Source organism: Lissotriton vulgaris, chromosome 4_1, assembly GCF_964263255.1.
Source record: "Lissotriton vulgaris chromosome 4_1, aLisVul1.2, whole genome shotgun sequence".
NCBI classification, from domain to species: domain Eukaryota; kingdom Metazoa; phylum Chordata; class Amphibia; order Caudata; family Salamandridae; genus Lissotriton; species Lissotriton vulgaris.
This window is the reverse complement of record NC_141691.1, coordinates 304,435,694-304,507,782: the sequence shown is the minus strand read 5'-3', so window position 1 is coordinate 304,507,782 and position 72,089 is coordinate 304,435,694. Positions and strand designations below refer to the sequence as shown.

The 72,089-nt window shown below is 43.6% G+C and overlaps 1 pseudogene; it reads left to right on the top strand.

Annotated features, from left to right (window-relative positions):
- The first annotated feature begins 26,265 nt into the window (after positions 1-26,265).
- LOC147718677 (ATP synthase peripheral stalk subunit b, mitochondrial pseudogene) lies at positions 26,266-60,138 on the top strand (annotated as a pseudogene).
- The last annotated feature ends 11,951 nt before the right edge of the window (positions 60,139-72,089 follow it).

Sequence of the window (72,089 nt, the reverse complement as noted above, 5' to 3'; positions counted from 1 at the left end):
TAGACTGAACCATGTAACCTAACCAGTTTACTTTGTACATCAATGACATGTCTACAGTTTTGCGCATGCTACCTCACAGCTTGTTGCGCAGTACGAGGAGACGCCTTTGAGGCCACATGATAGTTCAAAGCATACACCTGAAGAGTTTGGAAAATAGAGGCCCGTATTTACTTTTTGAATGTGGATTGTGGAGTCCAGTTTCCTTACAGCCTCAGGTTACACCTTCTTTTTTGCATGACAGCTAAAAAGTTGAATAAATGTATGTAATGTTTTCATACTGTCTAACGTGCACCACTTTTGTCATTATCTTTCGGCAGATGAGAAGATTTACTTCTACGAAGCAAAGATTTGCAGAGCTTACCAACAAGAGGCATATGCAACCAGTATACGTTCAATGGTGAGGGGTCTCGGACATTTCCCACATTTCCCTATCGTGCACTGGTAGCTGTACAAATGTAGGATACTTTTTATTGAGCCTTTTTTAACTCTGGATTTCTTCTGGTGGCCCTGCCCTTGACGTATTTGACAGAACAACTTAAAAACATTGATGTTACTTACTTAGTTACTTCTAACAAAATAAAGGTTTTGAAGTACCACATTGACTCGGGAGTATATTTTCAGTGTCTGTTGTCTTGTAGACTTACACGAGAGAGTGAGAAAAAGGGGGTTACTTAGGTTATGGATTGTGTAATAAAAAAAGCATTTGGCATCTTCATATTGGGGTTCAGGAAAGGGGTAATTGAATAATTGACCAATGACTGAGCCCATATAGGTTGTCGTTCATTGAATTGTGGGTTCCTCTGAGTTCTGTGACTGAGGTGTAAGACTGTAAGTAAGTAAGGTCCAACCTGCCTATCAACAACAACATCCAATTTTGGGGTGCATACATAGTTATGTATGTCACTGCATAGAAGAATACCCGCAAGAGTAGTAGTGGTATTCTTACTAACGCTTACAAAATAGTAGACCATTATCTGCATGCATACTTGGTTGGTGTCAATTGCCAAAGAAGAGACATTATAGAGGAAAAAGCATAAGACAGGAGTGGACCCTGTGCCTTCCGCTATTCGATCACACATTTTTTGAAAAGATTGATACCTTAACTAAACAGTTAGGTGAAATGTCATTAATCGGTTGGAAAAAAAGCTCCGTTAGAAAGTTAGGGAAATATCATTGTTCCAAAAGAAAACACTGTTGGACTTACTAGGGACAGCAGCAGGATCCTCAGTAGAGGAGCTCTGTGCCTGTGGTTCACAATCACGTTCACCCGCCGACTCGGTCCCAGCCTTCTGCTTGCCCCTGGGTTCTGTGGTTCATGTAAGAAATAATAAAGAAAGAGAAAACATTGAGTGCTGTGAAACATAGACAGCAAGCATTTCAAAAACCACTGCTACAACATTAAAAGAAACAAACATTGGTCTACCAAATGACTACTGCCTTGCATGATTCACTGACTAGTGTACTTGGTGAAAACAAATCAAATGTTCCATAAACATTCTGATTGCAGATTACTAAGTAACACAGAGGCAGTAAGACCTGAACAACACCACAGATTCAAGAATGTAAGTAGCCATTTCTTTTTCATTTTTTGCCAGCAAAATACATAGATCGCAAGGAGGAGACAAGCTTAACTTTGTGCATACTAACTAACACGAAATTGTACGTTCATGGCATCATATTTTGTTTTGCTACTGACTGAATGCTACTGCTGCCCTACCCACTCAATAAACAAACTACATCAGTTCTATGGAGGGCTGAGGCAGGGGCAGCTATAGGCTCATGGTGGTCCTGGACTCCTGGCCAGGGAGCGTAGGTGGGGGGCCCGGAAGAGGAGGTCGGGGCGGAGCACGGAGGCCAGTGAAGAGGGGGGAGTCAGGGTGTTTGGAAGTGGAACAGAGCCGGAGGCACCAAATCCCTGCCAGGGGCCGCCACGCAAATATGTATCCATCCTCTGAGGATTATTAAATTAAGGATATATATTGGTGGGGTGGCCCCTGGCGTTTGGTGGCCCTGTGCAGTTGCACAGCTTGAACATGCCTAAATCCGGCCCTGGCTGAGGTAAGAAGAACAAAGTAACTTTTGCATTCATTGCCAGAGGAGTATTATTCATGCAGAAGAGAAGGCCGTGAAAAAAAGATACAATATGCATTGCAAACACGTACAATTATCCATCAACGGCTATTTCACTGACGGACAAAGGAAGGACAAGACTCTATTAATAGCATTAACTAACTTCAGTTCTCTACAATAAAGAAAATCTCACACCAATAAACAGCAAAAGCTAGCGCCAAATTGAACACGCAAGAGTCAGTGAAGATGAAGAAGCGCAGCATAGACCAGTGTCATACAATTACAGTAGATATAATAACGGAATACATCGGAAATGTAACTAGGAGCACCAGTCATTGCGTTACTTATTCAGCCAAGATTTACAAAGATACAACAACAATACTTATACTACTATAGAGATATAGTACACACACTTTTTTTTTTGGGTAGCCACTCACCAAGACCCACGACCTCGACGCCAAGCAGGTCCAACAGGTCCTGCTCCCGGTCCAAAATGTCTGCCCAACGGTGGGTCAGCTGGTGGTGGGTACGCCGGATACCGGAGCAGCGGAAGACTGCCCGGCGCACCTTCACCCACCGCCGGAGACGCTCCTCAATATGCTGGTAGCCGGAGCCGGGCCTGCCACCTGCTGCCAACATCAAGGGGAGGTGGCGCTGGATAAAAAAAACAAGGGCAGCCACCTCCTCCTCCCCAAAAAGTTGGCGGGGCCTCACCCCTTGGGGGCGCATTCTGCCGCAAGGCAGCCTAGTTTTTTGGGGCACTGGCGCCTTGCCCTTTGAGCCGCCGCTGCTGCTGGCGCCCTTGACCATGGTTCTGGGTGGAGGGTAGAAGAAAACTAAAAGTTCAAGACAAAAAGGTAGGGGAAAGAAGAAGCAAGGTAAAAGAACAAGAAGGAAGTAAAAAGCAATAGAAAAGTTGTAAAAGTAGAAATAAAATGAAAAATATAAACCTAGGCACAGAGAGAAATAGGTAATAACTAAAGAAAGTTAGAAAAAGTGGGTAAAAAGACAAGGATTAAAGAGATTTTAACAGGATGCAAAAGTAGGCCCAAAACCATAGCCAGAGTGTGTGATCCACAAGATGGCTGCGCCCATCGCGACCGCATGGGTAGGTTCGCGCGATATTTAGCGCGATCACGCACTTTTGTAGTGCGAACGAGAAGATGAGTTCCCGAACATGTCTTGCACAACGCGACCACGTTAATTGTGACCCGGAACAGGAAATAAGGGAACGCAAGCAGGCGGGACAAACCTCTGTGGTAATTTAGCGCGCTAGCCATCCCGAGCATGCAGGCAACGCCCCGAACACGCGCACCGCGCTCCCGAAGACGAAAAACGGCGCGCGAACGGGCCCAGCAAGCAACTCCGCATGCTTGCGGAGCTACGCGTAGTTCGCGGAGTGCAACTACGTCTTCGCGGAGCTCCGCGGAGTCCGACTCCGCGAACTACGCCCAGGGTTAAATAACTCTAGGTATACTGATAAATGTAAGATATGTCAAAATGGACACAGCAAGTAAGAGCAACAACTTAGTTCTCATACCACACAAATCATCTCATCGTGAACAAAGAGACTTGTCAACAGTGAACACCACAGCCATTCCTATACCTGATGGTATAGCTTGGGACTGAGCAGAATATGACATTTTTGGCCCGTCGGAGCTGTTGAAGATTCTACACCAGTTCAATATTTCATTAAGTGACTTTGTTTCATCTAGTACCTTTGCTGATGATTGTCTTCGAGACAGTTAATAATATGATGTCAGACCTATAAATGTCTGCAGTGTTCACTAATCATGAATATTTAGAAGGTTCTTCAGACTATGAACAAATGTATTGTTATAATCACTCTGGTCAACATTTCTAGCACAAATCAACAATGCCTAGAAATGTATATATGTATGACGAATGGGAACATTGTCCTACGCCACCAAAGGGTAGCTCAAAAACTTTTGCTAATAAGTTTCCATACTTTTCAGGGTTTAATGTATCAAATCCAGAATCATTTTATTTTAAAAATGTAAACAAGACAGGAACGAAAATTATGTTGACCAATAACAAAACAGATTTATTCTGCAGCCTTTTATACTCAACTGTCTGGACTAGGTTTCGGCTTTTGCAAAGACAACATTGAGACAAAAACTGAGGTACAAAAGATTGGCAATTGTAGGGTGTAGAAGCTTTATTTAGAGCCTGTATAATTCCTGGGCAAATTATGTTTTTGAATGACACTGCCCAACAGACGTCTTGCCTTGGGTAAACCAAGATCAAAGACATGAACAGAGGTGGAGGTCGATGTACATACCATTTTGCATCACAACAAAAACAGATCCAGATTGAAAAAAAGGTTGATCTGGCCCACAGACAGAAACAACTGTCAAGATAGATTCCTGAACAAAACAAAAGGGTTTAAATTCAATAGGTCATACCCAAGATATGTTCAAAGACAGCATCCTGGAATAGTAACAACATATCGTGTAGGGAACCTCTGCCTTGATTGACTACAAAGATCTACAGTTAAGGATGTAAAGCAACACTTATCTTTACTTAAAGATGGCGCAGATCTTAAGGAATTGCTGCTAGGACCAAGAAAACCGCGTCATAAACGTTTTATATATGCCGGTATATATGCTGCGTATAATGAAGTATGGAAGATTACGCAAGCAGAGACTGCAGAACGAATACGAGAAATTGATTGTATTAATGTAGAGAAAACTCTCTCTGTAGTTGAAAATGGGTTAACGACTCTGTCGTCCAGGATATATTCATTGGACTGCATAGTATCTTTTGCAATAGACATCATGGAACAGGACTTGATCATGCTGCAACATGGTCAGTCGCAATTACGTTCTATCATACTATTAGTCTGGACGTTGCAAAACCTTCGTTCAGGCTATGTGCCTTAGCGTTTAATCAATACCACATCACTGTTTTCAGAATTTAATCTCACTAATAAACAGATCGAATTGGCACAAAGGGGAGCAGACTATATGGTGCTGAACACTGAAAAACTGGAAATATTGCCATTTACGGTAGCAGAGAAACCAGCTACTGAATGGATTATACATGGAACAATCACTCTGCCTGTCACAATTTTCCTTTTTCACTATTTCCTAAAACACATACCAGCAGGCACATATGAAAAGTTAGATAAAGAATACATCAAGACATCCTGTGATTTACCCTACACAGGCAGATGTTGGAGTGGGGGACGTGAAGTGTTTCTAAGCGGTACAAACTGTGAAAATGCACTAAGCGATTCTCTCCTTTGTCAGGGTATCAATTTACACAGGCCTGCGATGGTTCCTCTACCAACTTATCCTGTCCCCTGCAAGGTTCTCTAGCTGGAGTGATTGACCCAATACTTGGAAAACTTTCAAATAGGAGTTACTTCATGTTGAATGATCACAGCTGATGTGGCATGTTGCCAGGCATACAATATCTTGTAACTGTGTCAGCCAGGGTCACTTGCTGTATGCAAGCATTGTGTCCTAAAACGAAGACAGCAAGGGAGTTACCTTTATGGCCTTCAATGAACATCTCTTCTATAGGAATTGATACTCTAAGCAGAATGAAAGCCTTTCTTTTGCAAAAAACTGTGCCACTGACCTCGGCCAAGAAACCTATGATCTGCAAGTCGCAAGGACTTCTGCCGAGATACATGCCTTTTTAACTACACACTGCCCTATACATTTCTCGGAAATGTTAAGTCGTATCTTAAACATGTCTGATACTAGCGGTATTGTACATCTATTTAAGAGCGTATGCTCCGGACTTTTAGCACCTTTTCAAGCAGTCCTCTGAATATTTCCAAACTTCGTGCACTCTGTGTTTGGCGGACTGCCCCTCCTTTTGGGACTCATTGCAGGGATACTATTTTTGCTCCTTACTACTATGATGTGGCAAGCCAAACCACCAGCGTCACTCCCAGCACCATAGAGAGACTTCTATTGGAGATGAAGTGTTGTGAGCGCATTGTTCAAATTTTGGGATTAACTTGTCTACGAGAATTAAATACCACATGGGTTCTGTTATTCAGACCAATCTGGCAAGATTGCATCTTACCTGTTCTACGCTGCCTGCTATGCAGAGAAGAATGCGTGCTAGACATCTGTCTAACACTCTCATCAGTCATGCCAACGGATGTTGATACTTTGCTGGACTCCGTCACGGCCCGTGCTCTGTTTTGTCCCCAGCGGCTGCCAATTATGATGATGGCATTCATTGAGATCTCACAGAAGCAAAATTCCTATGCTGAGGTAGGAGAGGAATCTTCAGGCATGCAGGTGACATCCGATTCGAACATTTCTAACGCGACCAATGCTGAGAGCGATGCTTCACATCTATGTGCGGTTAATCTTCTAAACGAGGTAATCCAACTGTCACCTACAATGATAGACAATTTTTTTACAGACATAAAAGATTTCATGTTTTCTTCAAGCTCTAACGCTGACTTTTGAATTTGGCACACAGTGTTCTGAGAAACCATGAATTTGACCTTAATTTTTTGAAAACAAATGAACTTTTTCCTATGATTAATTTTTTTTTTTTAATTATTTTTTGGCACAAGTAATCTGCTTATAGTAGAATTATTCATAGAGTACAACAATTCTTTGAATGCTTCCAGAGACAATATATTACCTTGTCCACATTCAAACAGTTTCTGTTATCTGACATAAAATGGTTTCAGCCTTCTTTCTTCTGTTTTTACGAGCCATTTCATAAATGTATATTTTCGTGCTTAATTCATTTAGCATTCAAATGTAAATATATGCTTAGAATGAAACATTGAGTTAATGTGTACAGCACCAATGCATTTTTTATGCTTACAACCTATTCTAATGCACTTTTTATGTATTTTGGAGGAGTTTTAGCACTTAATGTGTAGATATGTTTTAGATATGTTTAAACATGTTTAGAAACCTCGTGCATAAGAAAGAGGAGTGGGTGTATCGATTTAGATTCCGTATGGATTTTCCCGATTCATGCCCTTATATAGATATAATTCACATTCCCCTATATAGGCATAGAAAACCAGTCCTTATTTAGGCATAGCCCATGCTACCCAAATACAGGCATGGCTACTTCCATCCGTTTATCTAGGTCACAATAATTTCTTGGTAAACCAGACTCTTAAGCATAAGGGAATTCCCCTAGACTGGATAATGATTTTTCCAAGAACTCATTTATTATGCATGAACATCTATTCTTTAGGGGTTCATTCATGACGTTCACTAAGTATGGGCTGAAAATCCGTTCCGCTCCCGGAATTTGCCGATTTTTGGCTTCAAAAATCCAACTTACTGTGATTCTGAGTTCGCCGAGTGGGTTTTCCTGACGGTTTGCTTGCGATGCGCAATTTTTGATCTTGCTGCGTGATCGCGCAAGCCTTTTTGACCGCGAGTACGTCATAGCGTCCCGCGATCTTGCACTGCGAGAGTTTGAGAACGCGACTACATCATAAGGGCCCGCGATCACGCAAAAACAATTGCGAACAGTCTGCCCTAAATGGACGGTTCCTAGCCGGTCCTCTTTTGCCAGATTTGCGGTTCCAGCACTACCTCAAGATGTGCTTGAGGTGATTAGGGCAGCTTTGCCGAAGAGTGCTGTTCACACTATCCACCTGACAACAGACATGTGGACCAGTTGCCAAGCCCTTGATTACATGTGCACCACTGCACACTGGGTCTCTTTTGCAGGGGTTGGAGACAAGTTATATGCAGGTGTTGACACAGACACAGTTTTTCAAGCTACTTGGAAACATGCAACAGTAGCCATGTTTACCATGGAGAAATCTCATATTGCAGTAAACCTTTTGGATGAGTTACAGAGTAAGGTATATGAATGGCTGCATCCAAGAAAGCGCATGATTGGTTATGTTTCCAGGGATAATGGCAGTAATATAGTTTGGGCCATGAATAATGGTGGCTATTTCAGAGTGCCGTGTTTGGCGCACAGTATTAACATTGTTGTTCAAGATTTCTTGAAAAAAGAAAACACAGTCAGCAAGTTACTGACCACCTGCCGAAGATCTGCACACATTTCAGCCATTCTTTTAAGGCCCGGAAGCAGTTGAGTAAACTTCAACATGACCGCAGACTGCCAGTCAGAGGACTCACCCAGGAGGTGGTAACACTTTGAAACTCAACCTTCTACACGCTTGAGCGTCTGTCTGAGCAGTGCTTGGTAATCAATGAGTATGTCATTGCACTGGGTTCTACTATGAAAGACATGAGGCTAGAGTTGGAGGAATGGAAGCTAGTTAAAAGCCTGACGGACATGCTTCATCCTTTTCAGGACTTCACGCGTGAAGTCAGCAGGGATGACTGTACTTTAGGCAAAGCTATCCCATTGTTGCGCATGCTAGAGCACCAACTGAAGGCGGTGTCTTCAACGTTCAAAGGTGATGTTGACAAGCAAAACGCATATCAGTTGGCTGTGAGCTTATTAACCCGCCTAGTTGACAATGAAAGGCTTAAAAAAATACATACAGAACAACATTACATTTGTGCCACCATTCTGGATCCATGGTACAAAAGGGTAGTGGTCAGAAAAGCATTCATTCCTTTTAATGAAGCAGATGTTTCAAAGTACAAACATTGGCTAGCTCTGTCAGCCACTCGGTTCGAAAAAGAGCGACAGGAAATTGAAGGAAGCGGCAGAAGTACTACTGAATCAGCAGGCCATCCGGTGTCAAGGTCCACTTCTGTGGCCTAAAGCAGTCACTTTCCCTCACAGCCGTTACCAACACCACCAACCGTATCATCATCCTCACCTGCAACAGGCCCAGCCATAATATTGTCAGAAGCGGATTGGCTAACTCATCAAGGGTTTGCTTGTTCCAGTGATGCAAAGTCCACAGATGGTATGCAAAGTGGAGCACCCCTGGATAACCTTGAGTGGATGGTGCAGGCCTATCTGGATGACCCAACAGAGGTCTTCTTTAATCAGAACCCATTGGGGTATTGGTATGGGAAAAGTGGTCAATGGCCACTGATCACCAACCTGGCTCTAAATTGTCTTCTGAACGTGTTTTCAGTGCTGCTGGTGCCATCGTAACTTCAAAAAGGACTCGTCTCTCGCCCAAGAATGTGGCGAGGTTAACAATGATCAAGATGAATCAGCACTTCATACCACCAGATTTCAAAATACGTGAATGCACGCAGGAAGAAGAGGACACCGACTTAAGTGACGGAGGTTCTTCTCTGTTAGCTGACCTACTCCCATCTCAATTCACAGAGTTTGAGGACGAGCTCTACTTCCCTGACACCGAGGCCTGAAAATTACTTCCTTTTTTTCGTCCTTATTCACTTTTATTCCTGTGTGTCTTTCTTTGTTTTGCAAATATTACCACAACAAAACTCTAATCACCTAATCACAACAAATCCATCAGCAGCACTGTCTTCATCTAATTTCCTTATTGATTCGAAGGTGCCGCTGTCTGCATTCCTGAGGTTCACAAGTTCACAACTCAGTCATGCTCCTCTACCCTCCTCCTCCAGACTCCCCCGAACCATTTCCCTGAAGGCAGATGGCTGGATTATGCAGAATCAAGAAACTTTGGCTTCGTAGACGAGTCCCCTCAAGTGGGACTGGAATTACTGACTACATGCTGATTGCTGACAGTTACTTCTGAAATTGACATGAGAGGCTGCCCTGTGGTCCTTCACTTTCAGAACAAGATGCGGACAAAAAGTGGAACAGGTAATGAATAATGAGAAGATGGCATGCAATTGCTGTTCGTTTTTTGTGCATGAAATGAATCATATGTCTTCTGTTATTATTTAATCTTTTATACACTAAATGTAACTCAAGTCTACTCTGCTTTTTTTTACCTTGTTTAATTCAAATTGTACTTCAACTGCAGGGGCCACTAGGTTGCATTTTCCAATATGCAAAATGTCCTTGGACTCACTGTTTGCCAATATATCATGATGATGATGAGTGTTGATGATCAAAGTTAAATAATATATATTTTTTCTTTACAGTCTCTCACTGGGATGGATGGATCATCATCGTCGGTTTACGGAAGAACTATGGCCAATTCGTGAGTGGCAAACAGGTAAACCAGTCAACAAGAACTACTACAGCAGAACTACATGTTTGTCTAGTCGTGGTATGGGGTGGTCGAGCCAGTGTAGTGTTGTTATGCCAGAGTCCAGACAGCAGTTCATGTAAAATTGTGGCTATGTGGCTTGCTGCATATAATTATATATGTATGTCTGTCTGTGTCAAAGAGGTATGCTACATCAGGTTGCTTCACTCAGTGGTGCCTGCCTTGACCGTCTGCATCTCCCTGGCCTGCTGTGTGCTAATTACTATCCTTGAAAAGGAGACTCGGAGTACGCACTTTAGAAATGATGCTTGTATGTCATACTATAACACAATACAACTGTCCCTAAAGGAATTATTTTAACTATCTTGTAGTTTTGAAAATTACTCACAATCGTGAACATCACTAAACAAGTAGGAGGAGGTACCTGAAATTAAATCAAATACCCCAATGTATCAAAACATTATATATTTATTTGTATTTTCATTAAAAAAATTTGATTCGATACACAATCTTTGGCAACCATCACAAAGCTGATAATTCAGATTCTCATTAGCAGCAATGTCAAACACCTTTTGCTGAGATAATGGATAATTAGATCACCATTACAGATGACAGTTCATCAGATCATTTCATCTAGTACATCAACTCATAAATCAGATGAATGCGCAAAACGGTGCTAAATGTCGACGTTTCGGTCCCTCATTGGTCTAGACGATCCTTAGGACCATCATCAGGACGATGACGTTGCACAAATGAATAACTCTAAAAAACATGAAACAGACCTTAACTCCTACACAATAAGGTATCGTTTGTTCACTCATAAAGAAAACAAATCCAATCTAACATCTAAAGTGAAATGTGTGCTACCCAAAGTCAAAAGTATCACCACATGAAAGGCACAACACCAACCAATAGTGTGAAAGTGAAGACACACCAATGAACCAATTCACCAGTCAAAGTAACCATAAATCAACATAGCACTTACATAAATATAAAAATATATAAAAATAGGGAGTGTCCTGTTTTGGGAGCAATGTCACTCTGCCCAACCACTAAGGAAAACACAGGAAATTACAAAATATAAACCAATTACCCTCCGTCAGTTTGTAAAACAGAGGTTTTGTATGGAAATTACAAAGTACTCACATAGTCTCAGTTTACTATCACTTCCCAGCTGAAAAACGAAGGGGGAAAAAAAGAGCAAACTGTTTAGTCTAACTCCTTCTCTATTTGTACATAAAGATAGAGCCCATCAGAACACCACCACACGTGTCGACTGACCTACTTAATATCTCGAGTCCGTCTCACCATATCTGCAAAATACACAACAGCTTAGTGCCAAGGCAGTAAACTCACAGGGTCGGATAACGTAAATAATATTTTTAACTATATTTAACTAACCGACTTACTAAATTCGTAGACTGCCAGATCCGTGTAATATCCGAACGTGATCTTCAGCTACCCGAGTCCGAATGCAGACCCGGCGTTTGTCATCGGTTTGTAATTACAAAATGGCCCACCTACTAGGTGACGTCATCAGACTGAAAAAGAGCGCGGCCATCTTGGAATGTACCCCATCGTATTAAAATGAATGGCACTAGTTCTATAGTCTGCAAATATATCTATATCCACATGATTATATCACAATAATCAGTTTGTAAAAACGAATAATAAGGTTGGCCAGACACAATGCAGTCCATAGTGAGAATCGAAATAGATAATCAAAAATGGTTTTTCACAATCACAGTAATAGATACTAATAATACACAATCGTCTTGAACCTAGCCAGGCTCAAAAACAATGACAGTAGTCCTAAATAGAGCCTGAACCTATCCAGGTTAGATAAATGCAGTCTAGAGGCTATGTATGAGAAAAAATACATCTATTTGATACCAAGGTCCCTATGGTTATAAAGTAGCTAGGCTATGCCATTCTACAAGTGAATTCAAGCCATTCTGAACTGTGTTGCATGACCATATTAGTTTGTTTTCTTTTTGAGTCAACAAACGATCAACATTAGTATTCCTTCTGTTGTTCTTTACAACATCTAGCACAAACCACTGCATTTGTGTCGGCGTATGGGACATCAGTTGGTAATGTTCTACCAGAGGTGCATTCAACACATTACAACTAATGCGCGATTGGTGCTCTATAATATGTTTTCTCACTTCCTGCGTTGTTTTCCCAATGTATGACAAAGAACATGGACATTGTATACAATATATCACGTTTTTTGTTAAACAATTAGAGTGATGCCGAAACACAAAATCTTTTCCATTTATATTGCAACCTTTAGTTGTAACAGTGGTGGCGCAAGCAATACAATTTGCACATGGGAAGTGGCCTACAACAGGGGGAAGACCCCAAATGCTTTGAATTGTCATAGGCAATGGTTCATTGTAAGCCCTTACCAAATAGTCACGAAGATTTCTCACCCGTTTAAAGGCGAAACGAGGTAAACTCAAATGTGGTTCCACTTTTTTGATAAGGTGCCAGTTATTTTTGATGATCTTGGGAATCGCATTGGATACCATGCCAAAAGTAGTTACAAATGTTATAGGTTGTGTAACCGCCATCTCATCATGTTTATTATCCTCTTTGTAAACCAATGCATGCCTATCATAGTACCATGCCCTTTTCAAGGCGTTCTTCACTAGTCGGTAAGGATATGCCCTCATCACCAATTTCGTGGACAGTATCTTAGCCTCCCTGAAATAATCTTCCCTTTTGGTACTGTTGCGTCTTATTCTTAAAAATTGACCAAAAGGGAGATTATCCCGTAGGTTCCGAGGATGATGGCTATTATGTCATACTGTCGCATCTGAAACTGAAAGTGTTATTTTTGCACTACACAGCGTACCTTACATGTTTTTTCTCCGTGGTGTTTTAATATTACTTCCTGTTTCTCATCAACAATTACAGGCCGGCGGCAAGATGGCGGTTGCGTGATTCTTGCGGGTAGCTGCTCCCCCGATCACGGCCACAAAACTGCCTAAAAGATGACTGCCTAAACAGTCCTGGAGTAAAAAAATAATATAACAGTAATCCTATAGCTTCAATTACCTGGCTAGAGGTCCACCGATCCAAACAGATGCGGATGCAATTTTCGCCGGCAGCGCTGACCCTAGCAACTCGCGCTCTGAGAGAGTGGAGAGCATCAGCAGTCGCAGTCGGACAAATGGAGAGGCTAGAGACTCGGCGGTACATCGCTTCGGAATCAGAAGTCTCAGCGAGATCCCTGGAGGTAAAGTGTATCTATTTAAGAATACCTCCAAAGGGGAAGACGGCGAAAGACACAGACGGGACCAGAGGAACGAAGCCGGCATCCGTGACTCACCGCACTGGAGAAAAACAATCCCTGGAATCCAGCGCTGATGATCGGCATTCTGGTCTGGGCAGAGAAGGCGGACAGGGAGGAAGAGCATCGCCGAACGGAGACAGCGAGCAGAAGACTGAGAAGGCTGAGAAGGGAGTTTGTGGCAAGGCTCCAACTGTACCGGTGATATTTGCCGGCAAAGGAGTCAACAATATTTCTGCACAGGTGGATTCAAGACTGTACCTGAGCAAAGGTAAAAGTGCTGCCAATTTAAATGCTAAAAACCTTAAGGATAATAGAAATAAAAAGGTTAATGAGGATAAGGGGAGCAAAATTGTGGTTTGAACAGCTCTGTGAGGCCAGACAGCGCGGGGTCAAGGGCTGACGAAATTAACGGCCTTGCTACTGAACTGGCTAATATCTTTACTAGCGGTCCCCCTAATACAAACAGTGGGTAAAAATACAATGCACCGGGGATTACCCCGTGGAGGATGGGGGGCAATTTGGGGGACATTCGGGGTCGATGGCAACAGGTCTCCACATACACCGGTAAAAACACCTTCTGACATACCCTCTCAGGCGCAAGCTGAAGGAACTGGCGCAGCAACCCCAGAGGCGGATAACTTCTACTCAATGACTTATGACTCTGATATGTCAGAGGACAGCCCCGATGGGCTCTCAACAGACAGCGGGACACCTGTTCTGAAGCCTGACACGCAGAGGCGCATACTCTTCCGCTGCAAAAAGAAAGCCCTAAAAAACCTGGGAAAAGATCAAGGTTTCACTTCTGATTGTAGCCAGTCAAGCCAGCTGAAATGGGATTATTCTGCCTCACATTTAGAAGGACATCAAGAGACAGAATCCATACCTGGGCAGGGTAACAGAGCCCAACAGGAGCATAAGAGGGCCCATGCGGCAACTAGGAAACTTCAGGGCACAGTCAGGAAAGTCAATAAAGCCTGCTCGGCGAATAATGATCGGACCACTGCACTGGAGGAGCGCATAGTACATCTGGAAGCAAGTGTGGAGAACTCTGATAAACAGTTCAATTCTAATGAAAGTAGAATGACCGACGTCCTCTGGAAGCTGGAGGATTTTGAAAATAGACAACGAAGAAACAACCTACGGCTTCTAGGAATTGCGGAGAAAGAGGAAGCCGACGACATCTGTGGTTTGGTATTGAAGCTCTTTCGAGAGGCCTTCCCGGAGTTGGCTCACTGGGACTGGGATACAGAGGTACAAAGGGTGCATAGATTCCCCTAATGCTCAAGAAAAGACCAGGACAGGAAGAAAAACCTAGAGCCATTTTAATTTTCTTCAGTAACTTTCTCTTACGACAAGCTATTTTTGAGAAAGCCAGACCAGACGCAAGAAGATCTGCTGCAGGACATTCCTTCTTCGTGCGCCCTGACTTTTGCCATTCCACAGTAGAGAGGAGATGGAGACTCCGCTCACTTATCTCTCCCTTCCAGCAACAGGGGTGTGAGGTTTTCTTGCTGAATCAGGCTAGAATGAAAGTTATGTGATAAAAGCACGACCAGAGTGTTCACCTCCGAAATTCAAGCCGAGGAGTACTTGAATGATCTCACGAATAGGGAAGTCAGGAAATGATGGCTAAGCTGGAGATAGGCAGCATCACTTTATGATGGTCTTTTTTTGGGGGGGTTGTAGCGGGGCCTTGGTCGGGAGCAGCTAGGGGCGCAACCACATGCAGGAGGCATCACAAGGGTCCTTGGACCTACTTTGCCATTTTGAAGGAAGGGGGAGGGATGGGCTGGGGAGAAGGCTGGGGTTCCGGGACCATAGGAGAAGCAGTATGCTCACAGTTTATGGGATTGCACAATTTCACTTTTGGCTGCGGGGCTTGCTTTTGACCTTATCGTGATTTTGTAATGAAGAAAATTAGAATTGCCTCGGTTAACATTTGTGGCTTAAATGATCTCCAAAAGAGGAGGCGGGTTAGTGTTGATGTGCAATTTTTAAGAGCTGATGTTCTATGCCTCCAGGAAACTCATATTGAGGGAAGCAGGAAGAGGCTTCTGGAGCTGTCTGGGTATCATATTATAGCCAACACAACACAAGAAACTCGTACAAAGGGGGTGGCTATCTTGGCTCAGAATGGGACAGGTAGCTTTCTCAGCTTCCCACGTTGCCTGGCTGATAGCTTGGGCAGATGGGTGATTGTACAAGGATGTATAGAAAATAAAATGTTTACCCTATGCTCATTATATGGATCGGTGCTGGATGATCCAGCTCTGTTTGACTGGCTTAGAATTGAATTAGTAGGCTGGACTTTACCTTTAATTTTTTGTGGAGACCTAAATATTAATGTGAATAGCCAAGTTGCCACTAGGAAACCCCCCTATCAGGGCAGGAAGCCCAAAGTGTTTAAATCACTGTCTCGACTGCAGGCATTACACAGGCAAGAGGATGTATGGGCCTTGAACAGGGGGGTTGAATTAGGATTCACCTATTTCTCCGCTCCTCACAAGGTATACGCTAGGCTGGACTATTTTCTAGTTTCACAGGAGCTAGCCTCAAAAAGTACTATTGATCTATTCCCAAAGGTTATGTCAGATCACAATCCTCTGGTGATTGAACTAGATATTTAGCTCCCTCTCAGGCAGGCTCGGTGGTCCTTTAATAGGGCTTTTCTAAGCCATACAGAATACATCCGGCAGACTGGCGAGTGGATCCCCAGGTTCATTGAAGATAACTTCGGAAGCACCAACCTAAGTAATGTGTGGGATACACAGAAAGCAAGGGTAAGAGGAGAAACAAACAGGTTTGGGTGGGAGACACAGAGAGAAGAGAAAAGTCTTCTGCAAACATTATATGAGGATCTAGGCACGGCAGAGGCTCAACTGATAGAGGTACTTTCTGCTGGTACAGATTCAGAGGCAACTCAGCTAAAAGTTACCATTGCCAGATCTGCAATCGTACAAATCTCAGCTAAAAAGGCAGCTGGTAAATATATGGCGTGGAAACCCCGGGCTTATGAGAGCAGCAAGAGAATAGGCCACCTGTTAGCAACAAACAACAGGGAGAAAACAGTGCACATCAGAATAAGAGAAATCAGGGATCCGAGGGTGGGTCTGGTGACTGAGACAAAAGCTATTATTACAGCTTTCAGAAATTCTATCAAATCTGTATACCAAAGACACTCAGGGTGGTACCCAGGAAATCCAGGACTACTTATAGGACGTGGCCCTCGATCAGCTCTCAGCTGAAGAAAGAGAGAGACTTGATGAGCCGATTACCTGGGAAGAACTATCAATAGCAATAGATATGTCCCCTTCAGGCAAAGCCACAGGCCCAGACTTAATTCCAGGGGAGTTTTATAAAAAAATTAAAAAACAGGTCATGTGCTTGATGTTGGAAGTCTTCCAAAGGGCACAACGGGACCAGGCTACGCCAGATACTTGGAAAGGGGCTAGCATCATCGTATTCCCAAAAAAGGGCAAGCATATCTCTGAACTGGGATCTTACCGGCCAAAAAAACCCTGCTGAATACCGATTTAAAGAGATAGTCCAAAATTCTGGCAAACAGGCTGTCATCAGTCATAGGAAAGCTAGTCTCTCCGTTCCAGCATGGATTTGTACCAGGCAAAGGGACTACAGATCACATTAGAAGAATAATTACGTTGTTTGACCTTGCTAGAGTGTCAGGAGACACTATGGCAGCCATTTGATAGGGTCTCCTGGCCCTCTCTCTGGGCTACTATGGAAAGGCAGGGACTGGGCAGAAACTACATTAATGCAATAGGTTGCATGTATCAAAACACCGAGGCAAGGATCACTGTGATGGGCGCCGCGTCGGATTTAATTAAAATCACACGCGGATCTCGGCAAGGGTGTCCTTGCTCTCCACTACTATTTGCATTATATATAGACCCTTTTATCAGGATAATTGTGGGGAACAATAACATCCGGGCAATTCAATTTCTGGGGGGGGAGTCAAAGATCTTAGCATACGCAGATGACCTTGCTATAACAACTACTAATCCCGTGGATACAGTAAGGGAGGTGGAAAAAGAGGCCAAAAGATTTGGCGAAGTCTCAGGTTACTTTCTGAATAGGGGAAAAACAATGATCGTTAAAAATTCTTGGGCAGACTTGGTCGATAGTAGGGTTACAGGGACGGCTAGATATTTAGGGGTGGAAATTTCTGCTGATGTGGATGATATAGTGCAAGGTAACTTGGAGCCCCTACTATTCAAGACCAAAACTGACTTCAATCGAATGAATAGCTTACACTTGACACTGTTGTGAAGGTGCAATGTTATTAAGATGTTGTATCTGCCTAAAATGTTATACTTTTTTAGATCCATCCAATTGAAAGTTAAGAAAACTTGGTTCTCTGCCTTTAACCAAGCCATTTCTAAATGTTTATGGGCGGGAAAGCACCCGCGTAGAGCTCTGAAGTACATGACCCTTCCTAAGGACCAGGGTGGGTGGTCTGTCCCAGATATCCAGATCTTTTACTGGTCTGCAAATCTTCAACAGATGACTGATCTTTTGGGGAAAGGACGTCCCGACGCAATAGACGGGTCTTACCTCTCCATTTATAGGCTACTGCTTGGGGACGAGGCACATGGGTGTTTGATGTGGCATATTGACTTTGCCTACTTTAAAAGGATAAAATTCAATGTCTTGTTGGGTGCTTTCAAAATTTGGACATCGATCAGGAAAAAACTTAAGTTGAATAGGATTCATAGGTATACGCCTCTGCAAAATAATCTACTCCTACCAGAAATCTTCAACAATGGCTATATGGAATTTTAGAGGGAGAAAGGGATCAGACATATTGGGGATCTAATAAGGGATAACACAATACTGACGTTTGACTCAATTAAGGAAAAATTTAGGGTGGGAAACAACCACTTTTACAAGTCAGGGATTTTCTCTCTAAAAAAAGGTTTCAGAGCCACAAAATCCCCCTAATGGAGGCGGCCTTGGGAACCCAAGGGGTATCAGTCTCTAAGTTTTACACACTGCTTAGTGATACAATGGAGGATGATCTTGCTAAACACAAGGACCGATGGCAGGCCAAGGTCCAAGCGGATCCGGGGGTTTGTGAGGATTCCCTGCTGCTAAGCTCAACAGCTGCCATCTCCGCTAACATACAGGTTCAATGTTTTAAGACGTGGCTAAACTTATATATTACTCCGGCTCGGATTTTTAAGTGGGGAAGCTCTACAGGTATTTATTGTTCTCGTTGTGGAGATCTCGCCGCTGATAGTGTTCACATGTTTGCTACATGCCCCCGCTTAATTGAACTGATTGGAAAAATGGGTTATTATATCAAACAGATTTTGGATTGCTATATAGTACTGTCACCACAAGTCATTTTATTGGGGGTAAACAATCAGGCTCTGACAGCACCCAAGAAGACCTTGCTTTTTATTACGATGGCTGTATTTAGGCTCTCCTTAGCGATGATCTGCTAAATAAAGACCCTCCTTCAGTTCACTGTTGGTTGGGAAACTGTTTGCTACATTTCGCTGGGAGAAAGAGATATATAATCGCAGAGGCCTAAGAGCTAAGAAAAAAGGGGGCAATATTTGGCCTCCAATCAGCACTTGGATTAATGAACCTATGTTTTAATCTGTAAGTTGGGGAGAGTGGCCCTATGTGCTTGAAATATTTCAGAGTTAATGGACTTATGGTATAAAACAGATAATCTCAGGTAGCTGCTACAAGAAACAAATGCATAAAAGAGTATTGAGTGTAATGGAATTCTTCTCTGCAATATTAGCTTCAATCATTTATTTAACTTCAGAAATTTAAATTGCTGCTTTCTTTGCTGGAATCCAATCCAAAGTGCGGTCTCCTACGGTTCTGGGGAAAGGGCGGACGGGGGGGAGGAAAGAGGTAAATAACAGATGGATATATTATGTTTATGCTTGTACGGCTTGTATTAATTACAATTTTTTTTGTTTACTTTGTAATGGCATACGATTTGGCTGACCATATAAAGATTTACATTTTTTTTTCAAAAACAATTACAGGCCGGCTTTTACCCTGTGCGATGGGAAAAACGATCAACTCAGGCTTACCATTTGCGATCCGCAATTCCTCATCCGCCAGTCAGGCAGTGGAAAGTGTGTCTGGACAGTGGTCACCAAGATTGATCGACGGAGCGTCAGATAGAATGGAGGAGTACCGCGAATAAGAGGAATGGCTGGATGCATGCAACTTCAGTATCCTCTTCACTTCTCTTTATCTTTTAAATAATGTTATTGTTGTGAACTTCTATGACTGTGACTCTGCAAGTGTTTCTCTCTGCTTCAAATTCATCCCTCCAGCCAGTGTATATGTCTTTCTTTGCTATTTTTAAAACTAATTTAAGTGTTTATTCTCTCTGAGGGTAGATAGGCAAGTGAAGTTGCGTAATTACGGCAGCCCTGTACTGTCACATTGTTTCTTCATAGTTAGTAAGTTGTAGAAAGTACTACTTAGTTTTCAGTAACCTAACCATCCATTTAGCAAACAACTTCATGCATGCAGTAGTGCATGCACTTCCTTTATGTCCCTTATAGGTTCATGGATATCTTCGTATTCAAAGATTTGTTTATCTTCATTTGTTGTTTGTCCATGCTGTGTTTTTTTCCTTTCTCCATACAACTTTCCCAAAAACCTCCATTCCCATCCAATTTTCAAACCTTAACCCTCTTCCCCCGGTCTGTGTGGTTTTCATTGACGTGTGACTAAATGACAACAATAATTCCACACACTTGCTGGGGAGGATAAGGTCAAAGCAACAGAAAAATCATTAAAATCAGAATTTCATCTGCGCCATCGTGGATTCATCATCAACAACATCCTCCTCCTACTGGTGACAAATCAAATGCTTAATGCTTACACTGCTGTGCCCTTCGCCTTCAATACTATTTCGTATAATAGCCATACTCCACGCAACTAGTACTGGCACTGTTCTCTACCGTATTATCTATCATACTGTTCTAATGCCACGCTCAGGCCACTCAATGTTTAATTTCCTTTTTTTTCATATGCTGCTACTGCCAGAATGTACCACTACTACTACCAGCACAACAATGACATTTCATCCGTCCAGGATTCCATACCCAACCTTAATCGCCATTTGCCATGCAGCCAGCCCTGTGCCTAGTCCTATTCTCAAACACGAATCACAGGTAAGATAAGCATTTTGGGGAGGTAGAATAATGGGCTAGGACTCGGAGGAGAGGAGAGACTGACAGTAGTTCTAGTAAAGTACTAGTAGGGAAATTGAATTCACTAACTCTGTTAGTGGCACTTTTGTACATTTTTTAAGTTTGAGGAAACCAAATGTACAGTAACCCCCGCCCACCACCACACAAAATAATATGAACGTGTATACTATGTTTAAGTATGTAAAATAAATAAATATATTTTCCCTAACAAAAATAAAGTATTCAAAAACCCAACTCACCCCCCTCCCTAACCCCAACCAATGTCCAAATGTCCTTCAAAATTCCCTTTGAATCCCCAACGCCCAATTCCCACACCCAACAGTCTTTAAAATAGGGGCAAGGGACAGTCACTTCTTCCGGCGGTGTCTTGTGGACAGGTGGTCCCGCATCTCTTTGCGGAGGTCCCGGAGCTGGTGCTGGAACTTCTCTACCACGGACTCCAGGGTGTCCACTCTCCTTCGGAGGCTGCGCTGACGTGCCATCCAGGCTCTGGGGGGGGCAGCTGGTGTTTTACTTGCTGCTGCGCGGTGGCGGGAGGCTGTAGGACCACGGCGCCGTACAACTGGAGGCTGCTGGCTGGTGGCCCGGGGGTATTGGAGGAGGATGCAGTTGTTGCCACCTCCTCCTCCTGCTCCCGAGCCCACTGTCACCGATATTCAGCACAAATGGCCTCCAGCTTCCGGGCCCTGACACGGACAGCCATCTCCTTCCTGGTGAGCTTTTGTGGAGCATCTATATGAAGAAAGAAAGAAAAATACTGTAACCAATACTCTTTAGCATTAACACAGATTAATTCAACAGAAAGTTGTCTCACAGTAACACTAGCAACTTGCAAGCACAGTATAACATTTTGACATGTGTATGATCGCCGTCTTTAAAGGGCTGTAACATTAGTGGGAGTTTCAGGAATTCTACTAGCAGCACCATGGACTCACTACATAGTCAGAGAGTCAGAGAGTACACCAGTCTTTTTCTTTTTTTCTCTTGTTTTATGAAAGAAATTACTTGTACGTGAACTTGTGGTCGTCGGCATAATGCCAGCTCACTCAGCTTGCATCCAAGAAAAACAGACACAAGCCATGATGACGCAGACTCACATTACTTTAAGCAGTACATGCAGGTGAGGATACGGAAGCTCTTACTTTTCTATAGGGGGGGCACTGGCCATACTCGGTTACATCAAGGGCTACTGCTCAATGTAATTTATATTTCGCACTGCCCCCCCCCCGGGCCTTGACTACTACAAAAGGAAAATGAAGATTATTCATTTCTGATCATATATCCTGCCGATCACATGATCCTTGCTTATATGATGGATGACTTTAGGTGCTTTGTTTTGATACATTGAATAAACAACAGCGATAGTTCACTCATGACACAGCTGAAAGAAAATTATTAACATAAGGAGTGAGTGTGGTACCATTAATTGCCGGAGGAAGGCACTTGACTTGATATAATGTCACTATACAATACATACACAATATATGCTGTGCTTGCAAAGTAAACTACTGTACTGTTAGTCAAGGGAGTATTTCTGAACAATCACAACTTCTAGCATTTGGATTTCCTCTGCTTTGCTACTCTGGCGTGGCCATGCTTTTCAAAGTAACACTCGTCATCCACTGAGCGTCTGCTCTACATACACCTCTGCTATCTATGGGAAAGAAGATACCATCCAGGCTTCCAAAGTAAATGTCTATCATTCTCCTTAATGTCTCAACTGTACCAACTTTACTTTTTCTCAACAACCAACTCACACCCTTTTCATTTTAATTAGTAAACCACCGACTTGACTTGCATTTGAGTTTCTCTCAAATGATATAAATGCACACCACACATGCATTTTCTGATTCACCCACACAGGCAGTCATCTTTTCTTTCTCCTCCATCCAACCTTGCTTCAAGCAGCCATGCATCTGAATCCTTCCTATCAGCCACCTCTGCCTGCATTCAAAAACCTCTATCATTCTTTAAAGTCATAAATGTTACGACTCGCTCGTCCTTCCTTTCACACTTCTTTCCCTTTTCGTTCATCACATCCCTCAAGTTCATCTGATATGACTAGGCTTCACGATAAAAGTCTCCCAGCTGAGTTAAAGTCAAATAGAGGGGGCCATTGCTTACTCGAGGACTACCTCCGCTAATGCTATTGCTAAGTCAAGGGTGACTGTCTTCTCCGTGATTGGCAAAAATGTAGTTCTATATTAGTAACTGTTCTTAGCTGTACAGTGTACTTGTACTAGTGTACTGTCTACTGTACAGTACCTCATATACTCCTTTGCGAGCCTACTCTAAAATGTCAATAAGTAAGGAGTATAATAACTTACCACTGTCCGCCGCTGCTGAGCCATCCCCCACAGCTGCTCCTGGTGGCACTTGTGGCGCCGCCGCATCACCCCCTGGAGTGGACGCCTCCGCGCTGCTGGCCCCGGCACTGGTGATGGTGGTAGTATGTGCCGCATCCGATGTTCTGACACCTAGAAAAAACATTTTCAAAAACCACAGTTGATGGACAGAATGCAGAACAATGTCATACATTCACCCCAGTACAGAGATCTGGGCCTAAATCCATCGTCTTTTTGCACTCCACACCACCGCAGTTCAGACATGGCCCTATGCAAATCAGTCTGACCCTGTGCCTCATGGGAACAGTCCAGCCCGAACTGACAAGCCATGCCTTCCCTGGACCGGAAACAAGCTTCCGAGGACCGGTTTCTGGCATTCCATCCGTCTTCAGCCCGGCTTGCTTGAATCCAGTGGTGTGGAGAGCATGGGACTCACGTCTGAGCATACCCATCCCACTCAGGGTGACAATTGCAAAAACTACAGTAGATGGACAGAATGCAGAACAATGTCATACATTCACCCTAGTACAGAGATCTGGGCCTAAATCCATGTCATATTTTTAGATGCCATACACCACCCCCTATTTCGTCTTGTAATGAAAGAAAATGTTAATACATAACCAATTTTTAATTATTTGGAATGAAAAAAAGTGACGGTTTTGTGAAGAGTGTTAACCTTTTATATGCTTAGCCATTACATGCTACACTTTTTGGCACAACTGATGAATGCTTGTTTTTTAACGTGCACCATTTTTCTAATTACAGACAGAAGATTTCATTGCCCTTCTGCCAACAAGAGCTTTTCAATTCACAACCTACTCCGCATCACCACCAGTACTTGAAGTTCAAACAAGGTGAGGGCTCCCGCACAGTTATTCTAATAATGAGATGTGTTAAGTTGAAGTATATTGATTCTAGGGAAGGGTGTTTAAACTTTAACGTGATCTATCACCACTGCTTGCTCGGAATACTGCGCTATTAAAAATAAAGAAATTGTTTTTTTATTTCTTATTTGAAAATAAAACTTTAAAAATAAAAAACACTGTGTGGTTTTTGTTCACGAGTGAGTGAGCGGAAGTGTTTGCACTACTGCACTTTGCAGGCATGCTTCCGTGACTCTGATAGGTCGGGACTCGGCAGTAGTCTTCTCCTGTTCTTCTAGGTCGTATAATCATTGGTCAGACAAACTAGATAGTCAGTCAGGGTATTGGGGGTTCAACTTCTGTTCAGACTGAGGTATATGGAAAGTCGAACTGCACCTATCATCAACAATGTCCTATTTCTCTTGTCCATACTTCTGTATGTGCAGAATAGTCCCTGAACCACTAGCGGTATGGTATGTGCTCCTATCAAATCAAAAAAGCCAACTACTAGCTTATTCTTGGTGGACACATTGACATTTTGTTGTTGGAAATTGTCAAAGCACTTACATTAAGAAGACTGGAATAGACAGCAAGGGCAACCCAGAGGACTGCACTCAGTGCCTAGAGCTATTGCTGGATTAGAGTTTTGTTTAACACCGTTTGCCGACTGGGCAAGCTTAGCTACCTACACAGACCGAATCATAATAATAATAAATAGTAATAGCACAGAGAGTGATAGTAGAGGCAGGATAAGCATGTAAAAACAGTCAACAAGAAGATCAAAGACTATTTTGTAACAAATTGAATTGGGAAACAGTTTGGAATGAATAGGTGCTGTAAAAGTTAGGGAAGTATAATTATTAATATTAACATTGCAACAGAACAACTTACTGGGGCCAGCAGAAGAGAGCTTGCGGGACCGATCCAGCCCACCTTGTTCCGCCGGCGTCGCTGTCGTCCTCTTGCCCCTGGGAGTTGCTGATGATCATGAAATAAACACAAACATGGATGATTGTTTTTTTGAAATATTTGATTTCTTTGACCACAATCTAAAATTATCTCAGGGAAACAAATTGCCAACAATCGCACTACATGTATTGACCTATCTGATCTGGTCAACTAGGAGGATAGTACAGTATTGCTGGATTCGCAGACCATCTACTTGGAAAGTTATGTAAATCACTAACTAAACCAACAACAAAAAGGTTTTACTACGACTGCCAGCACTCAGCAGCACGCAACGTGACAGACCGAGTACGTCATCATGATTGCAGACCACTAAAAAATGTCCTACTACTAATAACAAGTCATAATATACTCAACCTATCAATCCACCACTATCTCTTCTTCTTAGAGGCAGCTGGAGTACAAAGGAAGGACTAGACTTGAGTCTCTAGTTTCTCTAGCATTACGCAGTTCTGTAAAGTACTACACTCATATATAATCAGGCCAAATGAGCACAAAGTTCCAAACAAGTAAGCATAGTAGCAACGCCACTGAGCAGGCGAGCACCTGCAATCACAGATGCTATAAACATTAATTTACCTGCAATGTAATCGAATTGACAGCATTCTTGCTCTTCGGGAAAAACATATATTAGCAATATAATAACACAGAGCAGAAGAAAACAAAGTAGTTATTAAATAGCTACTCACCAAGCCCAGGGATCTCCACGCCTAGCTGGTCGAGCAGCTCCTGCTCCCGGTCAAGGAGGCCCGCCCACCAGTGCGTCGCCTGATAGTAGGTGCGCCGGACCCCCGACTCCCTAAACATGGCCCAGCACACCTTATCCCAGAGCTGATGACGCTCCCGGAGGCCATACCCTGCATCGGGCCTGCCGCCTGCTGCGACTTTCTTCGGGAGGTGGCGCTGAACATAAAAGATAAGTGCGGCCACCTCCACTGTGCTGAAAATCTCCCGATACATCCTCCCCCCTTAATCGCCCGCAAGCAGTGTTCCCACGAAGCCGCGCGGCTGGGCGCCCGCGCAGCTCTGTCCGCCGCAGCGCGCAGGGCTGTGTCCTTGGCGCGCACACATCCACAAGAGCATTCGCGCCGCCTCTGCATTTAGCAAGTGCTCCCTCTTGCTAAATGCCTGTTGTTTTCTAGAGTGCGGCTTTGGCGTTCATTGAGTGCTTTTGTTTAAATATTCGTGTTAATTGCAGAGCCTCTCACGAGTTGCGATTAACACTAATGCTTTAAACAAAAGCACAAATCTGCCCGCAGCCCCGCTTTGGAAAACAAAAGAAATGCAGCACCAAACACAGCGTGTGCTTTTAGAAGGTCATGGGGGAATGTGCTAAGAAAGACTTTCGCACTAGAGGCCACCAGCGCTGTAGAACTTAATACGTGCTGAAGGTGTCTAGTATTACTTCAGGATGCCAGACAATTAGAATCGTTTGAAGGTCACCAGCTGGGTGGCAATGGGTGCCTTCTGCAACCAGACGGACATCCTGAAAGGGGCCCTCGCAAAGCGGCTGTACGAAATCCTCGGTCTTGAGCAGAAAGTTATCAACATGAGCAGCGAAAAACAGAAGCTGCTAGGTGAGTGCAAAACCACAATATACACGGATCACTCAAGCAGAACAGAACACAAACTGACGCTTCACCCGGTGCTCAGCTAAAATGTGTATCAGCCAACCCGATGAAATGTGTTATTAAAATGAGATGAAACATTGAGTTAGCTCTCCTGACCTGCGGGTCACACGCTCATCCAATAATCATCCAATAATTCTTTCATTCTTAGACCCCTCCAGGGAGTCCGTTAGTCATTGTAAATTTGTAATATTTATTTATTTTTGTGCTTTCTTTGCTTGCTGTTTGATATTGTGTTCCTCTAGCCTGCTGTGTCCGATTCTGTGTCTTGCTATTTCTGTATGTTCTATTTTGTAACATTTCTCTCTTGTAATATTTCTATTGTACAGCGCTCTGACACCTTCGAACAAAGTCTGCGCTTTATAAATATGTATTAAATAAATAAATACAAATCATATTTTATTTCTTACTGTTTGGAGTTTTTGAAATAAAAAGAGCGGCGCACCTCTTATACTTTGTGAAGTTCCTCTAGCAGCTTCCCTCCCTCACAGTGGGTACGCCTTCTGATCATCTTACTATGACAAAGGCCGACCCGGCAGGGAATATGTTAGTACAGTCTATGCTGACTACACATCAGATTTGACACATTAGATGTGGGTGGACGGAATGAAGGAGATATTGCAAACTAGAAATTACTATTTCCAATCGACAATGCAGCAGAAAAACAGAAAGCGCCATTTGTGCCTCTGCTTATCACATTAGCTTATTTAATTACTTTTGCCTTATTGTTGCAATGTTGCTACTTCATATGGTCCCTGGGGAAATCTGGGTGGAGCACTTACACTCAAAGTATGGTGATATTGGGAACGGATGTGCCTCAAATATTTACTTATTAAGAAAACAGTCATGGCACATAGCAATCTGCCATATGTAAGGCAGTCCTGCATAACACTCCGAGGATTCCGACTGGCTCTTAAGTCAGTGTTTAATGGATTAAAAAAGTAAAGTGGATGCCGCATATGTAGGCAGGCCTCGAACAGGAGAGTGGGCCTGCCTTGTATGGCAACAGCAAGTGCACACCACGGACCACCACCCTTGACAAGCCCCATCCAAGGCAGCCAAGGCTAACATAAAACAGCCGCTTCTACTGCAGCCTTTGCCCCAGAGCCAGTTCTGGGGCGGTAAATGACATTTTACCCATTTTCAGGATTTTTTTAAGGTGCACTCGCTAACTTTGCGAGATTAGTTGTGCACTTTACGTCGTGATGCAGCTCCAGTACTGTGAGTAGCACACTGTACTGTATACATCGCCAGCATAAATGCATAAGCTAATGCTCTCTAATGAAACGTCCTTGTGAATATGTTTCATGATGGAATTCTGTGGATCGGGCAGTGTGGGTTTTATGGAAGCACAGCCTCAGGTGTAACAAACATGGACGCTGGGGTGGAAAGGTGGCAGGTGAATCAGCTAAGTACCAACCACACGTCAAGTTACCACAGAAATACCTCTTCAGCCAGTGAGAGTGCAGGATTCCGAGCAGATTTTGCCTCTCTCCCTCCCTCGGGTGTACAGCATTGCCAGAACAATGGTGTTGCAACCTACATTGTTTGGAAGCAGAATGCATTCTATAATTCGTAAGTTCTCATGCTGGCACCCATTGTAGCACAGCAGCAGCTCACTTACAATACTGCAAATAATCTCTGTGACACCCGCCCACTTCTCATATATGAAGTCCTTTTTTAATCTAAATGAAACTTTATTTATGGGTGTTGCGTGAAACAAACACAACATTTTGCTGCAAAATCTTTGTAATAGACTTTCACGCACCACTCACATCACAACTAGCGTAAATTAAAGAGAAACAGTATTTAAAACAATCTGTCGATGAATTATTCAAGGTCGTCGGGGCAAGCTTTACAGAACAGAGGGATAGAGAGCCCACTTTGCCCATGCCTTAAAATGTCTCTGTCCAGGTGTCATAAGCTTAAAAGTGGAAGCACAAACCATTTGTCTCTGAGCCATGCAGCTTCTGTCATCAGCACTTCTCCTCCCTTTTTCATCAAGAGCAGTTCAAGCATGAATGGCAAAATATCCTAGTTTGCAAATGTTTTATATATAATTCTGGTTCTGCAATATTTACCGCATAATGCATCATATGCTGCATAATTTTATGATTTTAACGAAAAAATTGTTTGTAGCGCAAACTGATCAAATGTTACTAAAAAATGTGACTAGTGTTTCTGCGAAGTGGACGGCCCTTTGCAAAAGTTGATTGATCACCTTTGTCACTGCTGGATTTGTATGTTACACTGGTACTAATAAGGCAACATTTTTCCAGAGACTGTCATTATCTGTAAAAATAATAAAGTATCAGAAAATGTACTGCATTATGCTGCAGCCTTCTTTTTGCTGCATAATTTAGTCAACATTGTGGTTTAATTCTTTTCCTCCATTGCTGTATAATTCCAGTGGCCCCAAAGCAAGAACATGTTAATAGTGCTTGTGCATGTAGCAGTGACTGTGAAGTTTGTGAACTTAGTTTGGTGTGCTTGCAAATCCTGCATTGCTGACCCCTGGTGAGTTACAGCTACTACTGTTGAAATAAGGCCAACGGAGGGACCACCTACCGGTGTGTCCAATCTTTGAAGCATGTGTGTGCTTCTGTTCACCAAAAGGGTGGTGTGATTGTGGTAAAACATCAGGCAAGTCCCGCTCCATGGATCACCCTCGTGATGACTGGTACCCTCAGAGTAGACTATAGGAAGGCTGGTTGGGACACGGCTAATTGATCTGTTAAATTCTGGCCTGCCTGCTCAGCGCTGTTCATGAATATTATATCTCTGACGCATAGCATTTCAAATTTTAAGGCACAGTTGCATGCTCTCATATGTTAGACAATTTTAGCATGCGGGTGCTGCCTCATTGGAAGTGTGCCTCAATTGCAGTACTTTCAGAGGGGCGCTAGAATATGTGACTAATGCATTTTAATGCGGACACTAGGATTAAAATGTTTTAGTCGAAAGCCTGATGCGGCCGTACCTTAACTCAGCCCTGAAACTGCGAAAAGTAACATTTTAATAATGTTATTATAATTTTATTTTTCCTGCTCAAAGAGAACATTTGTTAAAGTTTTCATGTTAATCGCAGCACCCATCATGAGCTGAAATTAACATGAAAACTTGAGCAAATGCACACAATCACCCCGCAGCCCAGCTCTATTAAGAAAAGAAATGCAGCAACATAGCTGCTAAGGTTTCAAATTGCTATGTGAGACGATTTCAAACCTGCCTTAACACCGTTCATGTGGATCTGGATGTGAGGAAATGCACGTCTTTTCACTATTTTAAGCAAAATTTTGGAGTGATATTTGGCGCTGCACCCACACGCGCGCCTGGTTACTGGCGCACATAGCCTTGGTTTTAGCGCACATAGACCTTACACTGCCGCACACAGAGGAAAAAAATTAGAGGGAACATTGCCCGCAAGTACGGGATACGGGACCCTTCCCCTTGTTCTTCCCGGCTTCCTTTGCCATGGTCCTTTACAGGCTTGGAAATAAATAGGAAAGAGAGTAGGAAAAAAGTAATAAAAGAAAAGAGTTTTAAAAAAGGAGTTTTAAAGTAACCAAAAGTAGAAAAAAACACAAAATATAGATGTAGAAAAAGAGAGGGATAGATAATGTGTAAAAACGATAAAAAAAAGTTCAAACAAACAAAGGATTGCAAAGATTGAAGCAGGATAGAAAAAGTATGCCCAGAACCATAGATATTAATGAAAAACAAGATGGCTGCGCCCATTGGGACCGCGTGGGTAATTTTGCTCGATATTTCCGCCGCCAGAACGCAAAAACAGACGCGATGATGTAATTGCACCCCGCACATAGGAAATGCCCAACGCGAGTGTTGTATTCTACATATTAGTTCAATATGTATTCTAGCCCTGCTGCCTCTAGCTGCTCAGCCAGAGTGTGTCTTGGTATTAGAATGTTGGTGTGCCTGTGGTGCGTGGAATGCCTGGGTGACTGAGTGGGGTGAATGTGGCAGTTGGTGATGGGCTGAGCAGCTAGGGAGGCTGCTCCTGGTGGGGCTGGTGCCACACTAGGCTGGCTGGAGTCATCTAAGATGTAATTTGATCTGAAGACTGAATAAACTAGTCTTGAATATTCTTCCTGGTGTCTTTTCACTAAGGATACAACATTACTGTGAGTTGGATGGGTAGAATCTCTACAACCAGGTGTAGGGGTACCAGCCACTTCCCGCTAAAGTGTGAAGAGTGCCTTTTAATTAAAGTGACTTAAAAGAGTTCATGGCACAATTTTTGGGATGTGCAGTCAAAAAGGGCCAGTTGTTGGTGTTACAGTCACAGCGCTCTACAGAGCTTATAGTGTCATTATAGTCAAGGCACAATTCGGGATGTGTAGTCATAAAGGAGTTACTACTCAACAGCATGCAGGGATTGCCTCCACAAGTTTACCGACTTTTGAACGCATCTAGTTATGATGCTCCCAGTACCACTGTCACAGTGCCTCCAACATCCCAGAAACTTTTAAGTTATGACATGTGTTTGCTTTCTTGCTACTTTAACCAACATGATCATTAAGGTTGAATTATGTGTGCAGTTCTTGCACAGAAGATGATTGTTTGGTGTTCATCTTCTGGATATGGGTCCTGCAGGAGAGGTGCAAGTTTGGTGTCTATGGGCCAGATGTATCAAGATTCCGTTTTGCGAATCCTAAATAGCGATTCCTTATTATTCTTTATTTGCGAATTCGCATTTTGAGAATTCGCAATTAAAGAATAATTTCCAATGCATTCCTATGGGCCAGTAGGCCCATAGGAATGATAGTGCAATAATTCTCAAATTGCGAATTTGCAATTTGCTAATCGCAATTTGAGAATTATTTCAAGGGTGCAGGGGTGTCTAAAAGACACCCTGCTGCACCCCTGAAATTCACATGTGTGTGCATGTGGCACACATACATGCCCTATGGGTATGTATGTGTGTCACATGCCACACTCACAAATGCCAAATAGGGCATTTTTAAAAGAAATCGCAAATTACCACCAAGTGCAAGTTGGTGGTAATTTGCGATTTCTTAACACAAAATCGCAATTTCAAAATGTTTCATACATATCATTTAAGGAATCCCAAAATTTGTGATTCCTTAAATGCTATGGCAAAATAAGGAATCGCAAATTATTGCGATTCCTTAAATTGCGATTTTTTCATACATATGAAAAAATGCAAAAAGGCCGTTTGCGAGTCGCAAAGGCCGAAATTCTGCGAATTTCGGCCTTTGCGAGTCGCAAAAGCCTTGATACATCTGGCCCTATGTGTGATACTAGTCTGGGGCAGATATTCACACACTCGCTCTTGAACGAGAATTGATTAGCCCTAAGGTAGTAGTGTTCAACTTTGAGTTTTCATCTGCAGCTACAGCAACTATAAAGTTTGTTCAAGGTAAATTGTGTATTGCTGCCTTATTGACTGCACCTGCGTGATGTTCTTGGACAACGTGACATTTCCTGATATTTTGCCTCACTCCTGCCAGAACCAAGGTGCGCGCATCTGTGTCAAAACACTGCGTGTTTATTCTTAACGTATGCAAGCTTATGTGGAGGCAATTTTTTGAGGATTCCCCGACCATCGTAATTATTTATTTTAGCATCGGGGATAAGCTACAGCTAATTCTCCATTTTTGCCAGTGCAACTGTTCTCTTCACATTCAAAATTGTCAAAGTCCTGCTCGTGCCACTCACCTTTGTACCGCGGGTACGCGAGACTCTTGTGAATCTTTGTTGACGCTTCGTCCACGTTGTTGTTCGCATTGCTTCTATGGATGCTTCTCAACCTTGACGTGCCGGTAGCCACCCGGTCCCACGTGACTTGCGTGCCTCCATCTTAGGGTTGGTGTAAGTACATATGGAGAAATTAGTGACGTAAGCAACATCTTGTGAAGTAACATCTTGTGAAGCTCCGGTGACATGGAGTCTGCCGCAACCTGCCTGTTGACTTTTGAAGGTCAAGTATCACGAACTTCTGCTGCTCATGTTTATAAATTCAGGAATGGTGAGGGGGTTACCAAATGTGGAAACAAAGTCCGGGTGCTTGATGAGGTTTTAATATGTATTCTAGCCCTGCTGCTTCTAGCTGCTCAGCCAGAGTGTGTCTTGGTATTAGAATGTTGGTGTGCCTGTGATGTGTGGAATGCCTGGGTGACTGAGTGGGGTGAATGTGGCAGTTGGAGATGGGCTGAGCAGCCAGGGAGGCTGCTCCTGGTGGGGCTGGTACCATACTAGGCTGGCTGGAGTCATCTAAGATGTAACCTGATCTGAAGACTGAATAAACTAGTCTTGAATATTCTTCCTGGCTCCTGGTGTCTTTTCACAAAAGGATACAACAGCGAGCATGCAACTAGCGCCCGGAAACGGAAATACACAACGCGAACACTGAAAACAAGATGGCGGTGCCCATGTACGACCATATGAGTAACCTCGCAGTGGCGCTGTGAAAAAAAACCGCGAACACACAAAAATAAAATAATCCACAAATTTGCACAAATTCATGGATTTTGCGGACCACAAATTCGCTTTCGAACAAATTCACGTACCGCAAATTTGCACATTTCACCCATACTTAACGTTCACATGCCCGACTTTTACGTCAATACTGGCATTCCTAAACACCTTCAAGGTATAAATATACCTTCACTTGCTTGGCTATGGCAAAGCACGGTGTGGTTCGGTGCAGTTCGACTACCTACTTGCACGACGCAGCTCGCTACAGCAAGTGCCGAAGGAAGCCAACTCTCCAGCTGACGCACTGACTAGAAGCTGTCATCCTCCTGCTGAGAATCTAGCTCCAGTGTTTCTGACTCCCCTTGTGGGGTGTTGGAAGATCGAGTCCAGGGAAAGACATACCAACCTCTCCCATTCTAAGGTATGGAGCTGATTGGAACCTAGGGAAACCTTTGGCAAGTCTAGGCAGAACTAAAACTATATCTAAACAGCACCTACTACTTCCCCCGTACTAGAACTAGGTTAGGTACACTGGGGTAGGTGTATTTTAGAAGCACCAGTTGAGTATTTTAGCCTGTGTCATTTATGTATCTATGTTTATATATGTCATAGCAACAGACAATGCTATTACAGTATTATTTTATATTACTGTACACGCTGTACGCATTATACTTCACTTTCTGTCTAACGATTGTAGCAGTTCATATCTCTTTGCATGTGAAATAAGACTGTTCAATAAACCCCTTTTTATTAAAACACCCATCTCTCTATTTCTATGCAACTCTGTAGAAACGAAGCATGCATGATTGACTGAGTGAAATAGTTATCTAATGTTTCCACGTCTCTGAAGATATTGTTCCGGTTCTAGGGGAAACAAAGTTGTCTTGTTTATGCCATTGTCACAGACTAATCCCTTCTTGTTTATTCTTCTAGTGACCTCTGAGTTAGCTGGCACATACACAATTAAGTTTAATATACTTGATAGAGAAATACTGACCTCAGTCCTATGCCAAATCTATAGTGTATGTTACTCCATTGTGCAGAGCCTATTAGGGATAAAGGGACTACACTACAAAACCTCCAGCTACAACTCTGAACATTTTTACCAGCTTCTCAAGTCTTAAAGACATTAAATGAGAGTAGGGAACTCTGCATTGATATTATTTTACCGAAAACTAATTTAACAACTCTGTATGTCCCAATAACCATATAGGCAAAATACGCGTAACCACATCGGGCAAATTGCAGACCTACCGTTGAACCGAGGATCCTGCTTTGTGTGGCTTTCTTCAATCAAATAACGACAATGGCAGCAAATGTTGACATCTATAAATACCTATCCGACAGTTCAATTTAGTGAGAGGCCGTGCACTAATATCAAATGACCCAGAACGGCAGTAAACTCAAGCCTAGACCCCCAAAACATAACCTCCATCTTGAAATGTTACACCACCTTTGTAATATATAGCTATGATCGAAGAAGGGGATCCTACTAACTGGTGTTAAGAATAAAAATCGTGTTTAACTTTTAAATTTTTTTTAATGATTTTAATAAAATGACGTGTATAATCTCTACTACTGACTTATCACTGGTTTGCTGGCTTTGAGTTGACAACTGGACCCCCTTCTGTATGTTAGATTTGACATTGAATGGCTTGGTGAAATATTGAGAGTGGTATTTAGTATTAGGCAGACCAAAGGATGATTTGGTTTTTTACTTGAGGAGACAAAACCAGAAAAAAAGATTAGTGAATAGAAGTAGCTTTTGTACATTTTTTTGTGAAGAATACATGCATACTTATCGTACAAAATCTTACCTTAATGAAGAAAGCTATCTCCAGGAAAATAGATTAGTTCATGCTATTGATTACAGAGGGTGATGTTATGAAATGAAGAATGGAATTCCTATAGTGAAAGATGTGATGGTACATACAAATGTAGAACAAGTTATTGGAGAACAGGTACAAGGAAGGTGGAGTCAGGCAGCGTGTAGAAATGGAATTGCAGTAGTGTTTGTTAGTATTCAACAGCAGCTCATTGGTATATTAAGGAAATTGCCACATATCTTTCCATTGCAAAGTTTAAAACAGAAAATAAGTACTTTACATGGATTGGATTCCTGCAAGATTGACAAGAATAAACATTTGCAGGGACAATCACTAGCTTGTTTATCAAACAAAGTGTGCCAAAGCCCTTTTCACCATTTTTGGATGTTAGTTGTACACCACTCAACAATGCGAACTTTAGGTAGGAGGCTGTACTATGTGAAAACACCTGCTTTATGTTTAGGAGAAATTAACAGAGCACTTTTGTATGGTACTGTAGCAGATGTAGAAAATGTTTGTGATAATGTGCAGTTTTGTTTCTTTGGTCCTCATTAGGATTATGGGTACAATGAAGAGTTGTTAAGAGAAAGAGTGTAGAACAGGACATAGATATTACGGTTGATAGTTTTCAAGAAGAGATTGAAAAATGTTGCACAGTATGGTCTAAAAACCAGAGTATGTTTGAATATGTTGTCGACACACTCACTAGAAGATTTAAACACAGACTGTTGACTTGTATTTAAGAGGTGAAAAAGTAAATAATGATAACTGGCAAAAGTTTTCTGTGCATTTATTTGCAGTGGAATGCTTTGATTTGTCCATACAGCAAGTTATATGTAACTAGTGTAACAATAAATTAGAAGATAATAAAATTAACAACACATAGCTAATAAATACCCATTTTTGTTAGATATTAAAATGCCTGCTAATGTAAAAAAAATTATAAAGGGCCCAAAATAAAAAATAAACAGGTACTTTTATGATTCTTTGCAGCATTACGGCCGGCTCTTATGGAATGCTCTCCAGCACTCGCTACAACTCCACAATCCATGCAGTATGATGCCATCTAGGGAAACTGTGTAGCCAAATCTGGAAGTAGAGATTGGATCGCTGAAGGGACTCTCTGCCCAAGTGTTGTTGTGGCTTGTATTGAAGTTCAGGGTCCTTCAGCGTTGCACTGCCTTCTTTCTGTTTTTACCCTATTGCTTTGGTATGTTTTTAGATGGTAAAGCATGGATGTAGTCCTGCAAAAATATTTTTTCATTTGTACTCCTTGACAATGTCTTGTGACATATTGTGCATTGTACAAATCTGCTCACTATGAACCCCTCTTAAAGAATGTTCAAGACATTTTTGCTGTAGTTATTTCAACAAATGTATACAAAGGGGAAAGTTAAATTAGTATCTTACTAAATAGCTCCAGTTAACCTCTTTGTAAAATATGTCTATACATGTTTACACTTTGTCAAAAAACCCCAGTAGTCGCAGTGTGTCCTTGGTAATGGCCCTCATAGAATCATACAGGTACTACCTGTGAAAAAACCAAGGATGCACTTCCTCCACCACTCTGCAAAACCACCTCCTGGCACAGTAATAGTTGGGGGATGAAGTCCCCTTGGCTATTGAGGGTCATTGTGTGCCAACTACCACTCCTGTTACCTCCAGCAAGTCCCTCAAAGTCAGTTTGCTAAGTGGTCTTCAGAGGCCAAGCCCCCTTTTTCCACCACTCCGCCTATGCATCTCCTGACGCACTGATGGATGGGGGATGAAGTCCAATTGACTCCAAAGGGTAGTTGTCAACAAGCCGCCCTGTTACCTCGAGTAAGGCCCACACAGCAGGATTGCTGAGAGGTTTTTGGAGACCACGCCCCCTTCCTCCACCAATCCATAAACACGCCATCTGGTACACTGCTGGATTTGGATGAAGTCCCCTTGCTACAGAGGTTCCTTGGGGGCCAACTACCCCTCTTGTTACCTTCAGTAAGTCCCACACAGGGGAATTGCTGAGAGGTCTTCGGAGGCTACTCACCCTTTTCTCACCATTCTGCAAAAGCACCTCCTGGTGCCCTACAGGTTGGGGGATAAAGCCCACTTTACTTCTGAGGGTCATTGGGGGCCCACTACGTCTCCTGTTACCTTGCTAAGAGATTCTCCGAAGCCTTGCCCCCTTTCTCCACCACTCTGCCCACATACCTCCTGGTGCACCATTTGCTGGGAGAAGATGTGCACTTGTTACGTCTATTTATTGTTACGTCTATTTATTGTGCGCGCAGCGACTCCAGCCAAGGAGCGTCCCGGCGCAAAGACAAGGTAGCACGTAACACAACGGGATATAAAAAGAGGCTAATAAACAGCTAAAACAGGAGCAGGGACAAAAACAGCTAGAACAGGAAGGTTTTTATCGCCTTCCGGAAAGTCAGAAGGTCCTCCAGCAAGCGGATTTCAACAGGCAAGGAGTTCCATGCTGACGCAGCCAATACCCTAAACGAGCGGCCTCCCATGCGGCTAAGCCTGAATCTGGGAACCACCGCAAGGGCCAGACCTTGGGAGCGGAGGCAACGGGCAGGAACATAAAAAGACAGACAATTCGACAGGATTTCCGGGCCTGTACCTCTCAAGATTTTAAACGCGAGGCACAGGACTTTAAAAAGAATACGCTTCCTAACCGGGAGCCAGTGTAGGGAGCGAAGGACACCTGTCACTGAGCAAAATCTTGGTAGGCCAACAATCGCCCTCGCCGCAGCATTCTGAACCCGTTGTAATCGGGTTAGTTCAGCCTGGTTGGCCCCAGCCAGGAGAGAGCTGGCATAATCCAGGCGAGAGATGATAGTGGCCTGGATCACCAGCTGCCTGGTCGGGGCGTCAAAGAACTTGAGAACAGGTCGCAAGCCCCTCAGAAGACCGAAACAGCAGGCCGCAGTTCTTTTCGTATGGCCTATAAAGGAGAGGCCCGCGTCCAGCCATATCCCCAGATTTTTCACTTCCGATACCGGGATCGGAGTAGGACCCAACTCTGGAGGCCACCAGTGGTCACTCCACAGCTCCACTCCCTTCCCGACGACCAACACCTCTGTTTTAGTGGCGTTTAGCTGAAGGCAGTTGCCTGTCAGCCAACTAGCCACCGCCTTCAGTCCGGACTGAAACCTGGGGGCCTCAGTTTCCGCATCCCCGCTGAGAGTAACCGCCAGCTGAGTGTCGTCGGCATACGAGACCAGGGTGAGGCCCCACTGCCTGGCGACATCAGCCAGCGGTCTCACGTAAAGATTGAACAACGTGGGACTCAGCGAGGACCCTTGCGGAACCCCCGTGGCCAGTGAATGGTAGCTGGACTTGAAGGGAGGGATGGCAACACAGAAGGAGCGGTCGTCTAAGAAGGAGCGGAACCATTGCAATACCACACCGCCAATGCCAGTCTCCTCGAGCCGACGGAGGAGGATGCTGTGGTCTACCGTATCAAAGGCGGCGCTAAGATCTAACAGAATAAGCGCCGCCGTTTGACCAGCATCCAACCTTGCCCGGAGATGTTCCACCATCACAAGTAACGCAGTTTCCGTACTGTGCCCAGCACGGAATCCGTTTTGTGTGGGGTCGAGGGCATTGGTCCGAGTCAGATGTTCAGACAGGGCCGAATTGACGTGGGCTTCAGTGATCTTGGCTGGCCAGGGTAGCAGCGAGATGGGGCGATAGCTTTCAGGCTTAGAGGGGTCCAGGGTGGGCTTTTTAATAATCGGGGACACCACGGCTTGTTTCCACTTAGATGGTACAGTTCCCGATTCCAAGGAGAGATTGACAAGGGAGCATACAACTGTACGCCCCATAAAAGCTTGGTCTCGAAAGAGAGCAGGCCTTACTGGGTCAGATGGAGACCCAGATTTAACTTGCAACGCAAGTTTGTCAAAACCATCCAAGGTAAGGGGGGGGAAAACAAGCAGTGTAGTCTGATGGTGAACTCGATTAATACTTTCCACAGTGGACCCTATGCTAGGGAATGTCCTGTAAATGGCTTGGACCTTCCCCAAAAAGTACGAAGCAAGGGATTCACAATGGGAAAGGGAGCTTACGGTCGTAGTGGTAGTCCGCTTCGCCATAAGTTGTTTTACGGCCTTAAAAATAGCCTTTGACGGATTTGGGCTGTTCCGGAATTCGGTAGCATAGAAGGCCGCACGAGCCCGGCAGATAGCTCGATGGTAGAGCTTAACGGACCTGGTATATGCGGCTTTTAGATCAGCCGCATAGGTTTTCCTCCAGGCCCTCTCTGCTCGTCTACAGGCACCCTTTAGGGCCCGAAGTGCGCCATCGTACCAGGGACTGGACTCTCTAGAGTTGATTTTAGTTGATACAATAGGTATCAGAGAGTCCAAGGCCCTGGTGATCCAAGAACAGAAGAGGTCATACCCCTTTTCCACATCCGTCAAAAGGTCCAGCGGCTCCTCTAATAGAAGACGATGGAAGTCTTCTAACCTAAGCTTTTTCCAAGCCCTCTTCTGAACCCATCTAGCCGAAGAGATGGAAGGGGTGGCAGAGACAGGGCATAGAATGGACACCAAGAAGTGATCTGTCCACTCCACCGGAGAAACAGAAGTGATCTGGATCCCCGGCAGGTTGGTGAACAAGGGATCCAAAATATGCCCCCCCGAGTGGGTAGGCTGGGACACCATCTGAGGAAGTTGAAAGGCCTCTAGGTCAGAGGAGATGGAACGCACTGTCAAGCCTGAGAGGGTGTCGAAATGCAGGTTTAAATCACCCATGATAGAAAAGTTGGCACAATCTGCAGCCAGAGGGCCAACAATATCGGGGAAAGCATTTCTGAACGCCACCTCACTGCCGGGTGGACGGTAAACGACCATCCCGGAAAGGGTAAACTCCGGGCTGACAGAGACCTTGAACATGGCACTTTCACACCCAGAGATGTTTAGGGCGCTCCAGACGCAAGGGTAGATAGTTTTTACCACTAACGCGATACCCCCGCCCCTAGACAGCCTATTCAAGGTGTATATAGAATAGCCGGATGGGCAGGCTAGATTGGTAATAGCGGTATCAGCGTCCTGCAGCCATGTTTCCGTCATGGCGAGTACGTCAGGAGCTTCCTCCTCAATGAGGTCATAAATATGCTGATAATGTTTCAGCGCGGACCTGACATTTAGGTTCAGAATCTTCAAAGTAGTGGGGATGCCTATAATGCGGTGAGTCTCCGAGGAAACAGTCCTTGAGAGGGGGCGCGGGGAGTCTAGAGCCCACCCATTACAAAAGCAATGATAAGGGCCACGCAGTGGGTGTACCGGCGGAAGGGTGCAGCAGCGGCTTACCTGACCGATGGAAAGCAGGCAGTCCCGCGAGTACGTCAACATGGGAGAGCCGGGATAGAATGATGCTCCCTAGCCAGAGTACCGCAACGTCCAGCGCGTCCTCAGCGCGGACGGGCGCAGACTTTAGTCCTGAGGCCCTCAGGAGGCAAGGGGACTTCATCCCCAAACCAGGAGTGTGATAGGAAGAGCATTGTAAATGTAAATAGGTATTTGTAAAGTGAAAACTACTCATTCTTACGGGTCTCAAGGCACTGGGGGGCATTGTGGAAATTAAGTGAGCTATTGCCCAGAGTCACATGGCACTGAGCTGAGCTGCCGCCGGAGCTGGGAATGGAACTGTGAGGGCTGTGCTTCGAAGTCAGCTGTTGTGGCTGCTGCACAAAACACTCCATTGCATTTGCAGAGTGGTGAAGAAAGGGGGCGTGGCTTCCCAAGACCTCTCAGCAATCCCATCTGTGTAAAGCTCTGGAGGTAAGAAGAGGGCTATATTGGTCCCAAGGACCCTCAGCATCCAAGGGGACTTCATCCCCCAACCAGCAGTACACCAGGTGATGCGTTCACAGAGTGGTGAAAAAAAGGGTTTGGGCCTCAGTAATTTGTTGGTCTGCTTTTATTTTTATTTAATTTATTTATTAGAGAGAAGGGCTGCGTGGTTACCCTTCTCTGGCCGATATGGACCCCGGGGTCAAACCTTTTTTATATATTGTTTAGGAAAAGGGGAGGGACGTGCCCCCTCCTCAGGCCAATTTCGTCCCTGGGGACCCCATTCCCCATGGATCGGCCTTTATTTATATAAATAACAGAGAGAGGGGCCACGCAGGCCCTTTCCTTTGGTCGATTTCCGCCTCAGGAACCCCATCCCACACTGCTGGCTTTTATTTAAAGAAAAAGAGGAAGGGGCCTCATGGCCCCCCTGCCTAGGCCAATTTCAGCCCTGGGAACCCCATCCTCAGTGCCCAGTATGTATTTAACATGTTTAAACAAGTTTTGCCCCGGGGACTACATTCCCCAGGGCCTTGCCTCTCCATTGGGGACTGCAGGAGGAGACTCAATGTCCCTGTGGTCACTGCCTGTTCCCCGCCTTCTGCGTGAGCTGGCATTGCTTGGACACCCAGGGATCTGCTAAACATGCAGCTCTCTGAATTTCATAGAAATTTGTCAGCTTCCGTGCTCGGTTGACAGCAGGCAGTAAAACAGACACATGCTCAGCTTTAGGCAAGCAAGAGCATTTTTTCTGCTCTCACTTGATGTTAATTTCAATGGTGTTTTAAATTCTATTCCCTAACTACAACATCCTTGTATGTCATGAGTTTTCGTAGTATTTTAATGTTTTTTGTTTCATTTTTCTATCTATAATGGGTCTATGACATTTATTTTTATAGCCTTGCATTTTCTTTAGTGGAGTACTAATATGTGGGTTATTTCCTTTCATTTTTTATATCTGTGACAATGTCACAAAAACCGAGGATATGTAAAAAAAACAGAAAACAAAATGAGACATTTAATGACCACCAATGCATCTACAAATAATATGTAAAAGAAATCCATTCTGAACATTGCTCTACACATATTACTATATACATCCTTCTTTCAAAGAATGTTTAAACTCATACATGGAGCTTATTTATCAGCCCTTGTGTCGCTTTTACACCACCGGGGCATCACTTTTAGTGACAAGCCAGTGGTGCAAAAAATGTGCCATGTTCCAAACTATTTACAAAGTGACGCATGTAGGGAGATGCATTACTTTGTAAACCCCTGCTCCTCAATATACCTGTGCCAGGTATAATGTGTGCAAGGTGGGCATTCCCCCGCAGAAAGCCTTGTAGAAGTGGTGTATTGAAATCTATGAAATTTGAGTGCGCCACTTCTAGGACTCCTCTGCATCAATATCTTACGCCTGCCTCACAGCAGGAATAAGACTGATGCAGGTCCTTTAACATTGGGCTTGCCCCTCGTGGAAAGACACATTGCTGGAGTTGCATCTGTTTTCAGACACACTGCAGCAATGCGTCACTTTTGCACCTACAGATACGTTAGAAATACTAACGTATCTGTAAATCCTTGCAACATGATGCGTTATATAGTAAATATGACGCATCCATCGTGTCTCAAAGAGGGAGCATTGAAAAGTGTTGCATCGATGTTTTCACGCATTGATGCATCCTTTTCCATAAATAATGCCCTAAGTTTCTTTAAAAACCATCTTTCAGACCTATTTTCCTTTTTCGTGGGTTTTCGGGACATCGTGAAGAAGTTAAGAACCTTGAAAAACATGCCTTTTCCAAAAAGTCTAAACAACATATATCCACACATATTACAGGATTTTACAGTATTCTCTAAACTCATGTTTTTCTAAAGATTTTCTATAAAATCCATCTCTAAAAGCCATTTTCTGTTTTTGCTCTGAAACCGGAGATGTCAGTGACGTCCGTAATCACAATCCCCATGGACACGTCACAAAAAAGCAAAGCAAAAGCAGGAATTCAATAGCCACCACCACATTGAATAGTTATAACTATCCTACTGATTCTTACCAACACACTAGATAAATCACTATCTAATTAACTCTATAAAAACATTGATCAATACAACTCTATAACAGTCTTTATTGATGATTCACTCGCTTATGTGAGTGCATGCATACGTCTCTGAGTGGGTCTGTCACTGCATATATAAGTCTCTGAGTTGGTATCAAAGTAGACTCATGACTCTTTCAGTAAGTGTGTCACTGGCTGCCTAAGTCTATGAGTGCATCTCTCTGTCAGTGGATGCATGAGTGGAAGTATAAGTCTCTCAGTGCCTCTGTGAGTCAGTACATAATTGTCAGACTGCATCTGTGACTGATCCAATCAATGTCTCAGTGGGTGTGTGTGTGGAATTATAACTTTTTAAAGTGGGTCTGTGAGTCGAAGCATGAATGCACAAGAGAGTTTCTGACTGGGTGTGTGAGTGTCTGAATGGGTCTGTGAGTGGGTGTATGAGTCTCTGTGACTGGATCTTTGAGTTGGTGCATAAGTGTTTGAGTGGGTCTGTCTATCAGTGAGTGTCTCAGTGGAAGCAAATGTCTCACACAGGGTCTGTAAGTGAGTTATGAGTGACTGAGTGGGTCTGCACATGTGTGCATCACTCTCCAAATGACTCTGAAAGTGTGTGCATGAGTACCTAAATAGGTATATCAGTGGGTACATCAGTATCTGAATGGGTATGTGATTGATTATATAAGTGTGCAAGGGGGTATATGAATGGATGTATAAATGTCTGAGTGAACAAGGGAGTAGGTACATAGGTCTGTGACAGTCACCAGCTAGTGTGTACAAATATATATATATTTTATATTTTCACCAATATTCACAAAGACATGGCAATAGTCACAACATCCCCAAAACAGTACACGGGGCTTCACTGACAGTCGTGGCATCATCGCGAATATCTAGTGCAATAAAAAAATTATTTTTGGACACATAACTTGTTTTACTAATACCCCCCTTTCTCAAACATGGGGTTAGAGAACCTCTACTCTGATCGCTTATGTTATCTTTTTCAGAAATGTTCAGGCCTGAGAACCAATCCCCATCAACAAAATGGCGGCTGCAAATTTCTGTTCTGGTTCCGTCTAGCCAATCAGAGCATTCCTATTGTTGTGTGCATTCGTGATTACTCACAAAACCACTGCTTTGACATCAAATAGGCAAAAGACTCTTCCTTGAGCCAACATCTACCTTCATGACAAATTCGGTATAAGTCCGTTCAGCGGTTCAGGCTGTAGGTGTGCCTAATGGTTCCTAAGGGAATTATTATTACAAACACACCCTCATTTTGCACCCGAAATTCTTGGTCCCCACTGCACAGATAACCCCCAAACTTTACATGACAAAGAGAAAGTATCTTGTCACTTTTGGGGGAAGATTTCATGAAGATTGGACAAACGATGTCAAAGTTATGCCAAGTCAAGAAATGTTTTTCCTATGGAAACTTGTTCCTAGCTATAAGTACCTACTGGCGACTGCCAGTAGGTAATATTTGTGTGTGTGTGTGTGTGTGTGTGTGTGTGTGGGTGTGTGTGCGTGTGTGGGCGTGTGTGTGTGTGTGTAAACATATATATTTACATCTTTACATGTATTAAAATTAATTGAATTATAAGATTAGTTGAAATGTCATAAATAGTTCTTGATTATTGAATAGGCACATAAATTAAATAATTAAATATATACGAAATTAATCTGTTTACATTTAGATATATGTGTATATTCTTCTGTGTAGTTTGGAAGCAATGTTCTTTTTAGGGTTCAGAAATACTGTTACTTAAATATTTTATGTAAACGTTTCATCTTCTCATTAATATTATATGAACAATATTAATATCATTTAGATTGTTATTCCAAGTGCAGGGCACCATAAGAAGATGCTGGATGAGAACAATAGTTACATTATGACTTTATCGCATTATGCTGACTTTCAACGCTACATAGAACTCCGATTTTGAAGTCTCATAAGCTGTAGAAAAGATTTACAACACCATAAGAGAAGCTCTTTTAAGACATGAAAGGGTATGAATATCAGTGATAATATTCTCCTATGCGCAAACAATTTATCAGACTACCAGTTCAGAAGTATCTCTACTCTCATACTGGGATGAGGCCGGACACTACAAGAGGAGAAGTGTACATTTCTCAAATACTAAATTAAATTATATGGGTACAACATTTGCAGAGAGTCTGCCTACTGTGGCTATTTTCTCCGGGTCTAAACCACCATCACTGAGCCATTAAAATAGCTTGTGAAAATATAAAACACACAGGAATGGACTGAGAAAGCAGATAAGGCTACCAAGAATGTGATGCTGAAGGAATAACCAGTACAGAGAGGATATATTCTCAAATTGAATGTGAGGCAATGGCAATCAGATGTGTGTATTTCCATGTGTATGTCTATGGAAACTAGGTGTGTGTGGTGACTGTTCATAAGCCCTTGAACCAGCAATTTCAGGGCATATCACCGCATCAACCACAAGAACTGAAAAATAGGCGCTGCGGCTGCAAAAAATTGTGCTTTCTATTGCTTTTAGACTAAGGAGCATATTTCTCATGGTTTTGCCACGCACTTTTACCAAGCCACGCCAGGCCAATTTGCGTGGCCCTCTGTGGCTTGGTAAATATGGAGTAAAACAAGGCAGCACAAAACGCTGCCTTTCAATACTATGCCCCAGGGGGATGTTCCATTGGTAGAAGACAGATGTTCCGATGCATCCACCCATAGATTTTGGCGCATTCTCAGGTTTACCATTAGTGGTAGACCTGGTAATGCATTAAAATGCTACACCTCTCTAAGGGAGGCGTAAGGAAGACGCAATCAAGAGGATCAACACATTTGTGTCAAATACAGATTTAATCAATGTATTAACCAATGTGGTTCTAGATTTTTGAAGATGCACATCAGGATATGACAAGTTTTTGTGTCTTACAAATTTTGTCTGTCTCGATTATGCGGATCGTGATCCATCTATGATAATTGTTTTTGAGAATTATATGTGTTTTATGTATGAGGCAGAGACTGATGTAACTAGGTTAACTGTCTAGCCAGTACTAGATTTTTTAAAGGTGTAAGGAAATGTTAATTCATTTTTTCTAATAATAAAATATTTCTGTAATACATTATGTTGTTTTCTATAATTTAATGCACTGTGAATTATTGTATTCGTTGTATCATTTGACTGTGGGGTCCGGGGAATCTTGTTTTTCTTGATCAGTCCAACACAGTGCCTCGTCATTTCTAGGGCCAAGGATGTCTGCAAGTTGTAGTGCGTCTCTACGAGATAAAGAAAGATCTTCTGTAACATCTCATCGGAATACTAATGTAAATGCGACTGAGTATACTGCAAAAATGTCTCCGTTTAAGCAACTCTCCATGTTTCCAAAAGTAACAAAAAATTCCTGAAAGCTAAACGCAAGGGGAAAGAATTGTCTTGCAAAATGCATATACACTCGCACTTCTCTCTATTTTTAAGAATAATTACCTTAAGCCCTGTCTATATGTTTTTTTGTGGCAACTCAATATAGTGTGTCCTTGACTTTTAGAGAACTGAAAAATAATGAACACTATTAGCATCCTGTGATTCTCTACTCTTAGCAATGTATATATAGACTGGAAATCTAATACCTGGCACACACGATTTATTAAAAATATTGCTTCAATATCCTCTTCAAAATCCATCCTATTCATTAACAGGCCATCTGAGCAGAATGCACAGTTCTAGTCATAATAGTTCAAAACAATTGCACAAGAAATAGTTTAAAATGTGTTGTCAGTGGGCTTACCAATTTACTCTTGGGGCACAACATGCGATGTACAAGACATTGGATCGTTATACCCATTATGGTGGGTTTTTAAAAAAAATAAAAATTGTTTTGATAATGTTAGATTTCATCCATACACTACTTCAGGACACAGTTATATAATCCACAAAGGACCATAACACAAAGCATTAGAAAAGAAAAGGTCTTCAAACTTGAAATCCCAAATCTATGTAGCGGGGCCCTAGCTGCTGCAACTTTGTCTATCAAGGAAGAGTGCACCATGAGGAAAGTTATACTTGAAGGTGCGAGAAGGGTACATGCTCCCTAGACATACGCACCTTTGTGGCGGAATTGGAAATGTGGTCCACTGACTTGCAGCGCGGTTACCGCGTGTATTGTGGTCTCTGCGCCGGTGCCATCACTCTGTATTCATTGCCATTCTTCCCCTTGCTGCATTGGGTGCGGTTGGCGTCAAGGCATTGCTTTCTCACACTCTGACCAGACTTAAGGGTAGGTCCTCCAAGTCTGCATCAGGACACTAGCACACCCACAGCCCAGAATGGTAGACTGGCATCTCTGGAAGCAAATGCAGTGGGAAGGCGTGGCCTAGACTAGGCCACAAACATATTTCCAGTGTAGCTGTGACTGGGATGAAGTTCTGGTCACGTGCAGCCGGTGCACGTAAAAACCGAGGCACAAAAACAAAGCCATAGTTTTCAATTGTAAAATTAAGATACAGTCACTTAAAATGCCTGTGGTTTGAACAGGGAAATGGGAGCCATTAAAAGGATTGCCTCCCAAATTAGGAAACATTCATGTCAGATTCACCGAGGATAGGTGGCACTAAAACTGTATATGGATCTTTGTGAAACTCTAAATGCCCGTGGAAATTTGTCAGGGAAAGTCATGCAGAGGAGTTAGTAAAACATCTATTTTAATGCTTTCACTATTGTTCGCATCTACTATTAGATGCATTATGGTGCTCTGCACACTGTTTTCTATATACCCGGTATATTGTGCCGAGGTGCTTTATGGCCCCTCAAGAGAAGACAAAAACGGGGTGCAGGAATAAATAATTGTACAAGTTAATGCGAACATTCTTTCACCCTACTTAGGATGAACATGTCATTTGTTTGGACGAGTTTGCTACATAAAACGTTAATTTCTGCTCTACTGACATAGTTTAGTCATGTATTAGATATGATAACATCCCATTTTCTCTCATTTTGCAGCTTTTCATTACACACAATGATTCGTTTGAACAATGCGTGGTAACATCATGCATGTTCCCATTCGCTATTCATCTTTATCTTGGCGATCTGAAGTTTATAAATCCACTGTAGACCCATCTGTTCTTACATATGCTAATTTGCTCAGATCGTTTCCCCTGTGTCCTGACAAAACATTTAAAGACGTTTTAGGTACTGTGTGGGTTATGCAAATATCAATCCTTTTGAAGTTAATGCTCCACAAAGGTAAAATGGTATCAAATTCGTAAGTACAATTAAAACTCTCAATGAGATGTAGTTTATTAACAAGTCTGAGACCATTATTATTATCCATGTTGGTCAAACTTCTCATTGAGATTGCTACTTTACTGTAACAACGGCATATACCTCAAAAAGGGGCTAGGTGTAATTCCTCTTCAACCATCAGCTTCCATTTGACTATAAACATGTTTTTTTTAAAACATATATTTATTTGATTTTGTCAATATTAAATATCAAATTTTTTTCAATAAAATGTAGCTTTATTCGAGGTAAAGAAACTCATAAAGCATAAATACAGACATGATAATAATTAAAATAATAACCCCTCCCCCCCCCACCCTCCGGAACAGACAAGTAGACATACACTAAATTCTATACAAGATCAGCAAGTCCCCACTTTGGCAATTTCGTAACATTTACGTTAGCATTTAAGGCATTTACTATAAACATTATTCAAAACAGTATGTACCTAAAGAGAATGTACCTAAAGAGAATGAACATCATAGAATATGAAGTAAAATATTATTCAGGGCTTGACATAAACAAATTTACAAAAGAGTTTACATATTTACTATACAGATTAAACAAAACCATGTAACGCCAAAGGAGAGTGCTCATCCCGAATCATACTTACTATTTTTGGGCTTGACACCAATCCATTAAGGGGGCCCAAATTCTCAACCCCCATTTGCGTCTCTTCTTACCCTTTCTTTTATAAATGGCAATATCTAGATTGAAGATAGCTAATAGCCTCGCAAGCATTTGCTGAAACGAAGGAGCAATCGGATCCAGCCAAGCCAAGGCTATGCAGATCCTTAACACAGCCATGGCAATAAAAATGAATTTCGCCCCAAATCCGGTAAGACTGGAATCTAATGCCCCTAATAAGATTGTTTCATCAGACAAACTAACGGATCTTTTTAATACAACTGAAAGGAATTTCTCGATCTCATGTTTAAGCAGGAATAATCCGTTACATGTGGAGAAAATATGTACACAATCGGCCATAGATAGTTGACATCTAGGGCGACATGTCCCTTTACCAGACCCCCATTTGGTAATTTTATCTGGAGTGTTGTATACAAAGAAGCACGTTTAATAAAATTGCGCCTGCAGTTTAGTGGACATGAGACATGTTTGTGACATTGAGTAAGTTTTGTGGAATTCATCCAAAGCTATCCCTATTTTCCCCTGCCACTTCTGGGCAGTTTTCTCCATATCATCTGGAAACAACATATTCACCTGGGAGTATATCCCCCAATGGTGTTTTTATTACTACGGATTAGCGTTTCTACTAGTTTCGTTTTCTCTGGCATAGCCCCTCCCGCCGCTCTTCGAATAATATAATCTCGGATTTGGAGATATTTTAAAAAATCCCTCCTGTCCAACTGAAATTTTTTTCTTAATTCTTCAAACGATAACATCCCCAGAGTTGAGAAGAGGCTCCCCAAACGTGTGATTCCAGTCGTATCACATTTCTTCATTCACTTGTCTCTAAAGATCTCTGGTTGGTCGGGGTTATCCCATAAAGGTATGTAGGATGAGACTCGCCCAATGCCCAAAATTTTCCTCAATGCTTTCCATGTTTTAAAACCACTAAATAATGTCTTGAATTTGACTTTCTTATGGTAGCTGTCGTGGAGATGTCGCCATAGATAGCCGAGTATTTGATTTCCTATGATTAGTTAAAATATAGAAGGCTGGACGTCCCCAGAACCCCCCTCATCCCTTATATTTTGCAGCAATTCTTGATTATAGAGCAGGACAGAAGCCCAATAATAAGCTTTAAGGTTTGGAAGAGCAAGCCCGCCTCTTTCTTTTGTAACGGTCAGAAATGTATAGGCACGCCGGGGTTGTGCATAGGCCCAAATGAAGCTAGAAAAAGTATGTTCCATTGTTTTAAAGCATTGATTGGGGAATTCTAAACAGATAGCTCTAAATAGATAGAGCATTTTAGGGGGAAAAAATGTCAAAGCGTTAGCCCCACCTATTAGAGAGAAATGTAAGTTGTCTAACCGCCGCAGATCCTTTTGCATGGCATCCAGCATTGGTTTCACATTTAATTCCACCAAACACTTGAGTTTAGATGTGATGGAGTGCCCAGGTACGTCGCCTCACTGACGACCAAAGGGTCGTTCATCTCTATTTCCTTATTCAGAACGATCTGAGTCTTCCTCTGATTGAGTGCATATCCCGAAATCACTCCAAATTTATTCGCCTCACTGGTAATAGCAGACAAAGCAGTTTTCGGGTTTGTGGTCACAATTGCTATGTCGTCAGTGTAAGCCAAGGTTTTCGTGGTGTAACCCTGTGATATAATTGGCTCTATCTCACTATTCCTTTCCAGTCTGTGAATATACGGATCAAGATACAGTGCAAAAAGTAGGGGGGAGCATGGACACCCCTGCCGGGTTCCTCTGTTATAATTAATTCCTTTGTAAGACTACCATTCACCATTACTATAGCCCTGGGGTTGACATATAGTTTTTGTACTGCTTGAAATAAACCCCATAGGAATACCCACCGAGACATGGCAGACCACAAAAATTGCCAGGAGACCCTATCGAAGGCCTTCTCGGCGTCGAGAAGAACAAACGCCATAGGGTCTCCTGCAACTTCCGAATGGTCAAATAGGGTAATCACTCTTTGAATGTGATAAACCATAGATCTTCAAGGCACAAAGCCATGCTGGTAGTTGGCTTTAACTTTGTAAATGATATGGGAAATTCGATTTGCTAGAAGCTTTGAAAAGATTTTGGAGTCTGCATTGATGAGTGTGATCGGCCGGTAAGAGCTTAGCTGTTCTGGTGGTTTATTTTTTTTAGGAAAGATTACTGTCTTTGTGCTGGACCATGACTTGGGGGGATGGCCACCTTTGAAAATATGGATAAATAAATTCAGTAAGATACCTTTCACTTGGTCCAAAAATCTTTTTGAAAATTCGGATGGTAAGCTATCTAAACCTGATGCTTTTCCTCTCGGTAAGTTCTTAATTATAGTCACGATTTCTTATATATTTGGATTTTCTTCCAGTATATTTTGATCTGTTTGGCTCAACCTAACGAGATCACTACTATCTAGATAATTTTGGATCTCTGTAGCATTTCCTCCCCCCTCCTCCGTGTAAAGGGTACTATAAAATTGCCAAAAAGCCTCTCTAACCAATTCTGGGTCAGTAATTAGGCCTTTCACTGGGTCCGCTGTTTCCCGAATCAGGTTACCTGAAGCCTGCTGTCTCATACTGACAGCTAGCTGGTGGCCAACCTGCTTGTTTATGGTTTATCAATCTCTTCGATTCCTAAGTTCCCCATAGTTGCACTTGTTAATCCTTCCTCTGCCAACCTGAATACTCCCTGCAGCTCCCTCATTGTCTCTTTGGCGATTGTATTCGCATTTAATGAAAATTGCAGCATTTCACCGCAAATCCCTGCTTTTAGGGCATCCCACACAACTTTGATAGAAACACTCCTCAGATTATCTTTTAAAAAATTAGGAATCCATTCTTGCACATGAACACAATACAGGTGGTCCGAGAGCAGCGATTTCTCAAAAGTCCAAGAACTTGGACTTGGGTACCCTTGTGCTAAAGTTAGTGTACCGATTAGAGGATTATGATCTGAGAGAATTCTGGGTAATTTTAAGATTTGGGACTTAGATTTTAATGAATTGGAGATAAAAAAAATAATCTATTCGGATGTGCGTGTGATGAGGATTAGAAAAAAATGTATAACCAGGGTCATTAGTATTGGAGCTTTGCGACACATCAATAAGCCCGTGAGTATGGCACAAGCGTTTTATAGCCTTAAAAACTTTGAGGTTGCGACCTTTGTACACCCAATCCTCCTTAATGGACCAGTCGCTAGGTAGATTAATATTGAAATCCCTGTACATCAATAACGGTAAAGGCCAATATGAGAGTTCATTAGAAATATCATTAAAGACAGAAGGGTCATCCGTATTGCTCCCATATTTGGCACAGATCGTAATCTTCTGCCCCCGTCTTTCCTGACAATCAGTGACAGTGATCGAATTTGTCACTCTTACTGAAGGGTAAAGGTATATCCTGTAACCTTCGCTAAGATGGAAACACCCCGGACCCGAGCCCCTTGTGTTGTTGCACATACCAGTTTATAGCCAAGTGATCTTCGAAGATATGTTTGAGAGCACTCAATGTGGGTTTCCTGTAGACAGACAACGTTGGCACCTAAAGATTGCAGACCTATGGCTACATTTTGCTGTTTCTTTACATCATTTAGGCCACAAATATTTAAAGATAACACCCTTAGTGCCCCCATTTTTTATATTCCTTTTTCCCCAGTTTGCTTGCTCTGGGTTTAACACCACTCCCACCTCGTGCCAAATTTTGAAGGTTCCTACATACCAGAAACCCCACTTTTGCTAGCTCTTGTGTCTACTTGTATTGAAAACTAGCCTGACCTGCATCACTTTCCCGCCCACCGCCCCACCCACCCTACACCCTCCACCTATACTGGAGGTCACCTGGCCAGCCTGGGCCAGGGGTGTGACGTCTGTCCTACATTACCCCAGTGAGTCCGCTGAGGCAACTCCCCTAGATTATGCTTATCATAGAAACTCCCAAAACAAAAAAAATACTGAACAAACATATTTAAGTAATGCAAAACTGTACCTAAAAACCTGCGAAAGAAAAAAAAACATTCTGCAACCCTGCTCATACATTCCCTGCCGTAACGCTCTTGTACAACACACGCTCACATTGCATGTCATTTAGCTAAGATATCCTAGACCCCATTTTACATCTTCTCTTTCCCTCTTTTTTTCCTTTTGTTTTCCCCCTTTACTTATGTCCCAATATTTCTTCCAAATACTTTTTGGCCTGTATTTCGGAGATGAAGCTACGAGTGTTCCCTTGGTGAACAATTTTCAGTCTTGCAGGATTCTGCAGATTCACTGTAGCCCCAAGTTTTTGAAAGGGATCAAAAAAGTGTCTTAGCCTCCACCTACGCTCGATTGTGGCATGTGCGAAATCAGGCCGAGTAAAAAAAATAATTCCATCATATATTCTCTTGTTTGTGGGCCTGGCGAGGTCATACAACGTTTGTCACAGCAGAAAGATGCTGATAAACAGCAGCAAACACGGGGGGGTGACTGCGTTGAGGAGTTTCGTTTGACAGGAGTTAAAGGAAATCTATGTGCTCTCTGGATTTCCTTTTCCCAGTCCCATGATTGTAGTTCGGGGAATGCTCCCCTAGGAAAAGAGACCATGAACTTCCTACGGTCGTCCTTCTCAACACCCTCTGGAATCCCCAGGAAGCAGAGGTTGTTCCGCCTTTGCCGGTTTTACTGCTCCTCCAGTTTCCACAGGTAGTCTTTTATCGTACCCTCATGCTGCTCTGTTTTGATTTTGAGTGAAATAACATCCTTCTCCAGTTGTTCAGTTCAATCATCTACCGCTGACATACAGTCAGCAATTTCGGAGTAGGTTTTTCCCACTTTTCTCACTGCGCCTTATATTTTTTTAGCTTCCAGACGGGATCTGCAGCTGTCTGTTTTAACTTTGGCTTGAAAGTTTTTAATAGATTGCAAAATGTCCATTAAAGCGGGTTTGTCCTTTTGGCCCCACCAGGCAGCACCCGTATCAATAGTGGTTTGATTGCCTCTTGAAATTCCTGAGGCGTTAGAGCATAGTGTTAATGATGTGTCATTATAATCCCATTTCAACTCAGTATCCTCCCTGTCTGAGATCTCATTTATCCTTTTGTAATGATCTCTCATTTTCCTCTTCTGAGCTTTTTTAGGGCGATGTTTGTGGCTCTGTACTTCTGACTTAGAGCTGTTACTCCATTTACTTTCTTCTTCGCCACTCGACAGAGAGATGCTCACATCAGATAATTCGGATTTGTCTGTGAGAGAGTAGAATTGATCCTGATTATCTGGGGGATCTTGGCTTGAAACCATACTGGGTGGTGTCAGGGTCCAGAGGTGATACTGCGGCCACAGAGCCGACTATCTCCTTAATATTGGAGTTTCCGATGGGGGAGCATTGTAATTATTGCCCTTGTCATTGTCCAAAGCAGTGCTTACTAAATAAATATGAGATGCATATCCACTTGTGATTGTAGGGGTGGGGGAGGGGGAGGCTCAGAGCACGGAGAAGCTTTAAGCAATGAAGCGTTGGATATGCCCGGAGTAGGGTGCTCTGTAATTTCGCCTATCTTTAGCTCGGGCATCGCAGCAGTTACATCCAAACACCCCCCACCCCCCATTTTGGGGTTGCTTTCCTCCCCCCTCGTAGTTGCCCCTGCACTAAAGCTACTAGTAATCAGTGGTTGCCCACAGTCATTCTCCTTTGTGATGCGGGCGAGTGTTCTTTTTGCAGAGATATTGCTTGCAGTTTCGCTCCCCCCAGGACTTTTCTCGGTACTTTCACCTCCGTCTTTTTTCCCACCGTTTTTGTCACCCCGCACCGACCCTTAGCCCCTTTAAGCTCGGGTTTCCTTTGCCATAAGGCCATCAGGGTAGAGTTTCCCAGTATGGTATTTGCAGCGCTTTTAATTTTTGAGGTGCGGCCCCCCCCCTTGTTAGCCATCCTTACTTGAATGTCCTGGAAGGAAAGAAGGATCTGTAGCGAAGAAGCGCTGGTGCAGAGAAAGGGTTGCTGGTTCTTCAATGCTGGCGATCTTGACTCTCCGCTCTGTATTCTTTGATACTCGGGACACCGCCGCCAGATTTGCGGCTCTTTGATGACCCCTACACATCTTCCTGTTACAGGGGAAGCGTTTTGGGATTCATTATTCAACATCACTGAATGGCGGCATCTCCTTTGCGCCTCACCGCACTTCATCATGAGTTGCTGGATTCTCCGGTCTCGCACGTCAGACCGTGAGATGCGCAGGGCAGTGTTGATCCGAGATGCCTGAGCCCGTTCGTCGTCCTCGCGGCTGGAAGGATGTTTCTACCCCGACTGATGCTGCCAGTGCCAGATCAGGTAGAAAAATAGCAGTTTTGCTTGAAGTTTAGCTAGAGGGATTTGCAGCATGTTTATACAAGTTTCCGTGCCAATTTCTTTATGTAGTCTGAGGCTTCCGTGCACAGAAGGGCGAACCCTTTGTCGCAGGCCTTGCTGAGGCCTGTATTCATCAAGATGGCTTCTGCTAATGCTAACCCATTGCTGTCAATTTACAACACTGGAAGTCTCAAGGGTATTGGCCCTCGGTTCCATCGTAGTTCATTTAGAAGTGTCCTTAAATTGTAAAATTTTTACTTGTTTCCTATAGAAAGTCAAAGGTAACCTGCGCCTGTGTTTAGACACTGCACGCGTCTCCCGTGGGTCTCCTACATCCTAAACTTTGGTTATTATGAATAGCCCCAGGGATTCCACAGGCCCCAGGCCTGCTTTCTAACTCTCACGTGGTTCTTATACCTCTATTTTAGTATATGGTTTGTAAGGCCCGTTGTGTAAAACGTATACTATTGTATGCTAATTAAGTTCCTTGTATTGTACTTTTACCTCTGATCTCATAAAGAGTACAGAGGGGTTGCGTTTAGAATAAATACATATATATTTGATATATACCTTGTGTGGTGTGCTTTCATTTGTTACTCAAGGGATAATAATTGGTAAAACAACTAGCGTAATTCTCTCTCTGAGGTCTTAGCCTGAAGACTGCTCGCCATTGGTACCCCTAGGATAGCTTTCTATAAGGTTGACTTTTCAACCACCATCAATAACGGTCGATTAGACTGGTGCAAGGTGCCCACTAGAACTAGTGGACTTCATATGCCAGGCTAACTTCTCACAATATATGACTTCCAAGAAGGGTCTTAATGCACAGAATATCTCTGGCCATAGCTGGTATAATGCCTTGCATAATCTACTGCAATACTATCCACACAAGCCTGTCAACAAAACTGCTAATCTACCTTGAAAATAACAAAAAAAACATGTAGTTTACACCATATGTGAACTAAATCGTGCTGACTGCATTATCTCGGCGCTAAATCTCTAGCTGGTTTCTGTTGTGCAAAATAAGGAATTTAAAGACAAGGTGTGTGGTCCTCAAAGCACTACAATGAAGCAGCTAGAGTTGCCTTAAGATGGTCCTCTTGCCCCATCAGTTGACTAGACACTAACATTTTGTAGCCTATAAACTTCTCGCCATGACCACTCAACATACAAGAATCCCATGTTTGGCACTACCTTCCCCTACATCACTGACTTAAAGAAGCCTTCAGCATCTTTACCCAATAGACTGAAAACAAACTTGTTTCACTTGGCCTTTAACCCCGCCACCTCATAAAAAACCCCGGAAGCAGAGATCCAATAGCCATCACTACTCCTCTCCCATTCCAGCGCTCCAAAACACCCAGGAAGAGGTACGAAGAACGGAAATCCCAATTACAGATACAATGTGAACCCCCAATTACCATGGTTATATTTGTATTGAAGGCGGTCGTGCTGATTTGAATATACAAGTTGGTCGTGCTGATTTTGGATGTAGAAGATAATCGTGCTGATTTCAGTATTATAGGCGATCTTGCTGATGTTGTCTAGTTTCAAGGTCATCATGCTGGCTTCGAAACTGAAGGCGATCCTGCTAATGTCAATGATCGATATTTGGATGCTGTGTTGTGGATATCAGGAGTCAGTCATCCTGGTGTTGCGACGGTCGCAGGCGATCGAGGTGATTCGTTAACGTACTGTTTCCACGTTTTTCTGTCAATATCACAGATGATCGAACTGATGAGATCAATAGAGGAAAAAAGGAATAATTTTAATAATAAAAAACATATGAAAGGTTTTAACTACGCGGGCCGCTCTTAGGGGTTACAACGAAAAAACCTCTAATTCCAAGGAAAAATAAGATAATTTAGATGTTGCTAAAAAAATACTTTTTTGTATTATTTCATGAGAGAGCGTAGGCGTGTGGGCGACCTAGAAGATTCTGAAAGCAAAAATATTTCTGTTTGTTGGAGAGGTATCACGTTCACTTTTCTCAGAATTAAAATCAAATGAACATTAATTGGGCGAAGTATTATGTTATCAAATAAAGCCTGAAACTCCTACTCAAAAGCAGAATAACCAGAAAAAATCACACGGGTATTTATAATATTAGCAATAATTGTTATTATTATTACAATGATTCTCATTCTATTTTTCGTATTCTGTACTCTCCTTACCGTAATCTATTACAGCGGTAATATTGTCTGTTTGAGCTCTGTTCTTTATTTTACCCAGTTCCTATGATGAGATGCGTCTTTGCGCGTGTACGCATTGGTGCGCTGGCTGCGTGCTTGTGCGTGTTGCGTGTGCGCGCGCTCACTTTGGTGTGTTTACATGTTATTAGAATAAATGTAGGTGCCTTTTTTACTGTCATGAAGCATTGTCACTCACATTTTTACATTTCTGGTATATTGGGCCAACGTTTTCAAACAGATTCGAGAATGCCGGGAAGGCACACTTAAACAAGAGACACCAGTTGAACGTTTTCTTCAGGTTTTTTTTGCGGTGAAAAGGTAAATTCCTGCTGCCGGTGCAATGTAGCTGCTTTTCAGCACCATTTCATCATTTGAAGGTTTGGAGTATTTACAAAAGTCATAAAGCGTACAAGTACAGCAGCTGCCCTGCCACATCATCCAAAATCAGTCAGTTTCTTGGAATAATTTAACACGTGTGCTGTGCACGTTGATTTACATTGTTTACAATGGATCTACACCACAGCCTCGTTCCCCGATTTGTATTTGCATTTAAATTCATTAAATCACTGGGCTGAATACAGACCATAAACAAAGATTGATCACAATTATAACGAAAAAGGTTGAGGCATTCAGTGGGAGCCGCGGACCGTTTTAACCCTCTTACCACATGCTCTTTTAGACATAACTCGTTAGTTGTCAAAACACAAAAAAAACATAAAAGGCAGAACTGTGTGGCGCAAATTTTGCGTCTGTCTGTTCGTCTCATGGCGTCTTTTGGGGCTATTTTGCGCGCATTTCGTGAGTGACACTGCTACGTCTTGAGAAAGGTAATGATACTGCCGTTCTCGTCCCAAGACTCATTTTTAGAAAACGAAATGACGGTGCGCTGGACGTGCAGACCTAGGAGGTGCGTTTAAATTAGCACGAACTCAGAGAGGCTTTAAGAATCACTCTGATGTCTGTTTCTATAGGGAGGTAACTCTTTAGTGAAAATAACCCCGAACATTTGAAAAAATAACCCCCTAAATTGGATAAAATAACCAAAATTATGGAGGGATATCCTAATTCACTGTAAGAACTGCATAGATATTGAATTTTAGAACGGTGCCGTTTGTTCAGCCAAGTAACCAAAACATCGATCCTAAATAAGATGGAAAGTGTGTCATAAATTAGCAATGTTAGGTTACGTTTGTACTGAAAGTGGCTCCAGAGTGGAGCTGTTCGGAATTGGCGATCTGCTTGTGTAGCACGTGCCTCGTTTCCCAATTGTTATTGTTCTGTTTGAGGTGCCACCGTGCCAATAAACTTTGAACTTGAACTTCTTGTGAAACTCAGTGCCCCGCGAGGTCTCTGTTAGGGCGAGGGTTCGTCTGAACCTTCCCCGCCACAATGGCGCAGAGGAGGCCACGGAGAACGCTCTGCTTCTTGTCTAGAAAGCGCCTTTTCTTGTCTAGGGTTGCTGATTTATTTGCTCGGAAAACAAAAGTAGAACAGCCTGCCCGGCACACACGCCAAGAAAACGAAAAGGGAGCTTTGAAGCCGTTTATAATCAGCACGCATGCTGCGCGTTCACCGCGCTTTTTGAGGGACGCTGTGACGTTGTTGGTTTTACACAGCCAATTGAACCAAAAGTGTGGGATTTCGGGTCATGTGGCGTTAATGTCACGACGCTGTGTTAATGTCATGGTACAAACGTGCGAAGCACCTTGAGATGCATCGAAGGCACAGCTGAAGTGATGAGGGGTCGAGCAAATCGTTCGTTCAAATCAGATCCGGTCCATTCGCGATCAGTGTATGAGGCGCTAAACGCTCAAACCAAGTCGAGCTCACCCGGCCTCTCGTGGTTCTAAGGTCGATAAACGGTGTGACATCATGTAAAGGACAAAAATAGCGCTATATGGTATTTATAGTGCTACGAACTAGTGCACCGACCGGATGGCCAGTGCACTAAACACTCGCCGCTGACGACATGCAGTGTTCTGGACGTTAAGAGTTAAAATGCTCTATATATAAGAAGCCTCGGCACTTAACCCTTTAGGAGAAGCAACTTGCTTACCATGAATTGCGTATTATGACCGCGTTTCGCTACGATATTTATAAACTCAGAAGTGCGGTATATATGGCCATATAGTTATTAATATTACACCTATGCACCAATGACACTTAAAGTAGAAAGAAGTGTCCTTGGAGCTAGTGGTGACAGCAGTACACTGGAGACTAGCAGGCATGTTGACCAGGGCGGCTCGGATTTGCCCTTCTCCCTTAAAAAAATCTCTGTGCACCTCAGTGTCAGTTTATTTCATGCAGGGGAGAGGTGTGAGCGATTATGGTGCAGTGGAACCAGGTTCGAGTCTCGGCATCGGCTCAGCTTCCTTTAATTCTGGGCTAATCACGTAACCTCCCCGCACCTATCAAAAAATAAATGTGTCCTTGTGTAATGAAACTGGTGCTCATGTAAAGCGCTCCAATACCTTCCGGTCCAGTTCGCACTGTGTAAATCTGCAACAACAAAAAATTACTACCTCTCCATACCGACCAGCTCCCGTTGCACCACTTCCGGAGAAACGAGGGAAAGTCCGCCAATAATTTTTTCAGCTCCTATATCCAAATACAGGAGTCACAGGCCCCGGTGTGCAGGGCACTGGGCTGCTGCTGTGCATGCTTTCAAAAGAAACCTATGTAATTTACCGTTGCTGACGCATCCACTGGTGTTTCCATCATTTATGGAATTATGCTATTTGGACGCAAAATAGCAGCTTTTGCTGATAAATTGAACGAGAAGGAAGTCGCTGAAGCCCAAGAGGCGAAAGATTCAGCAATTGATGCCCTCGATCCGGCAATCACAGACGAGACCCAAGTACAGTGACGGTTCGAGGGACGCCATTTCATGTTTGATGCCCAGAGAAACACCGTTGTCATGGTACTCGAATCACATTACCGGGAGAAGCCTCACCTTCACCACGAGGCGAAGAAGCGCTTAGACTATCATGTCAACCTGCAGCACGTGAAGTCCCGCCGGTACCAAGGTGAAGCTGGCATGTTGAAATGGGTGGAGAAAAACGTTACCAGAATGTCTCTGCGCAATAGAAGAAAGGGAGTATAGTAAAGTGCATTTCGGATATCAAGGCGCTATCCCAGACTGTATAAGCCATCTTGTAAACATGAGTCTTCACACCTCATGTGAGAGAGGTACTTGACTTGATCTGTTCAGATACCGTGCCATATAATAATCTAATATATATATATTTATACACCAGAGAAATAAAAAGAAACATGATGATGATTTACCCTGAACCTTCGATTATAGAAGGAGGACGGCACGAGTCACCCGGCCACGTGCAAAGGCGATGGTATGTATGCTCATTATTTGGGCTCCATTGAGAAGGCTCATCCCACTTCCGGTTGTCCGAGTCGGGTGTAGCTTGAACAGAAAACGCCTACCCCAGCGCACTTAATAGCTCGGTACAGAAAGTAGTAAATATGTAGGTTCCGGATGGGTTTCGGCGCCCGGAGAACGCTTCACGCACACCTCAATAAAGGGGAAATCTTCGACGTACCCAATCCAATAAACGCGCCTTGTGCTCTTACGAAAAGCACTCCTCCAAGGAGCGAAGAGATTCCCTTTCTTATTTAACTCAAAAGGTAGCCTGATAAACGGGAAACATACTTTACAATGAAGTCTTTACCACAGTGTATTTACCATCTAGCCTTTAGCACGTAGGTAAGTACCGCACAAGTAAATATCTGTGCCTTTACTACGCATGTTTTTTTTTATATCATTATTACGGTATTGTAAAAAACATGTTTCGGTGAGAGTACTTATAAAGGGAGAAAAGGGTATTTTTAGGGTGTTGGGGTGGGTAGTGGTAAAGGGAGGAAAGGGTAATTTTGTGGTTTAGTGGGTGGGGTGGTAAAAAAAGGTAAGTGTAATTTTAGGGTTTAAGGGTGGGCAATGATAAAACAAGATGAGGGTTTTTTCAAGGTTTAAGGGTGGAAAGTGGTAATGGAAGGTTTGGAGTAAATTAAAAACATGGGACCCCCCAAAAAGAAAAAAGTATTATTAAAAAAATATATCTATCTATCTTCCTATCTATCTATCTATCTATCTATCTATCTATCTATCTATCTATCTATCTATCTATCTATCTATCTATCTATCAACTAGAAGTTATTTCAAATGTAAAAATGATGAATGTGTTCCTTATATATGCTTACAATGCATGGTGGTAATGGCATGCATAGTAAAGACAGCTGCATGGTTAAGGCTTCGTGGGAAAGTCATGCGTGGTAATTGCACGTGTTGTAAAAACATACATTCCTAATAAATTTACTTGTCAATCGTAAAAATGTGGATCCTCTGCCGTTCTGATGCAATACAGCATAACCGCTGTACTTGTATCAGTGTATTGCACAGTGCTATTAAAATGTGAAGTGCTTCTTCCATGAAAGTTTCAAAAACATAAACAATGGATAACACTGTAATGTGACATACAATGTTGACAGTTTGAGCAAACTTGGAGACAACTAGATGAAGTCATATTTTATCAAGTGGGTGAAATGTATAAAACATGCATGAAATATTCTTTTAATAAAATGTACCTAAAAGTTATCTCTTCCAAAGTCATTAACAATTGTAGAACTAAAAATCTTCCCCACTACCATGACCGGAGGTCTGAATTGTAGACACAGAGATGATAATTTGGACTTTACCTTTTTACTGCATTCTCAAGAAACAATTGAAATATATACATAAACAATTAAGCAGAAGAAAATGGATGACAGTATCTGAATACACTGAGATTAGCAGTCCAGAGTCCAGATGAGCTCACCGCCAGTCCACCAATCACAGAGCATGTCATAGCATAACCATCTCGGCAGAAAGCAAACTCCCTTTTCTTTGCTCTAACTCAAAAGTCAATTGAAATAAACCTCTTGAAACCCAAGGCTGAGGCATCTTTCTGAAAAAGCTGATAAACGTCAATACAGAAAAGATTGTGGCAGTCGAGTATGAAGGAAGCTCTACTATAATTTAAAAGATCTCCATATCAGTCTGAAAAGAAACACAAAAAAGTATGAACAGAGGGAAAGGTAAGGAGGCATAGTCTGCACCCCGATGGAGCAAATATTTCCCCAGTCAATACATATGGAATAAATCTATCATTCTTCTGCTCACCATGTCACCCCAGTTTAGACCCAGACGTATGCAAATACATCTTGACCCTGTGCCTCATGGGAACAGTCCAGCCTGAACTGCCAAGGCAGGTCCTCCCTGGACAGGAATTAAGCATCCTGGGACCATTTTCAGGGCATCACCCCATATCAGCCAGGCTAGCTTAAATCCAGTGGCACAGTGAACCCGGGACCCACGTCTGGGCACAGGGCCAGACTGGTAACCGAATCCGGCACTGGCAAACTACTCGGCTGGCGGTCCGGGGGGTATGGCCGAGCTGTTTGCTTGGTCCTGTTTTGGCTGATTTTTTTTACAGGGGCCCGATAATGCCGTCCCTCTGTAACAAAAACAACCCCCATCCTGGCTGCCTACCAGGGCAATGCCTGGTGCCCGCTACTGCCAGTCTGGCTCTGTTTCGGCATACCCTGCGCACTTAGGGCGAGAAAGTAAAAGACACAGATATGATGGATGGAGGGAGCGGATGTCAGAAATGACCCAGAAGCAGCGGTGGATGGTGCCCGGTGTTACACCCTTCTAGAGTGTTCTGGCCTGGAGCAGGGTTAACCACCCCCTCAGTTTTGTGGCCTGTTGGAGGCTTCATGGTGCTCTTTTGGGTGGAACAAATGTGTTTGCTGCACCCTAAGCATGTTACTGCGCTGTTAGACTGGGACACATTGAGCTCTCCCCACCCCACTCCCCTCTGGCCCTGCTGGGGTGAGATAACCCTAAATTTTGCTGGTAGATTTGAAGGATTAGGTTATTTAAGACCCAGCGGTGCCAGGGGACAACACCTGAAACCTTCGTGGGTAACCTGCTCCGGCGTACAAATGACAGAGACACGGGACACTTCCTTCGGCGTCAAAGATTCGAGCTTTATTTACTGCAGGGAACACAGAAGTCACGGCAAGTACAACGCGTGCTACTTGTGGAGACTGCTTCAAATTGGTTCTGTGGACCGCTCCTTTTATACATAATTCACCCATAGGTTTACATGGTACACAAAGGTTTATGGCTCGGTTCCCATGATTATCCCCCAGAGGGGTCGCTTTGGTCTCTTTGATACATTCAAGGTCCGGAACATAAGTGCAAAAACATTTGGCGGTTCCCAACTGTATAAACCCATCTTCCCACCATTAGTACATTCCATTCAGCAATAAAACAGATCGAAGGAGGAACAAGGACAGGTGCGGAGGAAGATGGAGACAGTGGGAAATTGGGAAGGGTGTAAAAGAGGAGGTGTCGGGGAAACAGGAGCTACAGGCATCAAAGGGACGTGCCTAATGAGATGCACGGCTGAGACAATAAACCGGCACGGCAAGATGAGCCTCGTGCGGGGCCATTTGCCTTACAGTATCATCCCCCTCGTCATAAAGACATTTTCAAAGGACATGTGTCTTCCGTACATATCTTGGAAATCCCAGGGTCGCGAAGCGGACAACGTCCGCTCGCTGGCTACTTGAGGGCAAGAAACAAAATGGATGCCATATCTAAGATGGAACCCGTGGGTACAGATAGAATAACCCACGTAACAGACGAACGGTTTAGGTCAGCACAGCGAAACTGCATACACCCACTAAACTCGTCATTTGCGGTTCATAGATACCAGACTCGACCATATTCGTGCGATTCGAAAACTCCACTTACAATTGTCACGGAACCTCAGACGCTCCTTTTGCCCTCATGTAGGCAAGCACTAGTCGGAATCATACTCGATATTCATCAGACCATCTAGATGTTGCTGTAACATAGCTCTGTCCAATCGAGCTTCTTTAGTAACAGGCGGCTGTCTTATACACGCTGTAGCACAGAGGCCACATAAGGCAGGACCACACTGCACACAAAGGCAACACGTGAACAGGAATGCCACAACAACTCCGATAATCATCAGAATCATCCCACCCCAAGTCGACATCAGGCCCCAAAACCACCAAAGTAGCGTCCAATCCCCTACGTCCACGTGTATGGACTCAGAGATCTCATGCAACTTTGAGATGGCTTGATAGACGGTCGGGGCGTTATCTGGAATGAAAATACAGCAGCTCGAATGGATCACCTTGCATACCCCACCTCGATCTGCTAAGATCACGTCTAAAACCATATGGTTTTGTAACGTCATAAGTCTATCCGCCTGAAGTTCTGTGGTGATATTACCAAGGGCACTGGCAGTAATATTAGCTGTCGATTCCACCACTCGAGTCAATTGTCTCAGGTTCCTACTATTAACCATAGGCCCCCAAAACGGGAGGAAACCCTTGAAAAAGTCTCCTGCCTCTTGACCGGCAGTGTCCTCTTTGCTAATTACGCCTCTCACAACTCTGGTCTTGTGATAGTCTGCATCTACAGTGAACGTCGGAGGCAACAAATTTGCGATAAAACATGAGCCCACAAAGTCGAAGGGCAACCATGCATACGCACGATCATGGCAGATAAAGTATGTACCCTTGGCAGCCAGAAACACAGGGGACGAGACCATCGGCAAAATGTAATTTTCAGTGCAAGCACTCTCTCCAAGTCGGGCTTTCGATCTTCGGCCACGACCGATTAAACAAAAATTACCAATGTGGGGTACGACCCATATCGGAGGCGAGCTTTTAAGCTGTTTTTCACTGGCGAACACACTATACTCGCCTCTACTCAGGACCCTATAGGCTTGTACCTCTTCTTCTGGAATAAGCGAGGGTTCATAGATATCTCTATCTAAATCCTCTATCGCTATAGACAAAGGCTTTTGATACGAGCCAGGGCCAGAGTAGGGGGATCGTGGCTCTCGATTGGGGTGGGAACCTAGTGCGCTTCGAAACATTGTTTGGAATGCTCAAGCGGAACCCTAGGAACTATACGGTAAAACCAAATATGGAATTCCCTTATCTGTGGTATGTGGCATCAACCCACACACCCAACAATTAGTAGTGTTAACCACTAACTGGTGCTGGTGAAGGAGCTGAATAAAGGAATTATTGCGAAATTCTGCACGTCTAGCCTGCTCGTGTTCGGGTAAGATATGAAAAGAATGAGGAGATGCAGTAGAGGTAAGTTTAGAGTCAGAAGTAGGAGTAGGAGTAGGTATGGCAGAAGGCAAAAAGTAAGACATCGTGTAATACACCTCACCCGCCAATAATGCAGAAACAGTCAACAGCAATATGAATATTTGAAACATAAAACATTTCGTACGGCTAAGTTGTTGTAGCTCAAATCTTTGTGCCTGTGCTTTTTCCACGTCCATCAGCTTTGAAAACGCCATCCCCTATGACCGTCCGCAACGTTTCTTGACGCACTTCGTTCTGTGTAGCAATAGTCAATCCCTAGGAGTTCCCAGGAACCGACGGTCTTTAACCTTGCGTCAAGACCTACTAACCAGAAGGAAGTACGCGCGCGGCCCTACGGCCTTTATTTACAATATATATGCAATGTCTCTCAGCTGTGGAAGCAAAATACATAGAAAAAAACCTTCAATATATACAAGAATAATTGCAATGATACAGGTGTTCAGACTGATCGTGGAAAACGGGATAATGTAATTGCCAAGGGGCAAAACAAAACTTTATTTGTCCTTAGTACTGGATCGCAAAAAGTATCGAGTTTTCCCAGGACGTGTCTGTTCATCGAATAAAGGATCTGTTGAAGAAACAGAGTTCTGTTGATCAGTCGAATATTCTGGTCTCGAATCTTTTGATGACAAATGTTCAACAGTATCTCTCTGCTGCACTGGGGATTCTCCGACAGGTTGTGCGTCGCTGAAAGGTACAAACGCCGGCAATCCTTCGGACTCAATTGAAGCAATGCCCCTCCTCACCCACGAGTCTGCCGGTAACGGAATAGGAACTTTCTTCGTATGGGTGGCATGCACCCAATTTTTCCGGCCCTCTAAACGAACGGCAGTTCTCGTGGCAAGGAGGACCTGGTAGGGTCCGGTGAACCTGGGCTCCAAGTTCTTCTTCCGAGCAAAATTTCTGGTGACCACCCAGTCTCCGGGCTGGAGCTGGTGGCCTGGACCCTCCGTCTGCATCGGCAATGCTTCGTAAACCTGTTGGTGAATTAACCTCAGTTTAGCAGTCAGATCATGAAGATAGTCAATCAACATTGGGTACTCAAGATCACGGAACACACCCGGTCTAGGTACCCCCCACACATTCGCAGGGCGGCCGAACACTATTTCATAGGGACTAAGCCCTACTCGGGAGTGTACGGTTGCCCTTGTTGACAGTAAGGCTAAGGGTAGAGGTCAGGCCACGAAAGACCAGTCGTAGCCTGAATCTTCGCTAGTTTTAGTTTAAGGGTGCCGTTATATCCTTCAACCAAACCAGCTGACTGGGGATGATTGGCGCTATGGAATTTTTGATTAATTCCAAGGCCTTTGCACACACTCTTCATCACACTCCCCACAAACTCACTTCCGTTATCAGACCACACAACCCGAGGCATTCCGTACCGAGGAAAGTATTCCTTCAGTAGGATTTTTGCCGTTGACAAAGCAGTGTTGTCCTTGAGAGGATAGGCTTCAATCCATCGGGAGAACGGGCAAACCACAACTAAAACATATTTCAGGTTATTGCATCGCTCCATATGGATGAAGTCTAATTGAATCACCTCAAAGGGACACGAAGGGGGAGCAAAACTACCAGGAGGAGTTGGGGTTCCCTTACCAGGATTGTACAACATACATACCATACAATTCTTAACCAATCGTTCAGCACATTTCGTGATACCATCATTCTTCCACACAGGGGACAGCAACTTACAAATACCTTTCACGCTAATATGTGGTAACCCATGTGCCATTGTCACAATAGCCAGCACATACGCATCTGGCAACATCCACCTCTTATGTTCCGACAAGTCTACCCAACAACCATTCGCATCCAACTTTCCCGTACTCTCATTCCACTTCTTCTTTTCAGTCTCAGTAGCCTCATTTTGTATCGCCTTCACACTCTCGATAGTGTCCTCACACATACTAGTCTCCGCAGGCCACCTAACCGAACTTGCCACATACATTCGAGTGCTAAGGTTCCGGGCAGTCTCCTTAGCAGTCTCATCCGCAAACGCATTACCACGTCCAACATCATCCGTCACCTTACGATGTGCACTACATTTAACAATCGCTACCTGCTTAGGCAACGTGAGTGCATCCAAAAGATCATTCACAAGCTGGCCATGCTGAATCTTCGTACCATGCGACGTCATAAAACCTCTCTCTCTCCACAACCGTCCAAAGCTATGCGCAACACCAAATGCATACTGACTGTCAGTATACACATTCACACGTTTATCTTTCGACAACACACATGCTCTAGTTAAGGCAATCAGTTCTGCAGCCTGGGCAGAACTCTGATTCAATCTTGCAGCTTCCACAACAGTACTCAAAGTTACAACAGCATACGCAGTGGTCACATCACCATTCGGCAATTTAAAACATGAACCGTCTACATACAACGTTCCATCTGGATCTTCTAAAGGAGTGTTTTTAAGGTCCACTTGTTAAAGATTAGACTACAAACGTCAACATTATCGGCGCCATCTTGCCCCTTTCGAGCCCATTCGTGCGCGTAAGCAGCAGCCATTTTGAGCATCATGGTCTCCCGGTCCATCGCTGATAGCCAGCGCGTCTCTCTCTCTCTCTCCTAACCTCGCAAACATCCCCCGCACGTTGACAACCCCCGCTCTCTCATGCCTTGGGTCATAAACCCCTCTTCAGCGCAGCTCCGCCACAGAACCCCATCCTGTTCCCAGCGCGACACCTCCCTTCATTCCTTTCATGGTCTCAGATCCTTTTGATGCAAACCCCCTTTTCCTGCGTCCCCGTTTGTCTTCCTTATTCCCAGGCCACCACCTGGCCCTGCGGATACTGTTTATTACCCCGTACAGTAGGAAGCTTCCCCTCCCCATCAAAAGACCCTCGAGCCGATCAAAGCCCCCACCCTATGAGATCCGATCAACCCCATGCATTCCGTAAATCGGCGGAATGCCCTGCTGCGTGACAATCATCACCTGTTGTGACCGGGGTGGGGAATTCAACTGTAAATGTATGTGGGAACGGGCCTGTAGGGGAGATTCCGAGGATGTTCTTTCAAATATCAAAATGTGGCGAGAATGTGTTACGTGCAATAAAGGTCATAAACCCTAGTATAAGAGGCCAGGCCTCAGAAATGTGGTTAGAGCACCTCGTGATGATACTTGCTGTCTGAACTGATGTGTTCTCCTCCTGAGAGAATAAAATCCTAGTTTCCTGCCTTCCAGTCTCCAGCGCCTGCTTCTTCGTTGATTAATATTGGTGGGTCATAGAGGCGACACCGCCGGGCAACATAAAAGGGTCTTTGGTTACTGGTTGTCTTTGAACCCCTTTTTACAATTGGCGTCCCAAACGTGGGGCCCATCAGCGACCCGTGGATCCAGTGGGAGAGGTCCTGACGACAGAGTGAACAACTGCAACGATCGGAAGGTACCCTGTCCGATAGACCCTCGTCTGACAGCCGATCATCAGAACTTCACTGGTTCCGAACAGACCTCTCCCGAGTGATCTGCGGTCCTGACTGGGAACCATCAGGAGTGCCACGTGGATTACGAAGAGAAGAGGACGATCGGGTGCTGGATTCGGAAGACAAGAAACTATCCATGCGGTCCGGGTAAGGTCGTGTAAACACGACGAATTGCGAAAGTGATTGATAATTGAAAAGTGATTGATAATTGATGAGAAAATACTAGTATTACTTTTTGTTAATTTATTTGGAGATTCGCTGTCTGCAAACGGAGAAACAACAGGCTCTCCCTTTATAAACCGCGAAGGATAGGTACGCATCCGTCGGACCTATCTTTCTCCCCCACTGAACAATTGCCCCTCCCCCCCATTGATTGACTGTTATAGATTGTTTTCTGGAGATTCTCTGTCTGCAAACAGGGAAGATTAGGTCCCATCTTTGCAGATAGTGAAAGGGTAGGTGACGCGGACCTTTGCGAGCCTACTTATTCTCCCCATTGACCATATTGATTTTTTATTTTTGACCTAACATTGATTGCTCAAGATTGGTTCATGAGGTATTCACTACCTGCAAACAACGTAGAATAGAAATATTCTGTCTAGTCTTTGCAAGCAGTGATAAGATAGGTAGTGCTGACTATTATCCCATTGTGATCCGTCATGCCTGTCTTCTCCCCCCTGGTTAGTAGCCTGTTTAGCCCGGACCGCTTATTAGAGGTGAACCATCCGGCCCCGCTGGAAGGCACCTCTAATAAGGACATGTTCATGAAGCATGGATTAATCGCTATAGCCTATAGCCAGCTGTGGCATAAATATACGAAAAAGGATCGAGAAAGTCAGTGGCCACTGGTAGGATCCTTTGAAGACGATAAAATAAACGCACTAGAAACAGCCCTTGGTAAAAACAAGACGACGCCCACTATGCTTGACAGCTTCGGCATGTGGCGAAAAGAAGCCGAACAACGTAAAAAGAGAACTGAGAGTAGGTTGGGAAAAGAGCTGCGGAAAGCAGCCCACCTAGCGGCCCAGAAACTAGAGAAAGAGATAAAAGAAAGACAGGATACCAAACAGAAGCTAGAAATAGAAACGTCAAGCCAGTGTCTGGTTAGAACACCCTCCACGCTCTACCCTGAATTACACTCGAAACAGCGAACCAACGATGATCTGCTGCTAGGTCCTCCGATCATCCACATGCCCCCTCCATATGCCCCTTCCCAACCCTTAGCACAGCACCCACTACCCCCAGGTACAAGCGAGAGTAGCACCACGGCTTCAGCCCCCATGGCCTCTGTGCCGGCTGAACTCCTTGTATTAGATGCTACGCAAACGACAACGTTTGGTGACCCAGAGGCCCGAAGGGTTGGTCCTGCAAGAACATATAGACTAAACAAAAATGAGCGAGCAGGGGTCGACAAGATAGCAAAGATACTGGTAGAGAAGAGGGAAGATGAAGAGTCCGTCACGGATGTGTTTAATTCTTATACAGGGAGTCACAGACGACACTTTACTGTACAACTGTGTTACCACGTCTTAAACGCATACGAGGACCGGTATCAAGAAAAAGGTCCCCAGAGCCTAACGACTCTGTACCGGAAGGTCGATATCGGGGGTGAGAGTGAGAGTGATGTGACGGACCTCCTTACGCGTACGCTTGAGGTTTTCCGCCACCTCACTGAACAAAAGCCGAAAATCGAATCCACAACATCCATAGCAACCGAACCACAGACTGAACGATCTAACACCATGATGCCGATACGAGAGGCTGCCCCTTACTGGGTTCCTCCACGAGGTGAAGGGACTCATGATGACGCAAACAACAAAGACGCAAAGGGACGGGTAGTGTACAATTGGGTCTACCAACCATGAGACCGGCAAGAGATTCTGACCTTCCGGAAATCTCTGCCTGACCTACGTAAAAACCCCACTGCCTTCTATACTGAGTTGGGTACAGCCCTAGGATCGACGATTATGACCCTGGCTGACATCGACTTGTTTTTCGGGTTATGTCTACCAGCTGATGTGTGGAAACAAATCCGGAAAGTCGACCACTCTGAGCTGTTTGGACATAACTGGTCACAACTCGATGGCATAGACAGACAGCGAGAACCCGGACAAAAGCCTTTGAAAGCCATTTTAGACCTCCCGGATAAAATCGTACAGAAATTAAAAACCCTGATCCCAGAAAAGAAAGTGGACTGGTCGATAGTAACGGCTTGTCGCCAGAAACCTCAGGAGGATGTATCGGAATACTTCTCCCGGTTTGAAACGGTGTTCTCCGATTACAGCGGCCAGGACCTGACCACTGCAACCGGACACCATCTGTTTGTCCAGAATTACGTTAAGGGTTTATCACCGGAGGTCTCGCAGAAACTGCAGGCCAGCGAAAGTAGTTGGGCAGCCTCCAAACCTACGGCTATCCTCCAGATGGCCCAATATTATGAACATCAGAAAAACGAAAACGATAGGACAACAGAGAGAAAGAAGAAAGATTTAAAAGAGAGGGTGATGATGGCTCAACTGCAAGGGGTGACTCTGGGACGAGACCAATACCGGGGAAACCATCAGATGAACTTCCCTAGAACTGCACCTCCCAAAGACCGTACTTCGACTCCCCACATTGGACGAACAGACATCAGAGAGGACCAGTGTGCTTTCTGTAAAGGAACGGGCCACTGGAAATCTCAGTGCCCAGTTCTTTTGGAACTCATCAGAAATAGAGATCCTAGAGATACAGCAAGCGACCCAAGAAATAGGGGACCACAGCGAGGGCCCCCAAACAACGCAACTAATGATAGATCAAGTAGGCCAAACACATTTGATCGACCCCAACAGAACCAATGCCAGCAATCTGACTACGATGATGTTCATGATTTTGCATAGGACTGCCTAGGGCAAGGGAGGGATCCAGTCGAGCTCCATGTTGACCAGCAAGGCCCTTATGTCACTGCTAAGGTCTTGGGTACAAAGTCACCATTCCTGGTAGACACTGGCGCAACACGTAGTGCATTATCTAAACGACTGATTCCAAGGGCACCCTTGTCTGGCTCACTAATAACATCGACAGGTTTCGATGGAACGCCCTCCACTAACCCTTTGTCCGCCCCGATCCTCTTTGACTTAGAAAACAACACCACTGACACTACGTTTTTGCTTTCCTCCAACAGCCCTGACGCAATAATGGGACTTGACTTATTGAAACACTTCCGAGCAACGATTAGATGTCCCCAAGATGGAGTCCGAGTTTTCCTTTACGACAATCCTGTTCTGCTTAGACATTGCCCTCCAAGACACATGTTTTCCATCACCGACGCTGACACCTCCCTGCTTGACACTCTGCCTCCGTATCTGTGGGCCAAAACGGATTCGGATGTAGGGCGCATGATGATTGACCCAGTGCACATTACTGTTCGACCAGATGCAACACTCCCAAAACTTCCACAATATCGGATATCG